A 72,089-nucleotide genomic window follows, 5' to 3' on the forward strand; every position below is an offset into this window, starting at 1 on the left:
ACACAATTATCTGTTTACACACATACATAGAAAGATATAAATCAAGTAGTCAATAACTTCTATAACTAAATAGATTTAATAATTAATAAGAAATTTTTAAAGAAATTAAACCAATCGCCCCGTGTGTCTCTATGTGTGTGTGTGTATATATATATATATATATATATATATATATATATATATATATATATATATATATATATATATATGTGTGTGTGTGTGTGCTAAAACGCACGTTCAGTCTTTATTTTCAAAAATCAACTTGAATCATCCTTTGTTTTGTTAAAAGTTGTACATATCATCCCTCTGGACATAAAAAGACTATTTGTCCTAAATAATTTCTTTTTTAATTTTCTTTTATTTGTTATAAACATTAGATTAAAAAAATCAACATATAAATAAATATTCACACCAAACCCACCCACCCTCTCCCCTTTCTTTTACCCAGCTTCGTCTTCTCCCTTTCTCATCATGTTCTCTCCCTTTCTATCGATATAAAAACCTATATCGCCCATATTTCCTCTTCATTGATCGTCTACGTGTGGTATTGAGAGAGTGTGTGCGAAGCTTCTGGGGCTACTATCACCCAATTCTTCCTCATTTGACATTGCCTAGGGTTTTCTCTGCAACTCGAAACCACCACCAACATACTTGCAACATCTGGTTCTGATTTTGCGTGTTTATCCCCCAAAGCAAGTATCTACACATACACTGTCTTCTTCTTCTCCCTCCAAACGATCACCAGATGCGTCTTCTTCTTCTTCCTGCTCTCGATTCAATCGACAATCAGCAACAAGAAAAATGAAAATCGTTGTCTTTCCTTCTTTTCTTTCCTTAATTGAGCAATCACCTAGGTTTCTCTCAATCGAACACACCCTTCACCTTCCTTTTTTATTTGCATGTTAACACGATTTACATAAAGGTGCTCGCTTGGTAGGGCTTTGATGGTTAAGTTTATTGTTGGCTGTGATTACAGAAGGATTGGTCGGTGAAGAAAAAAGAAGGGAATGAGATGGGTTTAGGTGAAGCTTTCTTTCTCATTGATTTTCTTGTTCTCACTGATTCTCCTATTCTACAGCAATTTTCTTTTAGATTAGAAAAGATAGAAAAGGGGGACGATAGATGGTGGTAGAGAGGAACAACAATGGTAGTTGATTCTTCATTCCTGATTTGCACTTATTATTCTTTTCTGATTTGTAGGTAGGTTTTCTGATGAAGGTTGGTGGTGGTTCGTGGTTATTTTCAGTGAGGGTGGAAGTGGTGCTCCATTCTCTGGTAAGGGGTGGTGGTGATGTTTCGATTTTAGGTGGTGGTGTAGACTATCAGTGGTGGTGGTGGTGGTCAGGTCTTATTCAACAAAATAGTAAAATAATTAAAATAAAATTTAATAATTAAAAATATCAAAAATGTTAAAAATAAATGAAAAATAAAAATAAAAATGGTATTATAGTCTATTTATGTGTCATAAGGGATGAAACGTGCAAATTTAAACTAACGAGGGATTAAGCATGCAACTTTTAATAACACGAGGGACGGTCCGAGTCATTTTTTGCAAATAGGAACTGAATGTGCATTTTGGTATATGCACGACAGACAATTGGTGTAATTTACTCAATTTTTACTATTCTAATAAATCTCGTTCTCGCTTTCCCTCCCTCCACTACAAGAATAATGCCCTTTTCGGATGACTTTTTTTGCACCTATGTCAACGACATGTCGTCAGGATAGCCTATACCGACGACATGTTGTATGGATCGAAAATCTTCTCTCTCCCACCCTCAACCCCCCCCCCCCCCCCCCGATAATCTTTTTTTTTTTCAAAAAGATACTTTAATGCATCAAGCACCACATATATAAAAGCAAGATCATAAAATAAATTACCAAAAAAATTATGACTTACATACATATATATATTGTTGTGTACAAATGCATACCAAAAATGTACATACTTTAAATGAGGTTTTTTTATCTAATTTTTCAAGTTCAGAAAAAACATAAATTAAGCAATCAACTACTATTACTTCAAACTAAAGCAAACAACTAGAAAACGAGATTTAATCAAGAATAAAAAGATACTTCTATTTAGATTCAAATCCCCCATTTTCCTATGATTGATTTCAATATAAAGGATTAATTATGTTGGTTGCCAAATTAAAGATTACTAGTTATCTTGATCTGATTACCTAGCATATATCAATTTATGAACTTTAATTTGAGTGGTCAAGCAAATTAATAACACCAAATTGATTTTAAGGATTATTTGGACTATGAATGATAAGATCTAAAAATTACCTATCTATGATATAGACCAATAAACCAAGCATATATTATAAATCACTAATGCTCTCTAGCACAATTATAGAAACTAAATTTTACCACCTAATTCTATGATATGTTATATCACTAGATCTAGCAATTTAATGATCTTAAACAACTAGATAACAAGCTCATGCAACAATAATGATCATCCAATTACACAAAACTTGAAGGAAAAGTGATAAAGGCTAGAATTTTAACATACTAGGATGATGAACTATCAAACACAAGTTAGAACCAACTTCATTAATCCACAAAATAAGAAATCAACACATAATATTAGGTTTCATGTAATCAAAATGAAAGTAAAGGGGTATTAGCTCATGATTGTAGCAGAAACACACATAATCAAAGACTAATCTAAGTTAAACATTGTAGAATCTAAGCAAACTGAATGATTAATGTTGATCTTCACTTTAATCTCTCTATTCCTTGTTCTCCAATTGAAATTAGTCCTTGTAAAGGTTTCTTAGAGGTTTTTGGTTGCTTTTAGTCAAAGAAATCAACAGCTCTTCATCATATTTGACCTGATGATCGATATTTATACTTGCCAAAAATTTGGTTCCACGTCGTGGAAGACATCTTAAACGTGTATGCCTCAAGTCTTCATGCAAACACCGAGGAAGGTTATGGGTAGATGGACATGACGTGACATAAAAATTATGCATGTCTTCTATTCTTCTTTACCTCTTGATGCATGCTCCAACCTCCAAGTTTCCAGCTTCATCCAGTTTTGGTCCGTTTCCTTAAGAATGTCCTTTTTGGCTACAATATAGAATTTATACTTTATAAGCACCAAATATCTTTGTAATTAACCAAAATGTATGTAAATAATGCATAAATATATGTATAAATATAACAATACCAATGTCCCCGCCTTTTATAAATATATGTATAAATATAGCAATATCAATGCCCCCGCCTTTTCAAAGAACCCATGTGTTTTTGTTTTTCTTAACATATATGATGATGATAACCACATAACTATTCCATCTCTATCAATACATAAAACTCCCTCGATAAATAGGTCATGTTTATCGGGGACCATTTGAGGACTTTGTCTATCTACCAATGAATCAGACCCTTCACATGTTTCTATGGCTAAATTCTAACATCACACATACATAATAGATTTCCATATCAATAGTCATAAAGTCTATCCCTAGTTAGACATCATATGAATACACGGTCTCAAAATAGCATCTCCAAGACCATGTCCTTTTCAAATTCCACACCTACTAGTATGTTGACAACTTTACTAGCACAATTTGAGCCTAAGGACTTTATATTAACTATTAAGCATCATGGATGGGTTGTAGCTATGGATGATAAACTTAAAGCTCTTCGTCAAAATCATATGTTGGATCTTATACCCCTTCCCTTAGGTGTGAATATAGTTGACTCTAAGTCGACTTACCAGACTAAGTATCTCTTAGATGGCTCCATAAATGTTTGTTTCGAACAAGCGATCTATATGGAACAACCACATGCTAATGTTGATCCATAATTTCCATTCCATGTTTTTCATCTTTGTAAGGCTTTATATGACCTTAAATACGCACCACGTGCTTGGTTCACCCATTTTAGTGCCTTTCGCGTTCAACTCGAATTTGTTTGTGTTCAGGTTGGTACTTCTTTATTTGTTTTGGCATGTGGTGCCACTCTTATGTATGTGCTTATGTGTTGACGATATTATTTTCACAAGCAATAATCCTATCTCACTTCAGGATTTTGTTCAACACAAAAACAAAGATCTTTTTATTGAAGATCTTGGTTGTATTAACTATTTGTTAGGATTGGAAGTTACTCACATGATAGATGGTTAGTTTATAAGTCGAGAGAAATATGCACATGATATTATTAATTAGGCTTAAATGTTGGAAGCCAAACTTGTTTCCATACCTTAGAATGTGGGTATAACATTATAGTACTAATGGTTTACCATTTTGATATCCCATACTCTTTAGATCTCTTGTTGGTTCCTTATAATACTTAACTATCATTTCCTTTGTGGTGAACTATGTAAGCCGATATCTTCATGCTCCATTAACTTGTATTTCAAGTAGTTAAGTGTATTCTTTGTTATGTTAGGGGCATAGTCTAGTTTGGCCTATGTTTCACACGCTCTGCTACACCTTCTACTATTCAAGATATTCTGATTAGGCTTGTTATCTAAGGACTAGATGCTTCACTTATGGTTTTGTTATTTTTCTTGGAGGGAATTGTCTCTTGAAGTGCTAAGATGCATCAATGGTTTCTCACTTCAGTTCTACATCTGAATGTTATGCATTGGCAAATAATACTTCTAACCTTCTCTAGCTTACTCATTTATTTTGTGACTTGTGGTTCTCTTCTTATGCATCTCCAGTACTTTTTTGTGACAACAAAGTGCAAATTTTTTTGGCACGAAACCTTTTCACCCACAAATGTGCAAAGCATATTGACATTGATTACCACTTCGTACACATTATTGTTTCTTCTTACAATGTCAAGGTTAATTTGTCCCTTCGCGTTTGTATTGCTAACACATTTACGAAGGGATTTCCATGACCTTTTTTTAGTTTCTTTCAATCCAACCTATGTGTTCATTCAAATCCCACGTTTATCTTGTAGTGGATGTTAGACTATAACTCCAATTGTATGTTAGTTTTTTATTAGTTGTCTTTAGTTGTACATCCGATGTTGAAATGTCCCAAAATTTAAAACCATTTTTTTCATATTAATTTAAAGCATTAACCAAACGTGTTCATCAAAACAAAAGGAAAATCATAGTGTATTCATAATTATCCAAAACACATCAGAGTCAAATAAACGGAAAATCATGGTGTGTGCGATGCGATCATCCCGAGCTCTTCCTTTTCGATTCGAAAGTACGTGAAACATAAATTGAAATTCGTAAGCATGAAGCTTAGTGGGTTCCACAAAATACCGCATACCATTCACATACGCCAGTTCAAGGCTATGTCGAGTCTATTTCACCCCCGATTCTATTTCACCCCCAAGTATATTTCAACTCATATGCCAGCTCAAGGTTGTGTCGGTCTATTTCACCCTCGAGTCTATTTCAACTCATATGTCTGCACAAAGCACTCCCGAGTCTATTTCACCCCCCGTTCTATTTCACCCCACATACATATAGCAAATAGGCATACATTCATACAACACATACATCAAGAGTCACAAAGACAACAAGCACATAACATATTCTAGTGTCCTACAGTATAGTGAGTAAACTCACCTCAGTCTGCTGTCAGTCAATAGATGCTCGGGCTGCTAAACCGGAGAATCCCCTCACTAACCAACCAAACAAAACCCCAATTAATAATTAGTTCATAATTAATAAACGGGAATCTAGTTCATTGGTCCAACATCTAGGATAAAAGACTATTTTACCCTTTCCTCACTTGGCCTAATATCCGAGGCCTAAACTTAATGGCACTAAAAGCCTAATAGTGGCCCAATTTCCTAAAGGTTACCCAAATCCCAAAATTGTCCCAAATCCAAAAAGTCCCAAAGCCTAAAATTGGCCTAAAGTTAAAAAGGCCAATGGCCCGAAAATACCCAAAACCCTAATAGTCCAAATATGTTCCAAAACCGCAAAGCCAAGACCAGGTCTGGTACGTTGTGCGTACCAAACATACACCCGACTTACTAAGTCGCAATCCTGATTGGGACTAGAACGTATACGCTTGTGTATGCTTGTGTATGTTCCTGTTAAGCACTTTTTCCTTTAAGCAATTAATGCTTGCAACCAGACGTCCAATCTTCAGATCTAAGCCTTGTGGAACGTATTTATTCATAAACTCGTCACTTAGAGCCTTTGGATGGCTCAAATGAACTCAAACCCTAGATTTAGAATTCTACTTCCCAAATAGATGTAAACACATGCATGGTTGATCCACAACCATCAAGATGTTAACTTTATGGGCTAAGGGCCTTAGAAACATCAAGAGAAGCAACTCCTAACTTCTGTAGTGGAAGAACTCCCACTAGATCTCATTCATGGGACCAAAAATGACCAAAACTCCATAAAGAGTAGATCTAAGCATACAATTAGCAAGTTCCAAGATTTATACCTCAATGAAGCTGGAAATGATGAGTGGAATCTAGATCTACAAGCTCTTTATTGATCAAATCTCCTTCTTCAAAGCTCTTCTTCCTCAAAGCTCACCAACACACACTAAAACACAAACAAAGAGGGTCAAATCTTCTCTAGAGGGGCTACGGTTTCAAATGAGGCTAAAAGGGTAACGGAGGTTGAGAAATGAGGGGATAATGGGTCATAATGTTTCTTAAATAGGTTCCAAACCCTAAAAAATAGGGCTTGTCCCCTGGTTGTATACACCTTTATAGAGTGACACATTTAGGAGTACCATATCTCTAACCTGAAACTCCAAATCTGACCAGCATCTGTCTGCGAACCTCTTTTGTCGACTCTGTGTTGTCTGAAGTCTGTCGCGGACCTTTTAAATCAATTATGTCATCTTGAGTACCACCTCGGTACTCCCCATGACCCGTTGACCGACCTCCCCCCAATATATTGGGGTCCTACACTTCCTCCCGTAGAGCATCTCAAAAGGAGGCTGATCAATGTTGGCGTGATAACTATTGTTATACAAAAATTTCACCATTGGAAGATACGTATCCCAACTACCGCCAAATTCCAATACACATGCCTGCAGCATGTCCTCTAATCTCTAGATAGTCTACTCACCCTGACCATCAGTCTGTCGGTGGAAAGTCGTGTTGAAGTGCAAATGGGTGCCTAACTCCTCGTGGAATCTCTTCCAGAACCTAGAAGTAAACCAAACATCCCTATTAGAGACCACAGAAACTAGCACTCCATGTCGTGCCACTACCTCCCAAATATAGATATCAGTTAGCCTCTCCGCCGAAATACTCTCCTGAATCGGAATGATATATTTGAACATCTTGGATTTAAGGCTTTCTATATGGCACCATTCCTTCAAAAGAATCACAAAAATTCAAGCAATCATCAGTTTGAACTCCAATTGAACAAAAAACTTTCACATATTCATGAAAATCACATTGAATTCCCTTGTCTTGAACATGAAGATCATCATGAACATGATGAACTTCTTCAAGAACATCTTCAACAAACTCAAGAGCATGAAGATCATTTGGATCTTCAATAAGAATAGCATATTCCTTTTTTGAATAGTTCTCTTTCTTTTCCTTCCTTTTTGTTACCATGTCAACATAAACTATTCATGGAAATTTGAACCAAACTTTCAATCTTACAAAGAGGTGGAAATATCAATTTTCCATGATCATCTTTCATGTATCCATAAGAAATCAAATTTCCCAAGTAATAAACCCGCCTTTCAGCAATAATCCATAAAATTGTTTCTCATGGACTTTGTATTTGACATCTTTAATCAACATGATCCAAAAATCATAATGCAAACGCATCATCTTTGATCAATTAACAACAAAGATCACAAGAACTTTGTAACGCCCCGTTCCTAAGAGTACCTAATTGTGAGTTCCCGGGATTTAAGAGAAATGGTATTTTGGTCATCTTGTGGGAAAAGTGGAAAATGAGGGCCAAATACGAAATTTGGGGACTCGCCGTGTACGCCCAGCGTAATGGCGTAAGTGGACGCGGGTGCAAGGTTGAGTACGCCCAGCGTACTCTCAGAGTTATAAAACCCTAAAATTAGGTTCATCCACTATATAAGGAACATGTTGGTTCATACCCTAGCCTCCATAAGCTCTCCCTTAACCTCAGAAACCCAAGATAGTCGTTCCATCTCCATTGTTGGGTGTGTTTGGCCTTGAAAGCTTATTTTGGCAAAGGAGAGGCTAGAAGAAAAAAGAGGAAGTTGTTAAGGAAGGAGTTGAGTGGCTGGAGCTTGTAGATCTGGAGAGATATCATCCTTTGGAGCTTATTTGAGGTATAAAGCTTCTTGCTTGTCATTTATTTTGCATAGATCTAAGTGTTGTTAAGTTTTGGCATCATTCTTGTCCCAAAAGTCCTCATCTTGATACATGCTTTGAGTTGGACGAGATTATCTGTCCTTTCAGACCTTTGAAGAGGTCTTGAGTGAGAAAAATGAGGTCCCAAGGGCTGTGGTTATTCCATGTGTGAGATATGTAGGTCTTATTCGATTAAGACCTTGGATTAAGAGCTTTATGAACATCCCAAGTGATAAAGTTTGAGACTTTATAAATCTTAGGCATATTTGGCCTAGGGATCTGAAGTTTGGGCTTAAGGGCTTAAGCCATTAAGGTGTTATGAGGACTTAATGAGTGGTGAAGTTACGCCCCGCATAACATAGTAGTACGCCCCGCGTAACGGGTCAGCGCCCCGATCCTCAATCGCGATTCAGCGTGTACGCCCAGCGTACCAGGGAGGGTACGCCCATCGTACTCCCTCTGTTAGGTTGTCATTTTGGGCCTTAGGGATTGGGCTATTATTTGGGCTGCTGGATTTTGGGCCGTGACTGGACTTTTTGGTTAGAGTGTTGTGGGCCCATTGGTTGTTATGGATCATGAGTTTAGGCCTATTTGTTGAGGTGGGCCCAATTTAGTAAATTGGGCCAATAGTGGGCTTTGCTTTGGACTTTTGTACTTTGGGCCATTGGTGGGCTTAGGAGCTTACCTAGTGTTGGGCCGGATTGAGTTAAGGATAAAATGGTCAATTTACCCTTGGAGGAGTATTGTGCTTGGCCTAATGTTTATTTGTGCTATGTTGGCTAGTTCGGGATTTCCGGTGAGTCGGTGATTCGAGAGTCTGCTTCTTCAGTTCAGAGTTTCGGCAGTGTGAGGTGAGTTATCCTCACTATATCAACAAGGTCTAAGGCACCAAGGCCAGTGTTGGATTAGTGACTAAGTTCACAACTATTTCGGTATGTACTTGACCCGATGGTGCATGGTCATTTTGGGTTGCCTTCACCAAAGCAACTTGATAGGATGAATTATGGAGAGAAAGGATTAAATATGATTTATTAATATATTATGGGAATAATATATTAAAGGAGAAATCATATTTTTTAATTAATATTAGTCAAGAGTTAACTAGTAATTAGTTTTGTGACTAAAAGAGATTAATTAAATTTAAGGGACTGGAATTGTAATTATAAGATAATTGCAATTTGGGCCATGGATTGCCTTGTATTAAGGGGTGGCCGAATTCTATGGGGAAGCCCATAAGGAAATCGTCCAAGGCCTTAATTAAAGGAGTCTATGGGTTGCTTAGGGCTTAAGCATCCAAATTAAGGTTTCCTTGTTAGATAACCCTAATAGCATCCTATATATATATATATATATATATATATATATATATATATATATATATATATATATAACCCTTATGACCCAAAAACGTGGCTAAGACTTCTCTAGGGTTTGTAGACGTTTTTGGGAAGCCTCCATCCTCTTGCTTATGGTGTTTGTGAACCATTAGAGGAGTGACAATTGTGACTCTAAGCTTTCTAAAGTCAATACAAGGAGATTTGGGATTGTTATTGCTACATAACAATCAAGGTAACATCTTAAACCTATTCTCATGTTTATATGATTACTTGAATGCTAGAATTAGGGTTTATAGTCTTGGATAACTTGCATGTACAATAGAGAAACCTAGATCCAAGCATTAGGGTTTGTATGAACACATAGGATGTCTTATGACCAAAAACCCATCAGTGGTATCAGAGCCTAGACTGGTTTCTATTGTATTGATGCATTGCATGATTAAAAAATTCGTTTTTTGTGATTTTGGAGGCTGGACTCGCCGAGTCCATAGATGAACTCGCCGAGTCCATGCCTGACTCGGCGAGTCGGCTGGTCAGATGGAGGGAAAACCAGGATTTCTTGCTGTTTTTGCTTAAGGATAGTTGTCTTATCATATTAGATCAATATTAATCCGATTTTATGATATATTTGACTATATTATTGATCTAATTTAAGATATTTATCAATTAATAAGATAATTGTTTTCTTATGTGATAATTGATTAATTATTTTGATTAAATTGGTAAATTGTTTTGCAAGAAATCATTAAATAAATCAAATATGGATAATTATGTGATTAAATGTTAATTTAGATTATTTTTTATTTGATACTTGTACTTTGAAAAGTTTCATATTTTCCCCTTTAGGTTTTATAGTTTAAATTTGAACCCAAAAAGTTTTGTTGTTTTGAAATTTAAATAGTTGAAACCCTAATGTTTTGACAAAGGTTTCAAAACTTGCCCTCAAGTTTTGGAATTTAAATTTTGATTAATAGTTTACTTTTGATGTATATTTAAATTCTAAACCCTAATGTTTTGAAATGTTTCGAAACTTGCCCTCAAGTTTTGGAATTTAAAAGTTGATTAAAAGTTTAATTAGGAATGTTAAATTCTAAAACCCTAGTAATGTTTTGAAAAGTTCAAATCACTCCCTTATGGTTTTATTAATTAATTAAGGTGTATAGTTAAAAGAGGTTTAATAAATCCATAAAAGTTTAGGTTAACAATTTAATTGAATTAAAAGTATAATTGTTAAATTAAACCACCTAGTATTTTAAAAGTGTAAAATACACCCTATACTATATATATAACATTAAAAGTCTAACATTATATATATGTATGAGTAAAAGTCAGTCTTACCGTTAGTAGGCCTCATTCACGAAGCTGGTCTATAAGGGGTGTTTAAGGAAATTGCCTATAAAATGGCGATTGAATGGGTATCCACTCTTACCCACCGCACTCTTGACTAGTGAAGGGTCGTTAGCCGAACAGGTAGGATAGGACGAAACCTTCCATTATAAGTATAATGAAATACTAAAGTAACTAAATGTTTTCAAATTCCCAATCTTAGTTACTTAGGCAAAAGTGAATTGATGCAATTTCATGAAATTACACTTTGTACCCTTGCGAAGACGTTAGTGGAGCGTGTGTGGTTTACCGGCACACTAAATGGTTCTAAGCAAAGGTAGCAAAGGGTGACTCAATGTTTGTCATAGTTCGGTGGAGCGTGTGTGGTTTACCGGCACATCGAATAGGTGACTGTAACATGTGAAAGCACCATGTAAGTTTGCATGGTTATTCACACCCGCTTTGTGATCCTTGGAATCCCAGTCACAAACAAGAGGGGCATATTGAGATTTAAACATGCCATTGAAATGTTCAATGAATCTCATAGGATCTAGGAGTTTTCATAGATTTAAAACTTAAATTTCTTTTTTGTTTTTCATGGTGGAAATTAGTGAATCGTCATTCACTTACCTTCAAATGTTCTACAATTTGGGTTACGGCATCCCTCTCCCGAGTTGTAGAATATTGTGTTGGGTCCTAGCCTTAGTATCTCATTTGGGTGATTTACTAAGGACTCAATCAATCAACTAACTTGAATTCGTTTTTCTCCCGTTTTCTAGATGTCAAAGTTCGACAACTATGGTCTTACCAAATCCCGTGGAACAAGCTTTCCACATGAAGATGATATTCCACGATTCGATCGAGGAACAAGAAATCATGCTTCACTTACTCCACCTCCTCCAATTATTCTCCCTAACCCACAAGTTCAAAGGCTTGAAAAGTTCAAGATCACTCATGCCCTTTTGGCAAGTAAACATAAAGAAGGAAAGTCGGTGTGTGCACACGTCCTAGGGATGAAGTCACATAATGATAGGTTAAGAATATTGGGATCCGTTGTCTGTGAGGAAATGGCAGTTGATTGGGTTCTTCAGTCACTTCCTAACTCATATAGTGAGTTCGTAAGAGAGTACTATATGATGAACCGCGACGTGACCCTTATAGATCTCACCTATATGCTTATTGCTGTTGAATCAGCAATGGTTTGGCGCAATAGAAAAGCAAAGTTGATTGGTGAATCTGCCTTCAAGACCTCTATGGATATAGACAATGGCAACGAAATACATGCTATGATCGAAAAATTTGATCATAAGAAAAAGGCAATGTCTGAAGTAGTTCCATGTCATGTTCCAAAAGAGTCAATTTGCTTTTATTGCCAAGAGAAAGGGCATTGGAGACGAAGTTGCCCCATTTACCTAAGAGATCTAAGAGATGGGAGAGTCGAAACGTATGGCTCTAATATAAGTAAAATCCATTAACTAACTCTTTTAAGCTTCTATTCTAGATTCTTAATACATAATGTGATAAGATTGCAGTTGATTTTTTGTAGGATCGAAGAAAAGAAAGGAAGCTTAAGGGAAGAAGTGAGCAGAATCTAACCGTGAAGGAATGGATTTCGATCGCATTTCTCAAAGATTAGATTCTTGAGCTACTACTTAGAGTTAGAATTAGATTGCTAAGAAAGATGTATTAGCATAGTTTTTCAAAGAATTGCATTGTAAGGACAAATTTTTTCCGCAATAAAATAAATTTTGATTTTATATTATTTATTTATTGTTGCAATGGCGTATATGAAAAATTGATGTTTGAATGTTTCTATTATTAGCAATAATGGATTTGGTTCTTATTATGTTAATTATGGAAAGTCGAGAGTTTACCAAATAGGAAGAGTTTCTCATCGCCCAAGTTTCAATTAGACAGAAACTTGGAATCATGCAACTTGGTTGCATGATGAATGAGAAATTTCATATTTGGAAATTAGACGAATTCATTGACAAAGTTTCAAGTGAAGGACTAGGAGATCGAGCACACAAAGTTGCGTGTTAGTCAAGTCCACCATAAGAGTAACAATGATATTCGTCATGATTTACTAAAGGTTTAGTAAATATGATTATACTTACAAGATTAAGTGTAATTATGAATTGATTGAAAAAGTTTAAATCAATAGCAGAACGAATAAGAAGAATCAAGTAGGCAAAAAGATAAAAGTTTCTCCATTCTAAGAAGAAGGGAGAGTAGCTTTTATGCTTTATGATGGGTCTTAATGATTAAGAACCATATCTCAATTGATCCTCTAAGTGAGTCTTAGTACAATTGTATGTTTAAGAAGAGGAATCAAGAATTGAAGAAATGGTTAAATCAAGAAGTCAATCGTACATCGTTCCAATAACAAGTCTTAAAGTTAAGATTGTGATAATGAGTGACAAGAATTAGAAAGGTTTATAACATTCATCAAATGTGGAAAGCTGTGATGTCTTAGATAAGACAAAGACCAACTAGGACCCATTTATGAAGTGTTTTGATAAAAGCTACACTAACTCTTGAATATTTGTTTGTCAAGAAATGGTTGTTGACAAGAGATTCTTATATGTCAAGGAGTCAGTGGGAGTCTTATTGGTCTTGAAAGTTTTCAAGAACAAATCAAATAGACCTTATCGATCATCACTAGCACACGAGTTGAGGTTTACAACATATCGTGTTGACATTATTTTGTTTCTGTGCCGTTCCAATTGAGTTAATTCTGCATGTGAGTCCTATAAGTTCTCATTTGAATGCATAAAAGGCAAGGACCTTGATCAATGGAAAGTACATTGATAAGAAAAGGTGAGCTGCTTAACTACTTGGAAGACATGGTGGCAGCTGTGCTACCATAAAGGCAAGAACTCGAGATCAAGAAAGTTCGATCCATATGAGTTTGAATTTGTAGTAAACTTTGGTTTTGACAAATTCACATGGATAGGAACAAATACACCGTTTAAATCTAAGTGTCATAAGATTTCCTCCTTCATGAAAATGATTGTGAGGAAATGCTTTCACTAAGAAAGATTTTAAGATGATAGTGATTGTAAAATTGCATTCTCAAATTCGATTATGGTTACGGTATCCCTTTCCATAATTTGAATTGTGAGGTTTGGCAATTTTTTAGACACTCATATGAACTATCTAAGGCAAAGGTGTATAAATTCAAGAAGCCTTGATAAAAGATTATCAAAGCACTAAGTATTAGAAACATGAACTTAAGAAATTCAATAAGCATTGTTTTTCTGAAAGTTAAGCTGTTTCTGAATACATGTGGAAGCTAGTGGGAGCATAAGTGTTATGTTTATAATAATCATCATGATAGTGGGAGCATAAATGTTATGATTGAATGATTATTAAGGAAAGTAATGCAAGGTTAGCAATATTAATTATAGAAAACAAGAGTCATACTTTGCAAAGTTGTAAGGGTTGTAAAGTTGTTTTGCTATAATTAAGGGAGAGAATATTATGCTTAATTTCAAATCTAAAGGCTTAGGTTGAGAAATGTTAATAAATTTAGTCAAAGATACATAGTGTGTTCTTAAAATTTCGATTATGATTACGGCATTCCTCTTCACAATTTGAATTTTGAGAACATAGCAAATAAAACATTATGCGTCGTGTCCCATACGCTTCGGGTATAGGATCGATTTCAAATGCTTTAATATTTGACCATTCTAAAATTTTCCAAATGTCTAGCGCATTTAGAGGGAAAAGGGACTAGAATCGGTTTTGACTAAAAGAATTAAACAACTATCAAAGAACAATCCAAAGTTCGACGAGGATTGGTAACTTGTGAGTAGTTGGAAGCATGGTATTGAATGGACCATATCGACTTATTATGAATAGAAAAGATTCTATTAAGATTGAGTTGTCATATGGAAAATATGGAAATATTTCCATATTGGATGGACCATATCGACATTATTCTATTAAGAATGAGTTGTCATATGGAAAATATGGAAATGTGTCCATATTGGGAATTGAATATTAAAAAATCTATGTCTAGATTAGAAACTTTTATGCAAAAGGATGTTCAAAGGAATGTACTTTGAATGAGAGACATCATATCTATGGGATTGTCTTGTAACAATCTCCGATAGAGGACTTTGTAATATCAATGGCAATAGTCTTTGTGACTTTGGTGCAGTGACATTACGAAAGGATCATTGCATAAAATGTTAGAATCTAGAATGTTCTATAAGTAGCAAGAATTTGATATTCTTTCACTTATGAAAAAGGATTAGGAGTTGTGAAATGAGAATGATTGGAAATGTGTTCGATTTGATCTATTTCACAAGGTAAGAACCATAGGTAAACATTGTGTGCATGCTAGGAGCATGGGACAAGTATAATAATTCAAGTAAGAAGTTGATTACCCGAAACGACAAATAATGAGTAATCGGTATGGTGATAAATAAAAGGTGTTTTATTTATACTCAAAGGTTTGAGGCCATATGGGATTAGTATTATTCTTGTGTTTCACATTTGCATGTTTTGACTTCCAGAATAATTGAATTTGTTAAGAATAATCGAATTATTCGAACGGGCCACAGTCGTTCATATGTTGGAAGTAGATATGAATGAAGATTGTCGTGAATTGGTGTGTGGATTGTCTGAAAGAGTATTAGACATAAGCAAATGTTTGCTGCAACGTTCATGAGTGCTTATGAATATGATTTGATCATTGGATTAAACCCACGCTCACTTGGATCACTCCATGGATTTTGTCACGAGTGATTGGTGAGACGATAACATCTTATATTCTTGAAACTGAGATGTGTGAGTTGTATCTTGTGAATCGGTTGCACATTAATAATATGTAAACGCACTAGTAACTTGGTGTTATAAAACATATTGTTGTGTGTGATTCGGTGAGTAAGTGCAAGAGAGCATTGAATCAAAGTTTATCCATTCCTTTTATCCAAGGTAGGATAAAAGCGATATCTTTGGGCCCCTCGATGGTTTAGTGATGACAAACGTAAATGCTCGGCCGGGCTAGGGCTGATTTGATTTGTTCAATTAGTCAGTCGTCATAAATCGGGAATCGAGATATAGTACAAAGAGAATGATTTTAAATCATGTCTCATACGATATCTAGAATGGAGGAATATATGATCCCTTATCTAAGGACACGCGTATCTAATAAGATCAGAGTTGACAACGGCTTTGGAAAGCTACGATTGCAGATCAGGATCTGAAGTCATACGCATAATAGTTATTAGACTTATCCAAGTGGGAGACTGTTGGATTAGTGTCTAAGTTCACAACTATTTTGGTATGTACTTGACCCGATGGTGCATGGTCCTTTTGGGTTGCCTTCACCAAAGCAACTTGATAGGATGAATTATGGAGAGAAATGATTAAATATGATTTATTAATATATTATGGGAATAATATATTAAAGGAGAAATCATATTGTTTAATTAATATTAGTCAAGAATTAATTAGTAATTAGTTTTGTGACTAAAAGAGATTAATTAAACTTAAGGGACTGGAATTGTAATTATAAGATAATTGCAATTTGGGCCATGGATTGCCTTGTATTAAGGGGTGGCTGAATTCTATGGGGAAGCCCATAAGGAAATCGTCCAAGGCCTTAATTAAAGGAGTCTATGGGTTGCTTAGGGCTTAAGCATCCAAATTAGGGTTTCCTTGTTAGATAACCCTAATAGCCTCCTATATATAACCCTTATGACCCAAAAACGTGGCTAAGACTTCTCTAGGGTTTGTAGTCGTTTTTGGGCAGCCTCCATCCTCTCTCCTCTTCATCCTCTTGCTTATGGCGTTTGTGAACCATTAGAGGAGTGACAATTGTGACTCTAAGCTTTCTAAAGTCAATACAAGGAGATTTGGGGTTGTTATTGCTACATAACAATCAAGGTAACATCTTAAACCTATTCTCATGTTAATATGATTACTTGAATGCTAGAATTAGGGTTTATAGTCTTGGATAACTTGCATGTACAATAGAGAAACCTAGATCCAAGCATTAGGGTTTGTATGAGTACATAGGATGTCTTATGACCAAAAACCCATCAGCTGGCCCTTTATCGGATTGAGATCCGTGTATTTGCTGTTACGTTACTGCTTTGATATGTTTGCATCCTGGTAGCTAGGATGGTATATGTTAGAGACCGGGTTAAGGTCGGTATCCTGATACGTAGGGTGATGTTATGCTAGTGACCGGCTAGGTCGGTATCCTGGTTTGGATGATGATATGCTATGTGATCTGTTTGATCGGCTTGTTGACTGTGAATTGTTATATGATTGTATGTTTATGTGCACATGGTTGTATGGACTGGAGATGGGTTGAGGCGGGTCCTGCTTTGTGCTGTAGGCCAAGATACCCAGGGGGACCGGGTGTCCCGAAGGCCCAACGAGCGGTCCGGATAGGCTGTAGGCCCCAAGAGGGTGGACCAGACGTGCCAAGGCTCGGAGAGTGGACCAGACCGACTGAATGCCCGGTGCGGGCGGACCAGTCATACTGTAGACTCAGAGAGTGGACCAGGTGGATTGAAGGCCCGGTGCGGCCGTACCAATCACACTGTAGACTCGATGTATATGGCTAGACTCGGAGGGTGGACCAGGTGGACTGTTGGCCGGTACGGCGGACCAGTCTCACAGTAGACCCGAAGTGCATGGCTGTTCTGTGATCGGATATGTTATGGCATGTTATGCGCGTATGGTATATGTGGTTGGTATTTTGGGGATATCTCACTAAGCTTTCGGGCTTACAGTTGTGGTTTAATGTTTTTCAGGTTCTTCAGGAGACCGTGGCAAGGCAAAGGCGTGATCGTACCGCTCTTCATGTTTATGTTGTGATGTGATTCTGGGAATATTCTAAATAAGTTGTATTGGAAACCTTTTTGTAATAAATTAATGAAATCGGGTTGTTTTTGAAAAATTTAAATTGGTTGAAATTTTCGGTTGTTACAAACTTGGATTTTTCTATAGAGTGAAAGTGATTATGAATGAAATTCTAGAGAGAGAAAGTGATTTCATTATGAATTCTAGAGAGAGAAATTGAAAATCACATGAATTCTAGAAAGGGAAAATCGAATTTGAATGAAGATCAAAGAATAGTTCAATTTCTAGAATAAAAAACACTCTCAAAGATGAACAACTTACAACAATTTGAGATTCACCAAATCATGTTGTCACCATAGATCAATTTCTTGAAAAATTCAAGTACACTTCAAGAACACCCGCTCAGCTACCAATTATAGTGTGCATTATGAGCTCTGATAACAACTGTCGTGACCAAAATATGATGACATGTGCGGAATAGTAAAGATCAAAGTGAATCAATCAATCATGAAGAACACAAAGAGTAAATAAAATCGTTTAAGCTCCATAAGAATAGAAAGAGTTTACAAAGTGGATCTTGTAATAGTTTCTCTTTCTAAACTAAATCTTACATCAAATGGGTTCCATAATGGTTCTTACAATAATGGGAGTCATTTACTGTAACGCCCGTAGATCAGGGCTAGTCAATTTAGAGACGATAAGCGTCAAAAATGACTTTTTGATAGAAGATTATTTAGAATTAATAATCTTAACTAAGTTTTAGTATATGTTACAAGGATTTCGTACATATAAAGAACGCCGAAATCCGAGTTATAACGAACAAGTTATGACCTGTCGAAGTTTCGCGACAGAACCGGCACGACACAGCGCGACGTAAAAAGTGAATTTACGTTAGAGCGATATTTAGCCTTAGCAACCTAAATGAAAGTCGTAGAATACGTTAAACCGTGAGCGTGCATAAAAAGAACGTCCAAATCTGACTTCGTATGAGGAAGTTATGATTTTTCTAATTTTCGACTTAGCAGTATGCAGCCCGAATACTCGATTTGATACCGAGCGGTTTTTAGCCGAAACAATCTAAACGAGAATCGAAGAACTCGTTAATTGTAGTGAAACGATAAAAATATAGGCGAAAACGGACGTCGGAAGAAGAAGTTATGAATTTATAACGGAGTTTTCCTGTCCCGGCCTATTAAAAATAAATAATAAAAATAAATTCAAAATTAGCCGACGGATTCTAAACGAAAGTTGTAGAGCGTAGTCTCACCTACGCGGGGATATAAAAAACGTCGAAAACGGAGTTCGTGTGAGGAAGATATGAATTTTTGAAGTTTATTAAATATTTTCGATATTAAATTGAAATATAAAATTTCGATATTATCCAAGTGGGAAGTCACCGGGCTTATCCAGGTTACGCCCAGCGTAACTTAAGATTACGCCCAACGTAAATCGTGAATCCAGACCCTATAAAAGGGAGTCGAGTGCAGCCGATTCATTTGCTCATTTCTCTTCTTTCTCTCGCGTTTTTGCATCGTTTTTCGTGCAAAAAATATCCCGAAGCCCCGGTATCATTCCCGAGCCCCGAAGCAAGTCCCGAGGCCCCGAAGATCCCGAGAAGTGAAATTCCCGAGCCAAAGCTCTGCCCGTGAGGAGCCCGGTTTTTGTGAAGATCTTCCAGATCTACCGAAGAATACTACTTTTACAAGCCGTAGTGCTGTCCGATCATTTTCTGATCAAGTGAGTGTATAGTTACTTTCCTCTAACACATAAATATAAAGTATTAGCTATGAAATACGTGCTATGTGTTATATATTATTTTTTTATTTGATATGGGCTTGGAATTGATGTTTTTATACGGGTGTTAAATGATTTAAATTGTGCTTGTATTTATATCTACAAAAATGTTGGGTAGAACATGGGTAGATGGAATAGTTGGTGACGATGTGACTTCGTGCCTATTAAGTAAAGCCTTGGCGATGATGCGACTTCGTGCCTATTGAGTAAGCTTTGGTGACGATGCGACTTCGTGCCTATTTGATAAACCTTGGTGACGATATGACTTCGTGCCTGTTGTGTAAACCTTGGTGACTATGAGACGCAGTGCCTATTGTATGAACCATGGTGACTATGTGACGTAGTGCCTGTTGTATAAACCGTGGTAGCAAATGGACTTTGTGCCAATTCCTTAGGTAAATCCTTAGGAATGAATGAATGTAGGATAGTGGATTCTTAGGTTAAACCCTTGAGAAAATAAAGGAGATATGGGGATGGGTATTTGGGTTGATTGTTTGATAATTGAATATAATAAATGTATTATTGTGGGTTGAAAACCTTATATGCTCACTAGGCTTCCAAGCCTGACCCACTCAGTTTTCTTTGCATTACAGGTAATGGCACAAGGGTATAAGTTGGTAGACTTGACGAGAGATTTTGGATTATAGATCAGTAGTTATAAATAACTGTTGTAAGGTTTATTTTATATTGTTTATACTTTTGGTCTGTATCGAACATGACATCCCGAGGTTTTATTATTTAATGAAAATACATTCTCTTTGCGAAATGTTTTGATAAATGGTTATCATATTTTTGTTTTTGGGAACAAATTCCGCAACAGTTTTCTTTAAACGATTACTCTGATTTTAAAAATAAAGCATAAACAAATCGGTCTTTTCTGGCCGTGAAATTTGGGGATGTCACAGTTGGTATCAGAGCATTAGTTTAAGCAAACTAGGAATTTGTAGGATTTCTAGACTTAAACTTAGAATGCTAAGCGATGATTATGAGATAAGTGTCTACCATATTTTAGACACGAGCACTAGTATATTTTAGGAAAAATTGCCTAAAATGCTTTTATGTGCTAAATGTTATATGTTTGTCATGTATGATATTATTTGTTCGGATCTATGGTCTGTTGCCGACCGGATCTGGAAACCTTATGTGTTTAGGATTCGAAGCGTGCGTCTACGATATTAGAACTAGCATGTAAACGTTTCGGAGTGATAAGGATGATTTGAATATCTACCGTGAATAAGGATCTGATTTCACCTTATTCGGTGTATAGATCAAAAATGGTGAGAACGAGGAGTGGAGTTGGAAATGCTGATGAAAACAGAAATCAAATACCAGTGATTGAACAAATACATGTTGTAGCAGCAGCGCCTGAACCAATGACAATGGCCGGAGTTCAAGTGATGATCCAAGCAATATTGGATCATCAGATGGAAGAAACCAGACGTCTGATTAGGCAGAATCGCGAAGAATTGTCAATTCAAGTTGAAGAGCCCGAAGTAAATGGAGGGCAGTCTGAAGGAGGAAACTAAAGTGGGACCGTTGGTCAAGCCAACCCACCAATAGTTCGCCAAAACAAACAGGATGGAGGAAATGACGGACGTGGATGCAAGTACAAGGATTTCATGGCATCCAAACCACTGTGTCTTTCTGGGAGCCCGACACCGATGCAAGTCATGGACTGGATCTCCGAGATGGAGACAATGTTCGAAAGTTGCGAGTGTAGCAATAGACAGAAGACCGCTCTTCCAATTCCTCTATTAAAATCTAGAGTACTGAGCTGGTGGAAGTTACTGGCTGGTTCGATGCCCAAGAGGGAAGGTAGCAAGATGTCTTGGGAAGAGTTCGTGGTGCAAATGAAAATGCAATACTGCTCTGAGCAGGATCTTCTGAAAATCAACAATGAATTCCAGAATTTGAAAAAGGGAAAATTGAGCGTCACTGAGTACGCTACAAGCTTTATGGAGAAGATGAAGCTTATTCCATACCTAATTCCAACGGAACTTTCCAAGGTCAACAAGTTTGCCAATGGATTACCAGCGGACTTTGGTCCGATAGTCAAACAAGCAACCACTCTGAAAGCCGCCATCTGGGCAGCCAAAAATGTTGAGACCCAAATAAAAGAAAAGGATATGGAGAGAGCTAAAGTTGGAGAGAAAAGGAAACATGAAGGATCTTCAATGATCAACAAAGAAACAAAATTCTCGAAATCTGGAGGAAGAGATGAAGCTAAGTGGTGTGAGAAATGTAAAAAGAAACACTTCGGGAAGTGTAACGAGGAGACGACCTGCTACAAATGTGGGAAGACAGGGCATTTCGCCAACAAATGCGCAGCTAACAAAAAGGTGTGCTATGGATGTAACGAAGAAGGGCATGTTTCTAGAGACTGCCCAAAGAAAAATGCACCGCCACAGCCAAGGGCATTCCACATGTTCCTCGACGAAGCAAAAAACAATGGGGGGATTAAAAGATGAAGACTTCATATTAATATATAAAGTCCATATCAGGAAGCATAGCCTGCTAGAGGCATAGTATAGGGTGAACTTGAACTTTTGTGTAATAGTTTCAAGAATTAATATAAACCTTGGTTTTGTTATCTGATGTGTTGAATGATTATATGATTTATGTATGGTGACTTGGTTAACTGCGAGACAATACTTGGGACGAGTATGAGTAGGTGTGAATGGTAGTAGAGATCTATACTACCGGAAGCATAGGACTCACGCTTGGATCATGGGAAGTCGCAAGGTTACCAAGAAGCTAGTAATTGATTCTGTTTTATTCAAGTATGTCATTACCATTGTTTCGGTAATGACTAGTAAGATGGTTGTTATTCCGACCCTAGTGGTCATATCAATTGAGTCCGACTATGATGAGAGGTCATTGGGACACGACCCATCGGTTAGTTACAATAGATAAATGAATGTATTTATCCTAAGAAGAAGAAGGAGTCCACAATAAGGATTTATTTTGTAACTTGAAGGTTACGATTGAAAGTCCAACATAGTATGAAAAGCAGATGAAAGATTGAGCATCACGGTTATTAATAAGGATGGAAATTTAACGTAAGGACAGTTTCGTTGATGATTCCGGGACGTAATCATCCTAAGTGGGAGATAATTGTAACGCCCGTAGATTAGGGCTAGTCAATTTAGAGACGATAAGCATCAAAAATGACTTTTTGATAGAAGATTATTTAGAATGAATAATCTTAACTAAGTTGTAGTATATATTACAAGGATTCCGTACATATAAAGAACGCCGAAATCCGAGTTATAACGAACAAGTTATGACCTGTCGAAGTTTCGCGACAGAACCGGCACGACACAACGCGACGTAAAAAGTGAATTTACGTTAGAGCGATATTTAGCCTTAGCAATCTAAATGAAAGTCGTAGAATACGTTAAACCGTGAGCGTGCATAAAAAGAACGTCCAAATCTGACTTCGTATGAGGAAGTTATGATTTTTCTAATTTTCGACTTAGCAGTATGCAGCCCGAATACTCGATTTGATACCGAGCGGTTTTTAGCCAAAACAATCTAAACGAGAATCAAAGATCTCGTTAATTGTAGTGAAACGATAAAAAAATAGGGGAAAACGGACGTCGGATGAAGAAGTTATGAATTTATAACGGAGTTTTCCTATCCCGGACTATTAAAAATAAATAATAAAAATAAAGTCAAAATTAGCCGACGGATTCTAAACGAAAGTTGTAGAGCATAGTCTCACCTACGCAGGGATATAAAGAACGTCGAAAACGGAGTTCGTGTGAGAAAGATATGAATTTTTGAATTTTATTAAATATTTTCAATATTAAATTTAAATATAAAATTTCGATATTATCCAAGGGGGGAGTCACCGGGCTTATCCAGGTTACGCCCAACGTAAATCGTGAATCCAGACCCTATAAAGGGAGTTGAGTGCAGCCAATTCATTTGCTCATTTCTCTTCTTTCTCTCGTGTTTTTGCATCGTTTTTCGTGCAAGAAATATCCTGAAGCCCCGGTGTCATTCCCGAGCCCCGAAGCAAGTCTCGAGGCCCCGAAGATCCCGAGAAGTGAAATTCTCAAGCCGAAGCTCTGCCCGCGAGGAGCCTTTTTTTGTGAAGATCTTCCAGATCTACCGAAGAATACTACTTTTACAAGCCGTAGTGCTGTCCGATCATCTTCTGATCAAGTGAGTGTATAGTTACTTTCCTCTAACACATAAATATAAAGTATTAGCTATGAAATACGTGCTATGTGTTATATATTATTTGTTTATTTGATATGGTCTTGGAATTGATGTTTTTATACGGGTGTTAAATGATTTAAATTGTGCTTGTATTTATATCTACAAAAATGTTGGGTAGAACATGGGTAGATGGAATAGTTGGTGACGATGTGACTTCGTGCCTATTAAGTAAAGCCTTGGCGACGATGCGACTTCGTGCCTATTGAGTAAGCTTTGGTGACGATGCGACTTCGTGCCTATTTGATAAACCTTGGTGACGATATGACTTCGTGTCTGTTGTGTAAACCTTGGTGACTATGAGACGCAGTGCCTATTGTATGAACCATGGTGACTATGTGACGTAGTGCCTGTTGTATAAACCATGGTAGCAAATGGACTTTGTGCCAATTCCTTAGGTAAATCCTTAGGAATGAATGAATGTAGGATAGTGGATTCTTAGGTTAAACCCTTGAGAAAATAAAGGAGATATGGGGATGGGTATTTGGGTTGATTGTTTGATAATTGAATATAATAAATGTATTATTGTGGGTTGAAAACCTTATATGCTCACTAGGCTTCCAAGCCTGACCCACTCAATTTTCTTTGCATTACAGGTAATGGCACAAGGGTATAAGTTGGTAGACTTGACGAGAGATTTTGGATTATAGATCAGTAGTTATAAATAACTGTTGTAAGGTTTATTTTATATTGTTTATACTTTTGGTCTGTATCGAACATGCATCCCGAGGTTTTATTATTTAATGAAAATACATTCTCTTTGCGAAATGTTTTGATAAATGGTTATCATATTTTTGTTTTTGGGAACAAATTCCGCAACAGTTTTCTTTAAACGATTACTCTGATTTTAAAAATAAAGCATAAACAAATCGGTCTTTTCTGGCCGTGAAATTTGGGGATGTCACATTTACTTCCTATTTATAGGAAAGACTCAACCCATTACACATCACAAGTGGGTAAGCCACATCCAATGAGAACTTTACAACAAGCTCATACAGTAGGCATATAAAGGCATCTCTCCTAGCAATCTATCATGCAAATCCTGAGTAGATCCTTAGCCCTAATCTACATGCGATTCACAGATTCTCAATTCAAAGCATAACACAAAACATGTATGGGTATTTTGGGAAAAATTACTTGAGCTCGGTCGATTACATGCACCGCATCCCTTTCTTTTATTAGAAAACTCCTTTTTATAAAGCATTTATTTTTATGAATATCCGCCAAACCCCCAGTCTCAGTTCAGATATACCCGAGAGTATGTCCGAATCCTTCAAACCAAGGCTCTGATACCAACTTGTAATGTCCCAAAATTTAAAACCTGAACTTTTTGTTTTCATATTAATTTAAAGCATCAACCAAATGTGTTCATCAAAACAAAAGGAAAATCATAGTGTACTCATAATCATCCAAGACATATCAGAGTCAAATAAGTGAAAAATCATGGTGTGTACGATGTGATCATCCCGAGCTCTTCCCATTCGATCCGGAAGTACCTGAAACACAAACTGAAAACCGTAAGCACGAAGCTTAGTAAGTTCCCTAAAATACTGCATCCCATACATATATGCCAACTAAAGGAGGTGCAGGTTCTATTTCACCCCAAGTCTATTTCAACTCATATGCCAGCTCAAGGCTGTGTCGGGTCTATTTCACCCCTGGGTGTATTTCATCCCCGAGTCTATTTCAACTCATATATCAACACAAGGCTATACTGGATTTATTTCACCCCACATACATATAGAAAATAGGCACACATGCATACAACACATACAGTAGGACTCATAAAGACTACATGCACATCACATATCCTAGTGTCCTACAATATAATGAGCAAACTCACCTCAGTATGCTGTCAGTCAATAGATGAACGAGCTGTTGAACCAGAGAATCCCCACACTAACCATCCAAACACAACGCCAATTGATAATTGGGTCATAATCCATAACCGGGAATCTAATTCATTGGTGCAACACTAAGGGTAAAAGACCATTTTACCCTTTCCTCACTTGGCCCAATATACGAGGCCCAAACTCAATGGCACTAGTAGCTTAATAGTGGCCTAATTTCCTAAGGGTTACTTAAAGCCTAAAATGGGCCCAAATCCAAAATGCCCAAAGCTTCACAATGGGCCAAAGTCAGAAAGGGCAGTGGCCCAACAATGCCTAAAACCCTAATAGTCCAAATATGGCCCAAAACCACAAAGTCCAAGACCAGGCCTGGTATGTCGCACGTACCAGACGTACGCCCGACGTACTAGATCGCATGCCTGATCAGGAACTCGAACGCATACGTGCAGCGTACGCTTGAGTACGCGCAGACTCTATTAAGCACTTTTTCCTATAAGTACTTAATGCTTGCAACCAGACAACCAAACTTCATATCTAAGCCTTGTGGAACGTCTTAATTTATAAAGCTATCAACTTGGAGCCTTTACATGGCTTAAATGAACTCAAACCCTAGATTTAGCATTCTACTTCCCAAATGGACATAAACACATGCATGGTTGATCCACAACCATCAAGATGCTAACTTTATGGGCTAGGGACCTCAAAAACATCAAGATAAGCAAGTCCTAACTTCTAGAGTGGAAGAATTCCCACTAGATCCCATTCATAGGACCAAAATGACCAAAACTCCATAAAGACTAGATCTAAGCATACAATGACCAAGTTTCAAGCTTTATTGTCAATGAAGCTGGAAATGATGAGTGAAATCTGGATCTACAAGCTCTCCCTTTGATCAAAGCTCCTTCTTCAAAGCTCTTCTTCCTCAAAGCTCACCAACACACACTAAAACACACACAAAGAGGGTTAAATATTCTCTACAGGGGCTAGGGTTTCGAAATGAGGCTCAAAGGGTAATGGAGGCTGAGAAATGAGGGGATCATGTGTCATAATGTTGTTTAAATAGGGTCCAAACCCTAAAAACTAGGGTTTGTCCCTTGGGTGCGTACGCCAGTGTACGAGGAGTATGTCCAGCGTACTTACATTTCCGAAAATGGCAACAATGCCCCCTAGTTACCAAATTTGCAAACTATTTACACACCAAGGGTCAAAAATGAAAAGTAGCTTAAATCGAGTGTTACAAATGCATATCTTTGGTATCTTCAATTTATCTAAGATAATTGAATCACCCATACCATTGGGGTTTATCATTAGCACCAAGGTCGTATCAATGGGTGGGTTAGCATGGGCGATGGTCTACGGCCTCCAATTTCTATGACCCATATTTTTATGTATCTACTTATATTATTATAAAAAAAAGTGTTTGATATTAAGTCGGGCAACAACAAAAAAGGAAAAACGGGATTGGAGACAAGTTGTAGAAGACGAAGAATTCTAACCGATTCTTCAGGAATCTAAACAGTTAATCATTTTTTTTACTTTAAAAAGTTACTGTTAAGGGTCTCATTTTTTTTATTTTTCCTAGGGCCTCAAATAAGCTTGCATCGGCATCAAGTAACACACAAACTTTGTTAGATTTTAGGAAGTCTTTTTAGAAATTTCCTATATATTCGGGCTGCTTATTCCGATATATCAATCAAATTTCATTGTTATTAGACCATTGCAATTGATTTAGAGTATTCTTAAATCTTAACAACTATCTTTTCGATTTGGGTATTGCAGGATCGTGTAGACTTTAATTAGGAGTTTGGTTTAGAGGATTATGAGGCGTTTTGGAGACCCACTAGGAGTGATTCATAATATTCTTTCACCTTAGCAATTTTATTCAGTTTGGGTGTTTCGGAAAGCAGAAGGTTTAATAATTCGTTGTGTGTTCTTGTTAGGAATTAGTTTTAGGGGATTATGTGGAGTTTTTAAAAGCCATTAAGAGTAATTTGTTGATGATATTAAACCGTATTATTGATGCTTTAGATTTAATGCTTGTAATTGCTCATTTCGTTTCTCATATGGAATGAAAACTTCATCGTATCGATGGATCAAACGCCTTCTTCAAATATTGAATACAAATGGTTTGTTTTGATTTCATTTTATGTAAACCATGGATGCAAATGTCTTTGTACCAAAACACAATTTAACCAGACTTGCATACACAAATCATCTAACAAAACTAATTAATTTACATTCGGTTTGGCTTAATTTACATGATTTATAGAAAAGAAAAAGTTATTTAATATAAAAAAGAATACATATTGTTTTTCCCAACAAGACAAACTCATTATAACCCCAACAAGACAAACTTATTATACTCTATGTAACCTAAATAATATAAAAAGCTACATGAATATTGTTTGCTTTGATTGGATTCAATATTAGAACACCAAATTGAACCACATAATTTGGAATTTATAAAACTCAAAGGCGAAAGAAAGAGATGTGAATAAGAAGGTGAACAATCATTGCACGAATTCTCAAAAGTAGTTATACAAATCAACATACACATTGCATATTTTTTTGTTAGAATTTGTATAATGATTGCTTATATCATCTCTCACAATATAACAAGAAACATCAAATAACGGTATAACAAGGATCAAAAAGGGAAATATTATAGCTCGATTATTATATGCGCTACTTTCTGGTGTCGTAATTTTCTGCTAAGAAACTTTTAACCGCTTCATTAGCCTTTTGAGGTTCCGCTCTTTCTGCTTGCTTCTTCTTCTCCCTAAAAAAAATACAATAAAATGTCACAACATACAAAAAATACACATGAAACGAACAATTAAATTGTTTCAAAAAGTAAATTAATTAATTACCTCGCAACATATTCTTTTAGAAGCTCTTTCGCTTGAACAAGCTTTGAGAGGAGATTACGGTATACATCAAGATCCCTATCAACACTTCTTTTGTTGATATTAAGTGCTGCACAAAGCTGGTACCCAAACAGACATAAAATTAGTTTTTAACAGAATGACTTAATGAACAACATGGCTTAATGTATTAAGACACCAACCCTTTACCTATTACCTCGTTGTTTACTATCAAATTTTTATTATTACCTTTTCTAAAACAGTGGGGTCTGTTGCATTTGCTAATTCAAGAAGGCGAAATAAACCAACAGCAAAGAATCGACTGTAGCTGAAACTTCCATTACCCCCTGCTCTTTCTGCAATATCCTTCAACAAGTCCTCAATTTCTCCTGATTTTGATGAAAAATCAACCAATGAACTGGAGTTTTGGGCACGGGCCCACGTTTCCAATCTCTCTGCATCAGCCCTAATGGTAGAGAAAGAATTGTTCATATGAATGTTACGCTTTTATGTCAGATGAACATTGAATCAACACAAGAGAAAAAAGAAATAAAAGCTCGGTGGGAATTCAGTGACAAGCCTGTATTGTTGTGGGTCTTCGTTTAGGGCATTGATGTAGGATTGGAAGATGGCCTCCCGATCTTCGTCACTTGGGTATCCTTCCATGAGTTGATCGTAAACAGTAACAAAGCCTAAAGCGAATACTGGATCATATCTATAGGTCTTTTTGTATCGCATTAGATGTTGTTGTACAATTAGTTCTTGTAGCACACTGTTGTAGATGCTTGGAATTGGGCGTTTGTAAGCTTTGAGGAATTTTAATTTTGTCTCGGAAACTGGTGGTGCTTCTGAAGGGAAAACGAAAACCTATTGTCAGATTAATAGAGCTTATTTGTCAATCTTTTCTACAAATTGAAGGAAGTTTGTATCAATTTTCAGGTGAAATGTTACTCCATTATTAGAATATCAATGCATCAGTAACTCATCGACCAAACAACTAATTGCTAATATGTTAAATCAGATTATCTTCAATTTAAATATCCTACATTGCTAAGGCATAGAAAATTTGATAAATCATAAGCATTAGAACTTGCCTGATCCTGTAGACATGCAGTGAACTGCAAAGCGAGAACTCGATTTCGAAGGACGAACGCTTATGGAACGAAATGAGAAGGTTGTACGAACCCTAATCGAATCGAAATTTGAAAGAGAGGAGCGAGATGGAGATGGAGATGGGAGACAGATTTTTCTTTCGGATGATGATTGAGTGACTCCGTGGAAAGAAATTGAAGCAATAGCCGCCATTATTAAGAAAAATGCAGGATGGGATTACGAAATTTGAATGATGCCCAGATGAAATTAGGTCATAAATTGAAAAGGGAATCCATTCAAAACTAGAATTAGCAGAGAGAGAGTGGAGAGAAGTTGAAATTGGGGGAAATTGGAAAGGGCAAAGGGCTCAAGTGAGGTCGAAAATGTAAGGCTTATCTGTTATCTTCAGCAGGATGAGTTGTGAGTAATCTGACTTGTAGCCAGTAGCGATTAAACACGTTAGATTGGTTTGATGGTGACGTCACCTGTTTCTTGTTCTCACAAAAAGTCAAATTATTGACGAATCGACATACATTGGTACAATAGCGCCAATGACTCTCTTTTTACCGTGTACTCTATGCTTACTTCTTGGGTCAAGCAACACAACAAAATGCAAGTTTGTTTTCACTCCAAAGAATGGATAAACCAAACATCAAACTTAGATTTTATTTTTTTTCTTAACAAAACACAAAAATAAATATATCGTCGTAATTCCAATATTATAAAGCTAGAGAGAGTGGTAGCAGGTGCTAAAGTATTGTTACATTATATTTTTTATGGACACGTAAGTATAGTTTGATGATATGGAATATTGATGTGTTTAAAAAGTAAACATTTTTTTTAAATCAAATAAATGTTTATTTAAATATTTAATTAACATAAACTTTAGTAAGATACAAGTTTTAAGCTGAAGTTACAGCTATTTAAAGCTGAAACAATGAAATAGTCAAGTGGAGACCACCTGTGTTTCTTTCCATCTTCTCTTTTATCTCGTCAAGCATATGGTAAGGCAATCTTGATGACAAGCTTAGAGATTCATGGGGGACGATGTAGCAATTGCTTAGCGGGGGTGGTGGCTAGGCCTGGTGCCTCCCACTCCCTCAAGTCTAAAAGACCTAAATAATAATTAATAAAATTAAATAACCATTATCTTCACAACGACCTCTACAAAAATACGAAACAACATTGCTTTTGGCTATTTTTGTAGGGTTTTTAGTATTTTCCAGTGTTTTCTCGTGTCTTCTTGAGAAAACATCATCGTTTTTTATGAAAATATGGTGTTTTCTAAGCCTTTCTAAATAACATCATATTTTCCTACGAAAACATGATATTTTCTCTTTTCGTTTAACAACGGCTCTATCTATTTTTCTCGTATCCTAAGTAATCCAGTAAAAATGTCTATTCTTATAGAGCATGAGAGGCATATATAATTTGAGTCATATGTTATGATACGTCATGACTGTGTCCAATGAGATTCCCTTTAATACCAATCTACAGTCATTAGTTAATGCTTAAAAATACATCCAAAAACCACCACAATATTCTAGTTATGTGATTACCCATTAACTTCATAGAAATCGATCTACAAGTTCATGTTGGGTCATATTGGATCACTCGCTTACTCCATTAGCTTATTTTCTTTAACAATTGGATGATGTCATTTTTGGAAAGAAAAAAAAATGAAAGTTGGTTGCACATGAGAGACGATTCGTTCACCATATGACCGGTTGTTAAATAAACATGTTTGCATGATCATTTGTCATGTATCTAACTTCCTCAATGGAGGTTGTCGAGGGCAACAAAAAATAACTCAGATAATCTAACACATAAACTGTGTATAGTACTAATAACACATCAAATCCAAAGTGAATGAATCAATTTTTATCTATGCAATCCATTCATAAAAATTGACTTTAAAAAAAGAAAATGGTTTATTTGGTTAAGTTCTAAACTATTCATAAAAAGTAATTTGTAAAATAAGTAAAATTCAACATGAAATAAATCAATAATGGAGATATAATCAATATTGGAATACTATCACGAGACCAACTAGTTAACTTATCATCATGGTTTATGGTTCAATATTTATAATTCATTCCAACATAGTTATATTAATTGAATTCAAAATCTTAAATCGCGTAGATCCTCCATAAATAGAAGGAAAGTTAGAGAAGTTGTTAACAATCTTTAATCAAATTCATAAATCAAATAAGTATTTCTTTTCATGTAAATTAACTATAATTATGGTTTGAGAATCACCAATTAAATAAAAAATGCACTTATACTTTGGAGAATACAATCCTTTGATTTAAAATGAGATTATAAGCATCTACCTAAATCATTTGTTACTAGTTTGTTTTGATAATCCATCATGTTATTTAGAAAACAAATAACCATAAACATTCAAGTATTTAAACTCATTATTAAAAACACAAAGAACAATTAAGAAATTTAAACAAATATTTCATTCATAGATGTGAAATAAAAACTCAGAATCCATTGAAAATATAGCTTGTTGTGCATGGGCATTTTACCCGGTGTTGATAAAGGAGAAGTTAGTCACAATATGATCATAAAATAAAAAAAAATAAAAAAAAAAAAAAAAAAAAAAATTTACCAAGCATTAAATCCACACGTTCATAAGTTTTCAATCCTTCAATAGTTCTTCAAAAACCCTTCAAAACTCTAAAGAATATGCTCCAAAACCCTATTCTACGATTTGGGAAAAGTCCACCTATCATACCACAAAAAACAGCCAAAACTTGAAATGAAAAAATCACCCCTTAAGTCCCGATTTGGACACAGTAGTCTTGACACATTTTTCTATTAAGACAGTATGACAACCATCAAAATTCAAGATATTTCTAGACGTGAATATATTAAAGTTGCACATGTAGACACTGACATATTCTAGACTTATGAGTCAGAAGCTAAGTCATGATCTTAGAAGAACCTATGAACTTTTATAAACAAGGTCAAATGTAATTAGTATTCGCATCGACATGTGAATTATCCAACTATTTTATAAAATGCCAAAATTATAATCATACAACTCGTTACTAATTTCATACATTCAGTACCTAAAATTTATGAGAAACTATAACATTTTCAACGTTTAACTAAATTAACTAGGAAACCTAACAATTTTATTAAGTTACACAATTCAATATAATTTAAATCCAACATAATTAAATTATAAGTTAAGAGTTATAAAAATATAATTAATAGAATCCCCTTTTTATTTTTATTAAGTAATCCAATTTTAATAAAATTTTCCCCTACCAAGGGAATCTCTCTTAAATATGCAGTCAATCACCTTCAATTACCTATTGTCCTTCGCTAACTTAAAGTCAACAACAACCTCATTTTTTTCTCCCTTGTAAATTCCCGATAACAGTTTTTGCATACAAAAAAGAGGGAGTCAAAGTGAACTTAGAGCTACGGTATTCGGGAGAGATTTATCCATTTCATTTTCATAAGTATACCTACATTTTTAGAGTTTTGTGGCTCGTTTTGGTGAGGTAAAACCCCATATAAACAACGAGAGAGATAGGACATCCAGAGAGACAAAATTTCACTTTCTCTATTCCTTTTCTCTAGAAACAACACTTATTCTCTCTACAAATCCTTTCAAACTCTAGCCAATAATATTCCATAAACCATGAAATTTATAAAGTTATTGGGTGTTTTTGAAGCATCATAACAAAACCAAGGTAAAAAAACTTACACCTCTTGATGATCCTTAGTAATCTTTGTAACTTTAAGTCAATTTCTTCTTCCATTTTCGGCTTCTAGAGTTTGTTCTTGTTAGAAAGACTCTTTGATCTTAATGTTTGTAGAACACTACCAAAAACATGTTGCATGTTCTGGAAATGTTGGTGATCCATGATCAAACCAAAGCCAAGAACAAATGTGAGCACATGCGATCCTTATTAAGCACCAAAATCGATTTTTCAAAAGATTGAATAACTTTAACTTTGTTTCAAGCAAGTTCTAATGGTTAGAAACAAGTTTTTCAATAGATTATATCTAGTATAAGGTTGTTTTATCTAGAGGTGGCAATCGTGTCGTGTCGTGTCGGGTTCGTGTCGTGTCGTGTCGAAACACTAAATGGGTTGAAAGTGCTTGACCCTAACCCGACCCATTTAATTAACGTGTCGTGTCGTGTCAACCTGTTTATTTTCGTGTCGAGTTCGTGTCGGGTTTCGGGTTAGGGCTATAGCTCGAAATATGTCGTGTCATGTGAGGTTAAAAGATTGAACATGTTGAAAGAGTAGGAGTTAGGTAGGCAGAAAAGAAAAGCTAATACTTTGGAGGCAGAATAGTTGAAGTCATAGCAAGTTCAGATGACAAAATTAAAAGAGTGGGAGTTGGGGAGGCGGATGACAAATGTCATGAGAATGCGGGAGTGGTGAAAGAGACTGGGTAGTTTGTGAGAGAATGAAAAATTGAAATGAAGTCTTCATCTAGATGACTAAGTCATTTCAATATTACAAAACAATTTAATTTGAAGGCTTTCTTTTACTTATGATTTTGATTTTGTATCTCTCTATTTTATTTAAATAATTCAAAATACTTGCATATAAATAAACGGGTCATTTTCGAGTCATATCGAATTGAAATTCTCAACCCTAACCTTACCCATTTAATTTTCGTGTCGTGTCGTGTCAACCCGTTTATTTAAACGGGTTGAAATATCTTACCCAAACCCGTTTATTTCGTGTCGGATTTCGTGTCGTGTCAATTTTTGCCACCTCTAGTTTTATCTCAACTTAAGCAAAAGAAAATGAAGTCATTGGATAAAATGGGAGTTTGAATCATATTTCCATGATTTCTATTTTTCAGTTAATTGTCAACCAAATTTTTTATCTTTCTTTATTGAGTTAGCTTTCAAACCCAAGTGGCTTCACTATCATCCATTAAGTTTTTGGCCTCCAAACAGTTCTCAAAAAATTGTTGCGTCAACAACTTTATTTTCTACAGTGAATGTTTTGTGGTGCATGTTTAAAAGAATTTCTCCACTTTAGAAATATGGGGAAATTATTACCACTTCCTAATATGATAAACTCAATGGAGTAAGAATATTGTTATTTAAAGGTCTATGGAAGTATTTATAAAAATTGCCAAATTATCAACCACATTTTTCCAAGAAGAAACAAATAAGCAAGGTTTTGCCATAACCTATGTAGCTTAAATTCTTCCGTCAAACACCAAAAAAATGGAATCTGGTTTTTTTCAGTGAATATATGGTATGAAGAAATAATCTTGAAAATTTCAGCTACAAATGCATTTTCTTTATATTTGTATAAAATAGTTAGAAATAGAGTTATATTTTCCAGACAAATACTTCCAAAAGGAAATAAATTCTGAAAGTTTATAGGAATTTTGTATATTATAAATAAGGCCCCAATTAATTTTTCATCTAATTTGGACAATTTTTTATATATATTTTGATTTTTGCCTTATATATAGTGAGGAATTTAGAAAATAAAGTTCTGTTGTTCCAAATAATTTACAAATTTTAATCTGGCCTTCAATATAATATACATAACAGTGGTAAAAGTTCCATAGTTTTTCATGACTATTTCCTATTTATTTTTAATTTCTTGATTCTTTCAAGCATAAAATTGAAATAAATAATATACAAACCTATAAATTCCCAAAAATTCACCAAAACCTTACATCACCTGTTAAGTGATGCAAATATGGTTTGGTGATTTTTGGAATTGATATTCATGTGATTTTGGAATTATGTTTATAAAGCTTTCCATAATTCCATCTAAAAGTAAAAATCAAACAATCTAAAGACACTTTATAAATCAAGTAGTTGACTAAGTATTACTAGACCATTGAAAGCTAGACAAAATCTCATTAGAACCTTTATGTTTCATAGGACATGAGTAGGAGTCATTATTTCTAACCATAGATGACCGACACATTAGGAATCACTCAATTTCCTCGCTATTATTCATAAACCTTTTTACTGTTCTAATATTTTGGGTGAAAAGCATGACTGCCATATTACAAATTATTTATACTTTTGTATGAATTCTTGGAAAATTTGTTGATGTACATGTATGTATTCGCCTATTTGTAATTGTTGTATGATTGAGATATTATTGTATGCTTAGTCCCCGAGAACACTATACAACCTATAAACTCACTTTTAAGCTGATGTTTTTTTTATGGATATCCCTATTTGGGATTGACATTCCTCACTCACTTATTACGAATATGTAAACATATTAACAATAAAACATGACACATTAGGGGAATTCAGGTCAATAGCTTTGGTTGTAAACTCAAGGCATAAACAATTAGGCATATATCTAAATCATATGTTTGAAAACAACTATTTATTTACACCACTTATTATTGAATTGACTTCTTTCAATTCTATAATAATGTATACTTGAATACTTATGAACTCGCCAACTATTTACATAGTTGACACTCTCCTTTCGTCTTGGTTTGTAGGTTCTAGTTAGTAGTTGGCACATAGGATCACACTCTTGGGGGAGAGTTCGGTTTATCTTTTTGAAAGACAAAATTTTGTTTTGGAAAAGTTACAAAAAGCCAGGTTTTCCTAACTTTTCCAAAAATTCAGTTTTCCTTCTATCTAAAATCCAAAGTAGCTTTTAAAATGTTTCTACCAAACATCTTTTACCTTTTATCTTTTCCAAAAAAGACTTTTGCCTCTAAAAAAGACAAACCAAACACCCCTTGTTAGTTTCTACATGAGTGTTTGTTTCAGATAATTTATGTAGCTTTTGAACAATGTTTTTGGGAACGATGTAATTGACAATAATGTAATCTTTTATGATAATAACTATGGTTATTGTTTTTATACCTTGTGTTATGAAACGGTGGGATGTCATATATTGTGTTTCTGCTTTAGCAGGGTGTAACAGACAGAGTTACCATGTTAAGATTGAATTTTGCATTTTCTTGTCATTTTCAATAATTGTATGCCCGATTTCTTGTTCTCTCTTCTTAACTCCTTACACGAACCATTGGATCATATTTTGACTAACTTTAGCCCAATATTACATTCTCCTTAGCCTAAGTGACAGTAGCCCATTTGCAAGCCCAAGTTTCTTCTCTTCCAATTCCTCCTATTAGCCCAACTACCACAAGCTCACCCTCATTCTAAAAATCTAAAATTAAACACAGAAACTATAAACCATCTGAAATAGTAGTAAAATAACTAAAATGAAAATACTCATTGATTATTTAAGAACAACTAAAAAAATATGCAAAAATAAAGTATAAAATTGAATGAAAGTATCACTCAAATATAACAAGAAATCAATCAATATTATAAGATGTTATTGATTAAGAAAAAATAATGTTAATATTAATTTACTTAATTTGTTAAGTAAAAAACAAAACTAGTTTCAAGACTTGCCATGTTATCCAACCAGGCAGATGAGGTCTATAAGAGGATCCACTGTGTCATAGATAAAACCATCAACATCATCCGTAAACACATTTGGACTAATTATGTTAGCTATAACTTATAGGTTTTGGGAGTGTAGAAGCTAGGAATGTAGGTTTCAGGAGTGTCGGTGCTAGGTCTTGTACTTTATGATTTATCAACCTATAGTGTGTATATAGAATGGGGGCAGGTTGAACATTTCACTAATGGGGCAAGTGTTATGTCACGTAGGAAAGTCACGTGTGGGTATAGCCTAATCTTCTTCACCTACATGTGTAATTAGTCAATAAATTAGTATCTATTTAAGTAAATGAGTCATGTAAAAGTCCAAGAACATTTACTCAAACACCCCGTATGGGTTTGTTTGAAATAGTGATTTTAAATAATATTTCTAAAGGTTATAAAACCATTTTCAATATATGATTAAGTCCTAAGACATCAAAAACTTTTAATATGGAAAAATATATTTTTTTAAAATGAACCTTCAACCTTCAATATGAATAAAAATAAGTAGTTCCAAAAGTCACTAAGGACTTGAACTTAAACATCAACCAAACTTAGTTATGGCTCATATTTGGTCGTTGGAACCAACTTTGTCATCATGTCGACCATGGGAGCATTGAGAGGGGCAAAGTGGACAACTGTACATGGCCCAATTTTCTTTTATTACATGTTATTATTTAAAAATAACAACTTATAATAACGATAATGACCCTTTTTTTGTTCGTCCTAGGCCTTTAAGGATATTTAATTTCTCAGGACCGGCCGTGATATCAACGAGGTTTTCATTGGTGTCGACCTTACTCACTTTGTTATTTCCTTGCGCATTGACAACTCTGATATAATATTGCCGAATGTCAATATGCTTTACTCCTTCATGAAACATATAAAAAAAATTCGAGGTATATATCAGTTTGACTATCACAATAAATTATAAGTGCAAGATAAATCACCACACCCTTCGTTGTACAACCCTTAAAGCCAAGTATCATCTTTACAAGTAATAGAATAGCCATGTTTTCAGCTTCCATGGTAGACAAAAGCAAAAGTAGAAGTATTGTAGCCTTCCAACTCACAACAATCAAAAATATACATAACCCATGAGTGATCATCTTCTTTTGCCAAGATTGCCTACATAATCAAAACGAACATATGTAAATAACTCATATGTTGATTTTGCAAACTCGAAACAGGCCTTAAAAGTATATTTAAAGCATTAGAATATAATATCCATTATGCCAATTTTTAATGTTTATTTCCAAGGTTATCCTTACAACACTCAATGCATGTGATAAGTTGGGTCATGAACTAATGGTTGTATACCTTGATGATCTAAATGCATTTGAATAAGAAACTTTAGAGGGCAGATCAATTTCGTCATTTGATTGACGATAAAGTTGGGAAGATAGCAAAAAATGACGAACATGTGTTGTACTTGTTGGTTTTGCACTTTGCATCTTAAAGTCGTGTATGACTTGTAGATGCTTTTACTTAAATATAACATGCATATGTATTGATTTCTTGTAATATCCATACCAAAATTAAATATCTTTGCATCACCTAAATCTTTCGTCTCGAACTCCTGGTTTAGTTAACCTTTTGGTGTAGTAATGAGTCTTGTATCCTGCAGCATCGAGCATGTCATCAATATACACACAATCATAAGTAATTAAGACAAAAACAATGGTTTTTTTTTAAATAGACAAATATTCAATATACTTTAAAAAAATAATTAAATTTTGTGTGAAGGCAAATTTAAAAAATAAAAATTATATAAAGATGAAACACTTATAAAAGTGAAGTGTTGCTCCCTTGTGTATGATATGCAATACTTTAAAATAAATCTAGATCTTATGCTAAAAACTAAATAATATGTCAAGTTAACATTAGAGTTTTAAATAATAAATACTTATTTTCGAAAGGAGAAAGACTAAAATATCGTTGAGCATGGCCACTTTCCAACCTTGACTTGTGGCTGCTGGATAGAGTCAACATTCTTATAGGTATATTATGCTTTAAAACTCGTATATTGTTTTTGATTGAACCATTATCCCATTTTTTTTTCTTATAATTAGACTCTATTATATATACCAGAGACAACATTTTATTTTGAGAATCATTAGGAGGGTGAGATTAGAGATGAAAGACCAAATCCCACTTCTAACCCCTTACAAAATGGGTAATTTCCAACTTGCGCACAGGTATATATGATATATTGATATATATACATATATGAAGTTCCGTGATAAGGATTTAAACTATTACAAGTTGACTTCAAGTGGTTTGATGTTTTGCAGGATTGTGTTAGCTCCACTGACAAGGTTTAGATCTTACAACAGCATTCCTCAATCACATGCTATCTTATATTACTCTCAAAGAACAACCGAAGGAGGATTTTTGATCACTGAAGGCACTCTCATATCACTCGCAGCCCAAGGGTCATTTTCATAATTAAAACATATATATTTCTTTTAGTTTATACATCTCATTTAAAGTAGTAAAAATACTACCGAATATATGTTTGTTTTGTTTGGTTTTAAGGTATAAGAATGCACCTGGAATATGGTCGAAGGAACACATCGATGCATGGAAACCCATTGTGGATGCTGTTCATGCAAAAGGCGGCGTCTTCTTTTGTCAACTCTGGCACCTTGGGAGAGTTTCCGATCAAAGTATGCTTCATTTTTTTATCATCTTTTATTACGAATAAATTACAAAATTAAATCTAGAAAATCATCTTAATTAAGTGTAGAGTAAATTACTGAAATCGTCCCTATGGTTTAGTCAAAATTGCACGTTTGGTCCTTAACTTTTCTTTTGCACTCGGATCATCCCTATGGTTTGATTTTGTTGCATTTTTCGTCCCTTACATACATAAAGTTAGGGACCAAACATGCAATTTTGACCAAAGCACAGGGACGAAAAACGCAACAAAATCAAACCATAGGGACGATCCGAGTGCAGAAGAAAAGTTAGGGACCAAACGTGTAATTTTAACCAAACCATAGGGACGATTTCAGTAATTTACTCTTAAGTGTAGGTTATGAGCCAAATGCTGGAGTACCACCGGTTTCTTCCACAGACAAACAATGTAATCCTGTAGTTGACAGCAACGGCCAAGTTTTGTTTGAATTTCCACCTCCTCGAAGACTAAAAACCAAGGAAATTAGTGGAATTGTTAATGATTACAGAGTTGCAGCAAGAAATGTTATGGAAGCTGGTAAGTGTTCATGGAGTTGGACCAGTTTTCTGATGTTTAATTCCTTTTATATAATGAATTGAAGTCCAATACATGTTATATAGGATTTGATGGCGTTGAGATTCATGGGGCTCATGGGTATCTAATCGACCAGTTCTTGAAAGATGAAATCAATGATCGGACTGACGCATATGGAGGTTCAATAGAGAATCGATGTAGATTTGCCATGGAAGTAGTGGAAGCTGTGATAAATGAGATCGGAGCCAATAGAGTTGGCATCAGGCTTTCACCATTTGCAGATTACATGGGTTCGGGAGATTCAAACCCAGAAGCTTTAGGTCTTTACATGGTGAAATCACTAAACAAATACGGGATTCTCTATTGCCACATGGTGGAACCAAGGATGAAACTTCTGGAAGAACGAAGGGAATGCACAGTCAGTTTGGGAGCAATGAGAGAGGCGTTTAATGCTACTTTCATTGTTGCTGGTGGATACGGGAGAGAAGATGGTGATGATGCTATAACTCAGAAGCATGCAGATCTTGTAGGATATGGTCGATTGTTCTTGGCTAACCCTGATTTACCCAAAAGATTTGAGCTTGATGCTCCACTTAACAAACATAATAGAGAGACATTTTACACAGAAGATCCGGTTGTTGGCTACACCGATTATCCATTTCTTAAAACCACAGTTTGAGTTTGGAGATGATAAATAATTACGAAAGCATTGTTGTAAACTGATAATCTGTATTTCATACATTGTATCCAAATTTAGTCCATGGTTTTTATAATATTTGTTGTCTATGGATGTTTTTTTTAGTTGTGCTATGGACTTTTACTATACTATTTTAATATATGAGTTATTAGTTATATAAACTCTTTTAATATATGATTACAAATTATAATGTAGATTACAAATATAAATAAAAAAATGCAAATATGATATATTCATTACTAAAATTTTGAAACAATGGATATGGTTGATGGATCATAATTGTAGCGAATATATTGGTAATTATGCTAGAGAGTAGCTACTCGCCTACACCATTGCTAAGTATAATTTCATCGATCTTTTTAGTTACCAACACTACCCTCGATTCCTCAAAATAAATGTTACTAATTATCAGAGCTGGTCCTGAAAAATGACATATTTTTAAAGGCTTAGGATGAACAAAAAAAAAATCCTTATCTTTATTATAATTTTGTATTTTTTAAACAAAAATATAGAATAAAAAAAATTGAGGCCTGTGCAACTATCCACTTTACCCCCTCTAAACCCCATGCTAATTATGTGACTAAAATCAGCCACGGGGTTGTCTCCAAAGTTCCATTGTTAAGGTTGGCTAATAATGATCTCAAACTAAAACATACAACGTTATTGAGTTTCATTTACCCTAATCTTAAAATTGTTACAATTTTAGCACTTCAACAAAGGATACGATTTCACACATAAAGAGTAATAAGGCAAAAGAAATCAAATAACACAATATTCAAAATGTCATAATAAACCCTACAAATAACAGATGTTGTAAATGCTCACTTGTACTGTTGTACAAAAATAGGTTCACCCCTAGTCACAACTTGGTTAAGCACATGGTGACATTTCCAATACAATATAATGGTTGTCTTCTAACCCTAAAAAAGATAGTGGCGTGGCTCGGTCCACATATATAGGTCGTGTTCAGCACGCAGCTTTTAAGAGTTTGTACCGTTTAGTTTTTAGAAAAACACTAAAAAAAAAAAAAAAAAAAAAAAACTTCGTTTGGCAACATTGGGCAATACGAGCGGATAGCTTTTACTCAAAATCAAACGCTCCAAAAACAAAACGTTACTTCGAGAAGGGTTCATCTAAAAGCTCCAACCTAATATCAAAAAATTACTAAATTGCCCATAAGAATCACGTATCTGTCGTGATAGTAAAAAAAAATGGGGGATAATTTCAAAATACCGGTAATAGTAAAAAAAAAAATGGGAGAAAATTTCAAAATTTAGACATAAAAATGGATATTTCCGGGTATAGACATACATTCCGCGGAGGTACCTCTGTGGAATCTACTGTAGCTCCGCGGAATGACAAAATCGTAAATAAATTAGTGTATTTAAAAAATAAAAAAATAAAAAAATAAAAAAAACACTCAATATTCATTCCGCGAAGCTACAGTGGATCCTGCGGAGGTAGCTCCGAATAATGGATCTTCAGTTTTAGTTTTTTTTTTTTCAAATCAATTAAAAAAATCACCCCCAATGATTCTTTTATGTAATGATCTCTAATTATAAGACAAAATTTTTTCCATCTCATATTTTACGAAACATTGTCAAAAGAATTCATACTATCATAATCTTTTCTTGAAAATAATTAGTTGGGAATTGAATATAAACCCCGAAAAATCGATTTGAAAAAAAAAAAAAAAAAAAAAAAAAAAAAACTGAAAATCCATTCCTCGGAGCTACCTCCGCGGAATGGATCTTGAGTTTTTTTTAATACACTAATTTATTTACGATTTTGTCTTTCCGCGAAGCTACCTCCGCGGAATGCATGTCTGTACCCAGAAATGTTCATTTTCATGTCTAAATTTTAAAATTATCACCCATTTTTTATTATTACTAGTATTTTCGCTTTTATTTCACCCTAAACCCTTAATACAATTGCATCTCGATCGCCTCTCTCAAGAAGAACGTCACAACTGATGTACCTGTCCACGCAATCAAGAATCTTAATCCAACAGGTAAATTTTCAATCCATGTGAATGTTTTGTCACAGAATTCAGAATTTTTCTTGTATGAATACATGCATACGATCATAAGGCTTTAATAAAAATAGTTAAATTCTTTTGTTTGTAACCAGCTTTCTTTGTTTGCTTTTGAATATGATACACGAAATAAGGAAAAAAGCCTGTCATGCTTGTTCTTTTTTGTTTGACTTGATTTATGATTTAATATTTTATTAAGAACAAATGAAAGAACTTACCCACGTGAACTTGTTTTCAAAAGATGCATGATGTGTCCTTTTCATTCCAATAAACATGTACCTTATATCCTTTAAATAATCTTTATGTTGTCTTCTTGCTATAATATTAAATGGTGGATTGTGGTTTGGAAAATACTTGCAGCAAACAGAGAAATTAAAAATTTTAAATATACTAATATGACTTCATGATAAAGCATGATGTAACTCTTAATTACTTTCATTGCATGTTCCACTTTATCCCTGTAAGATCATCAGTTTTTGCTCCTGCATCTTGTGCATGCTTCCCGCTAGATGCGTTTCTAAGTTCAATCTCAAAATGAATTCCAACTAACACACTAGTCTTACGGTTTACATCTTAACTCTATTTTGTTAATATCTTAACAAATTTATGGTTAAAGAAGTTAAGTCTAAATCATGCCTAAATTCCCATAATTAGCTAACATTCTAATTTTGACTTAATTCCAAGATTGAAATCTAGTTAACATTCCTAGTATCATATATTTTAATTCAATCCTACATATTAATGTTTTTTTTTAAATTAAGTCCATATTCTAGTTAAATGAAATCAATCAAGTGTCATTCTTTAACTCTAAATTAATCTGAAAGCATTTTACTTCAAATATCATCTAATAATAGTCAAAGTTTTACTTTAATTAATTTAAATCAATTAAAATTAAAATCTTAAATGTATAGGTTTATTCTATATTTCTATATATACCCTTAATTGTTTGGTGTATCCTCCTTTTGTGAGTGGGTTGAGTGTGTGTATTTGATTTTTTATGTGAACAAGGGATACATATAATAACAACACCCAATATATATTTCTAATGTACCTATACGTGTTATGTTCAGATTTCGTGTGTATATATATATATATATATATATATATATATATATATATATATATATATATATATATATATATATATATAATTTTATTTTCTAAATAATTTTAGTAAGGTGTTAAAACTTCTAGCTTCAGATTGCAGATGACATGTATGGTTGGTGTCGCTCATAAACTTATGTATATCACTGAGGATATATTGTAATACTGCAACATGTATTTTGAAAATGCTTTTCTGAAGTTGTATTGGATTGTGTGTGAATTGATTTATCATTATTAATCTATGTATACCGTTTGATCACAAACTTCTCCTAGTCAACTTGTGAGAGTTTTTCACTTTTTTATGGAGCATACACTATATGGTACTCAAGGTTGCAAGTTTGTTTTCATAGAAGAAGTTCTTTATATTTATTGTTTGATGTACTCTACTTAGTGATGTTCGGTCGGGTTTTTGCTTCGAATGGGTTGTGGATTTCACTTGAGAGGTGAAATTCATCTGTTTCGTGTTTGTAAATTAGCTTGAGAATGATAATATGTCTACATCTTGTAAATCTCTTTTGGTTTCTATGTAGTTGAAACTTTTCCTTATCACTGGATGTTTCTATATAGTACTTAAAGATTTTCTAGTTTTGTTTAAGCATTTGGTCCCAAAAAGTATTGAGGTCAAATGATTTTAGACCAGAAGGCATTCAATGAAGAGATGCTCACTATGCATTTTTGGCTTGGTTCGGTATTGATTAATAAGTTATTTCATTTATTTGGCTTTGACCATTTTGTGACATAGTGAAAGCGTTATCTAACTTATGGCCATGTCAAAACTTGGGGTCACATTGTGTTATTTGAGTTTGGACATCTGCTTCTTCCACTTGGGAATCACTTTTGCTACATTTTAGGTTGTAGGTATGTTGATATCAAGGTGGGTGTTGTAATTGATGATATTTAGTATAGTTACAATGAAATGAACATCGTTGGAAGAAAGATGACCATTAGATGATCTCATCTCAAGGTAGCGGTGACTGTAGCGTTTGTTTTTCATCCCATCAGTGCAACATGGTTGCACGACTTTATATCACAACCATTTTTTTGGCCATTTTATGGGATTTTAGGTCACTTATGACTTAGTTCTTTCCCATTTTCTCTAGAGTGATTGTTGATGATCCAAGTTGTCTTTTTTTCGATTGTTTACTTGTAAGTCATTTTGTTATGTCATTTGCTTTGATTTGTTGCTCATTTAAATATGTCGTGTCTTAGTACGTTTCTTTTTCGTTGTTAGACATGATATCATGTTTTTGTTTCTTAGTTTGTTATTTGCTTTTGGGAACGGCCTATATTACACTTTTTGTTACTATCCATCTTCATATTAATATAAAATAATCACCTGTGAAATCTATTAATTTTTTTTAATCTCAATTCATATTTTAATATTTGTCTTATCTAATAATTAGAAAATTTTATAGAAACAAAAGATATGTTAGTACTTTTTTTTTAATCTCGATGGTTTATATTTTATTGTTAAAATTATATATTTGTCGTTATCAATACCATCATATACTAAGCTTATTGTCGTTAACTCAAGAGGTGCTCTCATTTCTCTTTTATCAATTGAAGACATTAACATAAATATTCATCACCTACACCTTGATGTCATCCCTAACGTTTTGCTAGACAAATTTATGTTTATTTTAAATTTTATCGAAAAAGGACATCCCCATATAATCAAACCATTGACTAGTAGATCAAATACAAGTAAATCCAGATGATCAATTTAGAACAAAGCTTTTGTAATTTCTTTTCACACCTCCAAACTCAAACAATCGTTTCAAGAAACGGATAATCCGTATACCCAAGGATCGGATCCTCTGTGTAAAATGTATCTCTATTATGCTTGTTAAGTGGAGCATCAAGCTCAAATCTTTTAGGTAAATCAGGGTTTGCCAAGAACAATCGACCATAAGCAACAAGATCTGCACGATTCTGAGCTATAGCATCATTTCCATCTTCCTTCTCGTATCCACCAGCAGCAATGAAAACACCATTAAATGCATCTCTCATGGGTTCCAAACTTACTGTGCACTCGCTTCGTTCTTCCATAGCTTCCATTCTTGGTTCCACCATGTGGCAATAGAGAATCCCGTATTTGTTTAGCGATTTAGCCATGTAAAGACCTAGAGCTTCTGGGTTTGAATCTCCTGAGTCCATGTAATTCGAGAATGGTGAAAGCCTGATTCCGACTCTATTTGCCCCAATTTCGTTTACGATGTTTTCCACTACTTCTAACGCAAATCTGCAACGATTCTCTATTGAACCACCATACTCGTCACTCCGATCATTGATTTCATCTTTCAAGAACTGATCGATTAGATAACCATGAGCTCCATGGATTTCAACACCATCAAATCCTGCAAATCATTTTTCGAACTTCATTTACAAAAACAAAACAAAGAAAACCGGTCAAAATCCTTGAAGACTTACCCGCTTCCATAGCATTTCTTGCTGCAATTCTGAAATCATTAGCAATTATACTAATTTCGCTGGTGTTTAATCTTCGAGGAGGTAGAAATTCAGCCAAAACTTGGCCATTGCTTTCGATTAAAGGACTACATTTTTTGTCTGTAGAAGAAACGGGTGATAATCCAGCATTTGGCTCAAAACCTGCATTCAGAATCAAGAAGTTAGCTTTTTAGATTGTGTTGAATAATCCATAATCAAAGACGATAAAGAAAAGAATCATCAATCATATGTATATATATACTTTGATCGGAAACCCTTCCAGGGTGCCAAAGTTGACAAAAGAAGATGCCGCCTTTAGCATGAACAGCATCTACGATGGGTTTCCAGGCATCGATGTGTTCTTTTGACCATATACCAGGTACATTCTTGAACCTTAAACAAAACAAAACATCTTTTAATCCTTCAAATGATGTGTTAATGAAACTAATATTATGTAATATAACAATTTTAATCACCCTTGAGCAGCAGATGAAATAATGGTGGCTTCTGCAATCAGAAACCCCCCTTTCGTGGTTCTTTGGGAGTAATATAAGATAGCATGCGATTGAGGAATGCTATTGTAAGATCTAAACCTTGTTAATGGTGCTAATACGATCCTGCAAATTAATCATCAAATTAGTGAATTACCACTGGAAGTCAACTTGTAAATCAATCATGCATATTGTGTAAAGTTTGAATCTTTATGAGTATGAATTAGACGAAAGATGTATGAACAAATATGGATTAGTAAACAAAAGAGAATCAATTTACCTGTGAGCAAGTTGGAAATTGGCCATTTTGTATGGGGTTAGAAGTGGGATTTGGCCTTCCATCTTTTCCTTCGGATGATACTAGGTCTATGGTTTATAATATGCGAAATTAGATATCCTCTTACAATTTTTTTTTTTTTTTTTTTTTTTTTTTTTTTTTGCCTTGTGATCATATTGTGATAAGATTAATTATATTTTAGTATATTTGTCTTCATTTTAAATTGGTAGGAAGATATATAGAAACAAAAGTAGAATGATATTTAATTTCTCTTATCTTATAGTAATAGGTGTGTGACCCGTGTAATACACGGATTGATTTAAAAAAAAAAAGATTAAACATTAAATTAAAATTATAAAATGTAAACAGAAAATATTTTTTAATGTACAACATTGAAATAAGAAATACTTTAAAATAAGAAAGAAAGAAACGTATTTATTGCAATTTAATATCATATATATGATATTTAATATTTTACATATATAAGTATATATGATTTTAATTTTAAAAATTGAAACAAATCAAAAATTGAAAAGTGGATAATATTTATTTCGAAAATACCATAAAATAACAAGTGTCAAAATTCATGAGTGATTGACATGACAAAAAAAAAACAACTTTCATTTAGTAAGAAGGATTAGTGACACGACAAAGTCTCTAATCCAAATCAATTTACGACTTTTAATGCATAAGATACGACTAATATAGCACCACTTTTAATACATAAATAATCATTCTAATTTGGCAAAATTATTCGTACTGATTATGAGATACAATTGTAAATATTTATTTGCTAAATTAGTGTATTTTCTAGATGAAACTATAACATCTTATTTTGCGTATGTTCTAATAAAAACTTTAAGTAATTTTATAATCTGGTTTTGTTGTTCATAAAGAAAAACACTTGTAAATTGTTCAATGTTTTAAAATCGTTGACGATTGATTGTTGATTAAGTTGCCTGATTTTTTACCAACAAAAAACTTGTGGTTGAAAACAAAAATGAAAAGCATGCTAGCATTCTTTAGTGGTTAATTCTTTTTATTTGTTAACAATATATGTTGACTTTTATAACTTTTCTATGATCCATATGTAGTTTATTATTAAAATACATCTTAGAAATTTAATCCAAAAAATTAACAAAAAAAAAAATTAAATGCAAACAAAAATGTGTGTTTTATACGTTTGTTGGTTACAATGTTAAGATATAACACCAACTACAACAATATTACACACATGAATTATAAAATCGTTGGGGTTGAATACGATTTAATAACTAGATTTATTTATTAAATCTTATATAGTTAAAAATGACAAATGAATATATTAAGACATTTAAGTTATAGGTTATTTCATTCTTATAATTTCAAAAGTTCGGGCTTCATACGAAACATTTATAAGTGGTTTTCAAAATTCTGCCTTCAACAATAAATGTGCTCCCTTGATGACGAGACACAAAAAAATAAATTAGGGAAACTGTATACAAATATTGGGACTCCGGACTCGTCATGTTGCGATTAGGTGAGAGCAATTCTGGAGTGATCAAGTGGTAACCACTTCTGATAGCCCAATATGATTAAGCATCTAAGAGTAGCTAGAAACTATAAACGGGAAAAACAAAACCCTACTGTCCTAGGGATCTTTAGTGTACAATATCAATAGTGTAAGGGTAAAGAAGTATAGAGTTTAATTAAAAATTAATAGACTAAATTACATATATATTCATATGGTTAGTAAAAATTTGGTCTCTAATATTGCATTTTGTTTTTGATGACATAAATATTCACCGTGATTTTCAACCATCTAAAACCATTACAAATATTAATCACCGTTACCATCATCCACCACTTAATGAAATTCCTAACAATGATTCATTCCCCTTGAGTAACCTTTGCTATTGAATAAACCAATCCCCAACAATTGGTTCACTTATGTGCGTCATGGTTGTTGGAAAATTCAGGTATTAGAATGATTTAGGGCTGACAATTCTTAACACGACACGCGACACGACCCGCGACACGATACGAAATAAACATGTTTGAGTTGAGTTTTTCAACCCACCAACCCGTTTATTAAACGGGTCATATATGGGTTTCTCAAAAAATAAACGGGTTGACCCGACAACTCGTTTATATTGTTAATAAAAAATTATTTTATTTTTAAATGTATTTATGTATCAAGTATTAATATTTAATAAGTATTACATAATATATACCATTTATTCATAGACCATTTGAATGTTTCGACATTATGACTCGTGGTGGATGGTCTAATGTCATAAGTCGTAACCTATAAGGCTAAATTTGTAACATGTTTCTATGAATGTTTTTAGTTTTCATTTGGATGTTTAAGAATTAAATATCTAAAATTCGGACCCTTGAACCCAAATCTGACCCACAAACCCGCCAACTTGTGAACTCATATAAATAAATGGGTTGGTGGGTCATATATGAGTTTATGTTCCAAACCCGCCAACCTGTGACCCGCCAACACGTGACCTGTATATTTAAATGGGTCGTGTTTGGGTTGGCATATTTTGACCCGCCAACACGCAACACGCCAACCCGAACACGACATGATTGTCAAGCCTAGAATGCTTTGATCAATGAGAGTTGTAAAAAACACTTTCAGATTAAAGCATTTTAAGGGTATTCTCGAAAATCTTTAATTAGATAAAACTCAAAGTTCAAGAACAAAGAATGAAGAAAAACTGACAAGAAAAACTATCATAAAACAGTTTCACAACCATCATAACCTGTCATAAAACTGTCACTAAAAACGGGTTCAAATATAGGATCACTAAATTGAGTTTAAAACAAAAATTCAGATTTCAAATACAACCCGACTCTAGCCAGGCGATTTGCCCCTTGGACCCCGCCAAGGGTTGCCACCGCTTGGACCCCGCTCCTAGGGCCGCTGCCCCGGACCCTTATCGGTTGGTTCAAGGCTTCACCCCTAAATAACAGTGTACTTTCAACCATGATAAACTTGAACAAATATGCATCCCGCACCATCCTAACTTATTCAATATTTATCAAGGCAACACCGATCAACAAATTAATTTCATTACACTAAATAATATCAGTTATACAAATCACCAACAATCATTTACTCTCAACATGACTTATACTAGGCTTTAGGCTTTAAGTGTCATTAGTCAATATATGTCGAGCACAAGTAAAGATTGTTGAAGCAATTTAATGGATTTTTATATCTTCGTGGTACATTTCATGCTTGTTTGGAATTTCGAAAATTTGGAGAATGGCTATCTAGTATTGTCGATTCAAACTACATAGTGTATTTGTCTATGGTCTCTCACTAATTATGTATTCACCATTAGTGTTTGTTCCTGCAATCTGATGTAGCTTTGTCAACTACTAAAGCACAATATATGGCGAATTTGGAAGCATGTACAAAATATTTGGTTAAAAAAGGTTTATATGAGGTTGTATAACTAAGTTTACATGTGGAACCATCAAAACGACACTAGTTGTGCTTAAATATTATAAAAGTCTTATCATATTCAATATATTATATATATATAATATCATTCTTTTTCATTATTGACATTGATATAGCCATAATCCTAGTACTTACAAATCACAGATGACTGACTATAGTGTCACTAGACCCATCATGTACTTAACTTACTAACTCACCTTTCTAACACCCTCCACTATCCGGTTCAATTGAACTCAAAAGCCCATTCCCTCTGAGCTGTGTGCAATGCTCTTCTGCATCTGGCTGCCCACACACAATCACCACAGACAACCCATTGATGTGTGCCTCTTGCATGATATTAACTGCATTGTCAACTGTCATTCCAGGTATAACCTTCATCAACACTTGCACAACATATTCCCTCTTGTTGTAGTTGTCATTGTGTAGCATCACTCGATATGGTGGTGCCATTTTCCTTGATTTCCTACAAATTAAAATAAAAAGGTAAATCCCCCTAATATATGAATATATATGAAAGTGATACAATACCTCAAGTCAAACTCAGACTCTCTTCCAGGAGTTGTTTTCTCTATTACTGGCTTATCTAACACCCCAGCACCCTTTTCCAGCCTTGGAGGCGCCATTGTCATAACTGTGATCCATTTTGTGCTTTGTTTATGAAGCAGGTATTTGTCACCTGTATGTGGTAGAGTAAAGAATGATTCTTGGTTAAGATTCAGCATGTGTTTAAGCGATACAGACAGACCCACGAGATACTGATACTCGGTTTTCTTTCAAAATGCATGCAACTTCAACCAAATACATTGTAAATCATGTAGCAATCACACGATTTTGTTAGGTGTTTGTTCTGATCTGGATTGGTGCATCATATGTAATTAAATCGATAGCTTCGTATGGTTATTTTTGAATAATTAGGATCGTTTAAAAGCCAAAGGAAGTGCGCTGAAAACCCTAGGAAGTCGATTATGTCGAAGATTAATATCATCAACGATAGAAATAGAATCATGTTGACTCCGTTTACCTAAATCATAACCGAAAACCTAAAAGACATCATTATTGGTAAACGAAACAGCTAGTTCCAGCCACTTCGTGGATCAATTAAGCGTTAATATGCATCAATTGAAAACACAAACAAACCTATCTCAGTAATCGACGAATCAACTTACAGATACGCACAGAGAGATATATGTTCGTACCTGGTTTGGATTGAAGAAGGCCATGGTTAGGGGAAGGAGCGAGTCGACGGCTAATGGCAGTCTCCATTGCCAAATCCCTCAATCTCTGTGTCTTCTCACCACACACACACACACTGTTTTCCCAAAAACCAAATCCTTTTTAATGACATATAAACTTTGCCTGTCTGTGGCCTTTAACTCTTTGATTTTTTTTCTTTTCCGATTTTTTTAATATTAAATATTTCAATAAAAATATTTTTATGGTTCAGTAATGAAATTGGAAAATGAAGGGAGAAAAACTAGTGGTTGGTGAGTGGTTGTTTGAGAATGTTGTGGTGTTACCAAGTACACTTGATTAGGGTGAGGTTCAAAATGGTTGATGAATTTGAGCCCTTGATTATAATAATAAGCTTTGCCCAAACAACAATCCACGGTTACGATTGGTGAAAAATTATATTATTCAACTCGGTGTAAATTACGGTTATGGTCCATTATTGTTGGTCTTTATTTTAAAATTTTAACAACATTGATCCTTATTGTTGGTAATATTAGTTTTGGTCTATATCTCAGTTACCATTAATGTCTTTCGTTAAATAGACGAATGATAAAATGCCCTTTGGTCATTTTCTAATTTTATGTTATCTTGTTTTTTGTCCCATTCTCATTTGTAATAATGGGTAGATTACAATGTTGAGTGGAGTTGCACAGTCGATTTGATGCCAACAGCTCGAAAGTTATCTTTGGAGATGGAGGTAACGAAAAAAGATATTGGCATTCAGGTGTAGTTGAACGTTGGTGATAGAGGCCAAAGGGGTCAGAGGACTGAAGTTACCAGAGAGTCGACGAGGGGATGGGAAAGAGGGTGGTGGAGGGTAGAGCGGTGATAGACGTGACATCCCAAAATTTATGTTTAAAACTGTAAACAATCAATTCATCGTGAGTTTCTTTGTAACTTAACCTAGTGAGATTTAATGTACATTTTGGAAAATAAATAGTGACATAACAATTAAAATAAGATATCAAATAATATCTTACTTTCAGTTGTGGAAAATCTCAAACGAATCACAAAACACAAATTATAACCCTAGTTAATACGTCTAAAAAACTAAAATTTCGTATTAAGCGTTTGTGAGCGAATCAAACACTCTACATGTTCACCTATTTCCGAAAATATAACGAACATCCAAAACGAAGTCTGTATGCAAAAGATATGACCGTTATAAAAAAATTTAAAAAAAAATAAAAAAAAAATAAATAAATAAAAAAAAACGGTATAATACTAATTTTCTTAAAACTGCATAAACGGATTTGATCCGTTAAGACATTTGCACACCTAAGATGGTGATTCCGATAACATTTTTAGACTCAGGTTATGATCTATTATTTAATTTCGTACTTGAAATATTTTTAGCAAAAATATTTGCAAAAGTCGAAAAATCAAACATTTCGGGTCAATTAAACGTGATCTTTGAATGCGATTTCCCGGAGTTCTACAACTCGAAAAATTAATCCGATCGGGTTTTTGAAATCCTTGAACTCGGCTCTATCATTCACCACTTTTGAAAAAAAAATTAGGTGTATGGATTTTCGTACACAAATCTAGAAGTATTTTAAGGCCTTTTTGAGGATAGTGACATCACCATGGCCCACCATCCTTGCATTGCAATATCAAAATCAGCCAAATTTGGCCTCTTTTCCTTCCTCCACACGTCTAAACATCTTCCCCCTTACTTAGATTAAGTGTACACAAGATCAAAGATTACAAGGCATGGGTGTGTTGGATATTTTACTTTCCAAGAGGGTATGGATATTTTGGAAAATAAATAGTGTCATTACAATTAAAATAGAATATCAGATGGTATCTTACTTTCAGTTGTGGAAAATGAAACACCCCAAAAATATAGTCCAAAAATTTTGTTTTAAATCATTATAAAATCATAGTAATCTAATCATCACATAAAAACATAAGTGGTAATATCTCAAAACATCATGTCAAAACATTATATCCAAGTCATATATCAAAATATCAGAGTAAATCCTCTCAGGCTAAAACGATGTGGTGTGTGTCATGCAGTCATCCCGAGCTCTTTCCCTTACTAGCGGAAGTACCTGAAACCAAAACTGAAAACTGTAAGAACGAAGCTTAGTGAGTCTCCCCAAACTACCACATACCATACACATATTATATAACATACAACTAGGAGATACGTGCCTCACCCACACTCAAGGAGATACGAGACCCCGCCCACACTCGGCTAACTATGAGATACGGGCCTCTCCCACACACAATTATCTCAGAGATATGGGCCTCGCCCACACTCTGCTAACTAGGAGATACAGGCCTCACCCACACTCTGCTATCCGGAGGATACGGGCCCCCGCCCTCACCCCGCTGCCTAAACATACATACAATTATCATGCATACAGCAAGTATACCATAATCTACCAATTCATAAACATACTCTGATAATACTAAGATACGGCCCTGCTCACACTTAGCTACTAATCATAAACAATTCTAAGATACGGGCCCAACGCACACTTAGCTACTAATCATAAGCAATTCTAATATACGAGCCCAACCCACACTTACACTTAGCTACTCTGCATGGGCCGGCATTGGTGCCTTCGACCTGTTCCTACTGAAGGAAACTCACCTCGCAAAGCTGACTGTGAAATATCACGGTGAGGAATATTTGACGGCTGCACCAACAACTCCCCGACTATCATTATCACAATAACCCTTAGTCAAAACTTGATAATCCTGCTTAGGGTAAAATGACCATTTTACCCCTAGTCAAAGTCAACATTCTAGTCAAAGTCCACGTCCTGGATTGACTTAACTCGCCGAGTTCTGTAACTCAAAAACCCTGAAATCGCGATCCAAATCGTCGAGTCATCCCTCTGACTCGTCGAGTTCCCTGGCTAATCATAGTCACGATTTGGCGAATCAATTCGTCGAGTCCCTTCACCGACTCATCGAGTTCTACCTAAAACTGAATCGAGAGAAAACGAATCAACTCGTCGAATCCCTCTCTGAACTTGCCGAGTTCCCCAGTCTCATTGAGCCATCTTACATACAGGAAATAGGGTAAAGTTTCCAACTTTACCCGTTATTAGTCTTTCTTAATGGGTTTAGCTAAAACCCTAGTTCTCTAGGACATAAATCTTGGTCCAAAAGCCATAATATTTCAAACTAAAGCATACTAACAGAGATCTAGGCCTTAGACATCATTTGAACACGTAAAGATCCTAGCTTTCCTTCCATGCACGACCTTTTGGGGCTTAAAAGGCCATAATAACACCTTAAAGCTTGCATGGGGCTTCCATGGTCATAAAGTTTGCACCTTTATGCCATGAAACCCCTTCTAGACCCCAGATCTGAAAGGTAGATCACTCGGGACGTCCATATCCCAAGGACTAAGCTTCTTGGACCAAAACCCCCCATGAAATGATAAGATGGAGATCTAACAAGCTACTAAGCAAGGTTAAGTCTTGCTTACCAGAAAATGAAGAGGATGAAATTTTGCTTCCGGATCTACAATCTTCTCTTGGAATCTCTAGCTCCTTCTTCTTCTACAAGCTTCAAATCACACAAAGTTCCCTCAAAAATGGCTCAAAAGCTCACACAAAGCTCTAGGGTTTCGTGGATTAGGGTTTGGGACTTGGAGGCTGGAAATGATGCCATAAAGTGGGGATTAAGATGCTTAAATAGGGTGCAAAACCCCAAAATTAGGGTTTAATCCTGACAGCCCTAGTCGTCAATTTGAGGCTTCTCAACTCATCGAGTAGGCGACTTAAATCCCGCATCCAATATCGTTTCTACTCGACGAGTCTGGGGCTCCCAACTCATCGAGTAGCTCTTTAAAAATGTATAAATTATAATAAAATGCGTACCAAGAATCAGGTGTTACAGAAAATCTCAAACAAATCACAAAGCACAAACTATAACCGTAGTTAATACGTCTAAAAAACTAAAGCATCGTATTAAGCGTTAGTGAGCAAAGAAAATACTCTAGTCTTGTAGTACATGTTCACCTGTTTTTGAAAATATAAAAAAAACGTCCAAAACGGAGTCTGTATGCAAAAGATACGACCATTATAAGAACCCAAACCAATATAATAGTGATTTTCTTAAAACTGCATAAACCGATTTAATCTGTTAAGGTACTTGCACACCTCAGATGGAAATTTTGAGAACGTTTTTTACTCGGGTTACGATCTAGTATTTAATTTCATACTCGAAATACTTTTAGCAAAAATATTTGTAAAAGTCGAAAAATCGAACGTTTCGGGTCAGTTAGACGCGAATCTTTAAACGTGATTTCCTGGAGTTCTACAACTCGAAAAATTAATCCGTTCGGGTTTTTGAAATATTTGAACTCAGCTCTATCATTCGCCACTTTCGAAAAAATATTATGTGTCGGGATTTTGGCCTACAAATCTAGAAGCATTTTAAGGACTTTTTAAGGATAATGCCATCACCATGGCCTACCATCCTTGCATTTCATAATCAAAATCAATCAAATTTGGCCTCTTTTACTTCCTCCCCATGTCCAAACATCTTCCCCTTACTTAGATTGAGTGTACACAAGAACAAAGTTTACAAGGCAAGTGTGTTTTGGATCTTTGACTTTCCAAGAGGGTATCGACTTGCATGGCCTTGTGAGATACCCTTAGGGTTATAAAAAGGAAGCTTAGGCTCTTGTTTTCATCACCAATTCATATCCCTAACATCTCCCTCATTCTTCCCTCTTCATTCTCTCTTTTCTTGGTTTGGAACCACCACCGAGGACTACCATTCCACCGCCAGAAACCACCACCCCAACCACCTTTTTTGATCTTTTTTTGTCGAGAAAACACCATCCAAAATCCTATGCCACATCTCTTCCCCTTCCCCTCCTCCCACCCTCTCGTTCTCCACCGACAAAAGAGAAAAATAGAGGCAACAAAGCTGCCGGAGCAACTCCACCACCCCACTGCCACCTGTTGCCACCACCTTGTGCCACTTCATGCTTGGTATTTGTTGTGGTATTTCCCAAGTCCTAGTCTTGATTTTTTTTATGTTGTGTGAAGTATTTCAAGTCCAAACTCAAGTCGAAAGATTGTTGTTATTTCGTGCCATCTCACGGTGCTTCCCGAAAATCACAATCACATTCTCAAATCAAAACCGAATTCAAGTAACTAAGGTGAGTGTTACGGCCCTTTTTATAGTTTTTTATATATTTCAGGAGGAAGAGGGGCGAGGGGAACTCATGTGCTCACATACTTGGTTTATGCAAAACATACAACAAAATGTTATCATTTTATGTGAAAATCGCATCTTGGTTACAAACTTAACTAGTTTAAACATTATTATATTGTTTACAAATAAACTAGTCATAAACATTATTTTCATACATATGTTATAGTTGTTTCATATTTTACAACTACCAAAAATAATATATGCCATTTACTACAAAACACTATGCTTTTTTCTGATAATTGCATGTCATATATCCTATATCATAAAAGTTTATCACCTTATATATATCTTATAATTATTATAACATAGAGTATACATGTACTTATGATCACCTTTGTGAAATGTACCTCTTTATAACATCAAGTCCGTTACACTTTTACGTCTATACCGAACATACTCGACTTTTATAAACTTTATGCAAATCATTATGCCAAGTGACTTATCCACATATAAGGCAGGGCTAAGAGTTATTCAAATACCTTATATAAGGGTTTTATAGTGAGACACTATTCATTAACTAAGTTTAAACACTTATCATGCCCACACCACTATAGTCGTTAATCCTCGAAGCGAGATGTGTATGTATAGATCTATACAAGGTTGACATCCCCACCTGAGGTTACTAGCTACAACCTCGACCAATCAATCTAAGCGAGTGATAAGTATCTACATCCGTTACTACGACGTACCATGAAGCGTTGTAAGGGGACAATTCAGTCACATAGCTCGGTTATAGGACTTACTATAAACATTAACTGAAATCTCTCTCTCTCTCTACAAACTAGGGTTTTGGTTCCTCTCTACAAAAAGTTTTAATTATGGTTTTACTTATGATTTCTCTCACTACAAAACATTTTTAGTATGGTTTTACTTACATGGAAAAATAATTTTTAAACATTTTAAAAAGTACCATTATTACACTAGCAGAAAACTTGTAACTCTCACCAACCTTGTGTTGATCCTCAAAACTACATCTATTCTTAGGGAATCAATAATCAAGCATTTTAGATGACATAATAGTCATGGATTACAGGAAACCTAGTTTACTAGTTTTTGTTACGTCTGTCTACTTGTTTAAGGCAATTCATGTACTATATTATCATCTGTAAAGACCTTATATTCAAGATTCAAGATGGAATATAACTACTATTTGTTTATTGTTGTACTTGTTCTATATATTCAATTTACATGTGATTCATAAACTAAGTCGCATATCCTGTCATGTTCTGCTGCCTCGTTCAGGGGTGTAGCAGTAGGAGAATAAGGTGAACAATGTTGATGCAAGATGAGGAGAAATAAAAAATCTATCGAAGTTACACTGAATAGATATACACACGGAGGGAAGAGTTGTAGGTCAAAAAGAGAGAGAGAGGGAGAGAGAGAGAGAGAGAGAGAGAGAGGTGAGAGTTTTAGGTGGCGATTTTAATGCAATTGGCAACGACAATTTTGGTGTAGGCAGCAATAGAGATCGGCGCCATATGACATAGTGGAGCTAATTCTTAGTATGGGGTTAGGTCAAAATGTTAGAGTTGCTCACTCACATTTCTTTTCGGGGAAAATGATTTATAAGGGTAACTATGTTTCAAAACCGTCCAAAAAACACCATCCAAGTGTGGTCTGTTTAAAAAACACCAACAAAGTTATATGTTTTGTTCAAATATTAGTCATTGGTAACCGACTTTTATAGGTTAAATGATGACTTTGCCTGATTATTATGAAATGTCATGATAATTAGTGACAAGACATTAATTGATAATATTCCTCATTTATAAATCGATTTAGCATTTCTTCAAGAACGATAGACTCCACCTCATTTGATTGCTCTTATTCTTTTAAATTAATGATCTGCAACTCAATCTCACACATTTAAACGACACATAAGATATTTGATGGTACAATACCTTGTGGCAGTGGGAATTTTTCTTGAATTTGGACATTAACCACGAAGACTAATCATGTCAAAAACTTTGGGGTTTGTCCCAATTGAATAGTAACGTTAACTAAAATCCTTATCATGTCTTTCTCCTATATACTTGCTTGGTCATGTGATTCATTTATATATATATATATATATATATATATATATATATATGTGTGTGTGTGTGTGTGTGTGTGTGTCTATGTAAGTTTTTGCTATGGGTAGTATAACAGTATAACAATCTTGAACAATAATTTTTTTGAATATATATATATATATATATATATATATATATATATATGTGTGTGTGTGTGTGTGTGTGTGTATGTTTTTGCTATGGATAGTATAACAATCTTGAACAATAATTTTTTTTGAATATCTATGCCAATTTGTAATGTGACTAAAATAGTGTCTTGATTAATATTTATGCCAATTTGTAGTGTGGTGAAATCTAATTGTTGTTTGCATCTTGCCCGCCTAGCTACAAATCATGAATAAACTAGAATGGATTGCAAACTATTATGCATCTTCCGATTTTCACAAATCTCATTCCTTGACCGACTTATGGACATTTATCCTCTTGTTTTCATAACTCCAGTTGGCCGTTCATGAAGAAGCCCAAAATCGATATTAAAAGGAGGAATGTATCAACTTATGACATGTCAATAATTAATTAATTAATTATTATGTCATGTCATCAATAATTAGCCCAAACCATCCTTTAACGTACAAGCGTTGAATACTAGTGGGTAACCTTAGAAAAAAATATATAGTTTGTTGGTGTTTTTTATACAAAGACCATACTTTGATTGTGTTTTTTTTAAGAAACAAACTCCGATGGTGTTTTTTTGAACGATTTTAAAACATAGTTACCCGCCTGAGTCATTTCCTCTTGTTTTTTCCTTTAATTATTTTTTATCGATAACTGCTCATTACCATAAAGTGAAATTTGAACTAAGTATGTAGTTCGTTGGTATTTTTTGTACAAAAACTTTGCTTTGATGATGTTTTTTGTAACTGTAACATCCCAAAATTCAAACCAAAAATTTTGATTTGAATTTAACAACTCGTAAAATAGATTACTAAAAACATCATCAATGTCATCTCATATCATACTAAAACCCATGTGTTAAATATCTCAAAAATGTCATAGAAAATAATGTCAAAGTACATCTCCCAAGATCTCATGTGCGGAAAATCATGTGTAATGCGCTGCTATCACGCCGACTCCTTTCCCTTCAAAGAAGAAGGAACTGAAACCAAAACTGAAAAATGTAAGCACAAAGCTTAGTGAGCTCCCCCATCATACCACATAAACACATACAGCTAGGCATATTTGGGTGCCTGGCCTACCTGTCAGGGATATCTGGGGTACCCTACCTATCCATGTCAAGCATATCTGGGTGCTTGACCTACCTTGTCAGACATATCTGGGGTGCCCAACCTAATCATAGTAAGCATATTTGGGTGCTCGACCTACCCTCCAGTTTATCTCAACCGGCTACGGGGACTATTTCACCCCTACCACTACCATATAATACATAGCATAACATATTGTCAGCATATCTGGGGTGCCCGACCTACCATCCAGTTTATCTCAACCGGTTACGGGGTTTAACCCACCTCTCCTACCATTATCACATAATATCATAGCATACTAGCACATAAAGCATAACAGATAGTGGCATACCAGAAAATTATCACAAAGACAATCATCTCCACTTTAATCAGCTACTAATGGGCCGACATTGGTGCCTTCGACCCACTTCTACTGGAAAGTATTTCACATCAAATGTCGTGGAGTAGCTAAACTGCCCTCGGCTCTGAAATCAACTCCACTCAGGGAGAGGGCTCTTCTTGTACCACAGTATGTCGCGGATGAGGAGATGAAGAAGGCCCGATACCATGAGATGTTGAGGGATGACATCAGAGAGTTCGTGAGCAGATCCAGCTGGAAGACGCTGGAAGATATGATCTCTCGGGCTAGAGAGAGGGAAATCGATTTGGAGCAGATCCGGAAGAGGAAGCCGGATGAGGTTCAGGTAGCTGCAGGTTCGGGCAAAAGGCCCAAGGGATCGGATTCGAGATCGAGGAATCATCAGGACCGCAGTCGGTGCGGGAAGTGTGGCAGGACGCACAGGGGCACGTGCAAGAGTGGTAGCGGTGGTGAGTCTGGCTGTTTCAAGTGCGGTCGGACTGGTCATTTCAGCAGGGATTGTACTGTTACCACCACGCAGGGATCAGACTTGTTATGTTTTCACTGTAATCAGCGGGGCCACAAGAAGGCCCAGTGCCCCAGTTTGTTTTCAGCAGGACGGGTGATGGCACATGCCCCTGCAACTTTAAGGATCACAGACGGCCGTCAGGGTCGTGCAGAGGCGTCTGCGGTAGGAGGCAGAGCTCTTCAGATGACTACCTTAGAGGCACGATCAGCACCGGACGTTGCAGGTATGCGATTTCTGTTTTCAGTTCTTTTATTTGTGCATGATTATACTGTTATGGTTCAGCATCATTATCAGTAAGAGTATTTTATTTTTGAGCGGTTGAATGTGATCGAGTTATATGCCATTTGCATACCTTGGATATTCGAATGGTAGTAAGGGGATGTACCCTATTGGAGAAGGCTACATAGGATGCAGTAACTGTAGCATGCTTGGGAGGGACTTGGTATGTCTCGCTAGATCGGGGTTGTATAGTGTTAGAAATGGGTTGGTTGTATCCCTAGCTATGGTAAGCATGGGTCCCTCAGCAGATTGATTATGGAATAGTAGCAAGGAATTCTTTTGAGTATTGAGCAACAAGGGGTAAGCAGGATCGAAGTGGGGGAGAATCCTCCGTGTGTGCAAAGGTAGGAGCACGCAGATCCAGAGTGAGTGTCCGATCTCCGAGAAGGAAAAGAAATGGTTCAGCGTTTGATGGATCGAGGATTTCAGGGTTGGGAGTTTGAGAAACTCCCCATCAGCTAGTGCGTGTGATGGTATTGGTTAGTACGTGGTTGGGAATACAGGTTGTGGATCGCCGTAGGACTCGAGGGAGTCGGAATGAGGATCTTGAGAGCTTATGGCACATGGGTGCCCTCGTAGTAGCAGTCAGTGGTAGAAAGTGATGTAAGACTACGGGGCAGCCGTAGCATTCACTAGCAGTCAGCAATGGATGGTGATGTAAGACTACGAGTAAGCCGTAGCATTCCTTAGTAGCTTCGTTAGCGGAGTTGGGGCGAGGCCCTTATCTCCTAGTGATCAGATAAGGATCAGGAATGGGTAGTGGATGAGAATGATAGGGAGTTTGCCTGTATAGCCCTAGAAAGGTGAGACCTTGGGAGAGGCCGCTCCAGGATATAGTTGGGTGAGACTCGTGGGCGAGGCCCGTATGAGATTAGCAATGTAGATGAGACCTGAGAGCAGGGTTGCTCAGTAGTATGGTTGGGTGAGACCCGTAGGCGAGGCCCGAGCGAGAGTGATTAGACTAGTGGGACTAGAAGGGTAGAGGCGGGTGGGACCCGTGGGCGAGGCCCGTGAGTTTTAGCAGCGCAGGTGGGACCTGGTAGGGACCTTAGTGTCAAGTTAGGGGATCGGGGATCCCAGGATTGTAGTCCTGAGTGGAAGAATAGATTGAGCAGTTATAGGTGGTCGAAGTTTCTTCGGAAGTCGCTGGGAGTGACTAGTGGTGGTGTTGGGACTAGCTACCGGTGGGAGCCGGTAATCCAGACACTGATAGGTTGGTAGGGGCCAGGGTGGTCTCAGTTCATCCGGGAGGCAGACAAGGAATAGCAGAATTTTCAGTCAGTAGTATTGCGGGTAAGCAGTGTATGGTGGAATTCAGTTAGTTGAATTGAGGGGTGCTCGACACCAAGTTTTGGCAGAGAGGAGTGTCAGTGGTTATTGACGGTAATGACCCGTACTGGATTTAGTGGGTATAATGGATTGGTGAAGATAGGATCTTCACAGTGGCAGGGGAGATAGTTGTTTTGGGGCATCGCCTTGGGAAGGCAAGGGAATCGCGTGAGCAAAGAAGGGGTGAATCCCTATGGGTTCAGTTGCAGTACTCGGAGAGTACCAGAAGGTTGTCGGCTGAGTAAGTTGTGTTTCCAGAATGATCAGGGTCAGAGTTGACCCGAAATGATTATCCGCAAGGAGTGATGCTAGTCAGAATGACCGGGTGGAAGACCAACGAAGGTAGGCAGCTGGTGTTGAAATAATTGGTGGGGTATTGGAGGCAGATCGCAGGCGGTGGGCCATGGCAAACTTCGAGGATGAAGTTTAGTTTAAGTGGGGGAGAGTTGTAACTCCCAAAGTTTTGAAGACCAAGAAAGGAAAGAAAACCCTAAGTTTAGGGGTCGACTCGGCGAGTCCAAGGAGGGACTCGGCGAGTCCGAGCGGGATCCGGGTCGAGGTGTAAATGACCAACTCGGCGAGTCGGCCAAGTGGACTCGGCGAGTCTGGTCTGTGCAAGGAAAACCCTAAATTCGGGACTTGGAGCCTATTTAAGCGCCTCATTCTCTCCCCTAGGGTTCCTTTACTGCCTCTTTCACCCAGAACATTAAACCCTAGCTGCCATATCCTCTATTTGAGCCATTTGTTGCCTTGGAAGGTGCATTAAGCTTGGAGAAGGAAGAAGGAACTTGGAGGAGCAAGAAGGGACTATAGATCTGGGATTGTGAGTTCATTCTGAGCATTTGGAGGTAATAAACTAGTTCCTGGACCCTTTTTGCACCTAGATCTATGTGTGGTTGTTGGGGCTTTTTAGCCATAGTGTTATTATTTTGAGTTAGAAGCCAGATCTGAAGTTGTTACTTCAGATCTAAGCATATTATGGTCTTGAGAAGCATAAAGTAGCAGCCCTTGAGTTGATTATGGAGCCTCCTTGCCTTAAACCCTAGTTTGTGGTGTATTTTGCCTAGATCTCCTTCTCTACACGTAAAGTTTGCAACTTTACGTGAGGAATGGGTTTGGGAAGGGTAGATCTACAGTTTGGAGTCCATGCATGAATCAAAAGTCCTCTGCATGAATGGAGATCTAAATGGACTCGGCGAGTCCTTTGAGTGGACTCGGCGAGTAGCATGAAGATTTGGAGAAACTCGACGAGTGGGATGAACAGCTCGTCAAGTCAGATGAAGATGGCCAGGAACTCGGCGAGTTGGAAGAACAACTCGGCGAGTCTATTGAAGGTTGTCTTGAACTCGGCGAGTTTGTTCTTGGACTCGGCGAGTCAGGTCGCGAAACCCCAAACTCTTCGAGTTGTGACTCGAATCAGTGAGTCGAATGGAGACTCGGTGTGTTGGACAGGTCAGGACTCGGAAATCGGTAGACTCGGCGAGTCATGGACTGACTCGGCGAGTCGAGTCGCAAAGAGAAGGACTCTGAGCATATGAACTCGGCGAGTCAATAAGGTGACTCGGCGAGTAGGGTTGACCTGGAAGGTTGACTTTGACCAGGACTTTGACTTTGACCAGAGTTGACTTGGTTGTCTTTCGGGGGTCAGTTGGACTCAGTGTTGCTTTGACATTGGTAGCTCGGGGAGCGAGTGGAGCAGGAGTTCAGACAGTTGCCGGGCAGCAGCTAGTGGGTTCATCAGCCAGTTCAGCCAGTGCATGTTAGTTTCCCTTTGTATGAATGGGTCTACGGCCACAATGCCGGCCCATGTAGTTACGAGTAGAAGACCCGGGGGGTTAGCCCTAGGCACAGTATGCTAGTATGATATCTGAGACGAGGTCCAATGATAGAGGGCGAGTGCCCAAGGAATGGTTTAAGTGATAGTTTACACTTGTTGTCTGTGTGATACTTGTATGTGCCTCGTAGGGAGGTGAGTGTGGGCGAGGTCCCGTATCTCACCAATAGCAGAGTGTGGATGGTGTTCCATATCTCAGTAGCAGCAGATCAGGGGCGAGGCCCAAGTTAGGGAAGGAGTGAGGGTGGGTTGGGCCCGTACCTCACTATCAGCAGGAGTATGGACGGGGTTCCATGACTCATCAGTAGCAGGACAAGGGCGGGGCCCAGAGATAGGCGAGGCCTTAGGAGAAGATCCGTTAGTATGTGTTTAGATTATGTGATGTGATGTGATATGTTTACGTGCTATTATATGTTAGTGGGCGAGGCCCTGTGACAGGCGAGGCCTAAGTGAAACAGATCTGTATCTGAGCGGGGCTCGAAGCCAGGCGGGGCCGTTGTAGCGGACGAGGCCTGAGGTAGGGGCGAGGCCCAGGATAGCGGACGTGGCCCAGTATGTGCAGTATGTGGTTATGCATGGTATGTGGTAGGGTGGGGAACTCACTAAGCTTCGTGCTTACAGTTTTCAGTTTTGGTTTCAGGTACTTCCGGTAGCGGAGGGAAGAGCTCGGGGTGATCGCATGGCACACACCATAGTTTAAGACAGACTGGGAATGTTTACTCTGATAACGAACATGTATTTTGGAAACTAATACTCTGTTTATGTTTTAAAATGATGAATTTGCTTAAAGTAATGTTTTATTAAAAGAAATTTTTGGTCTTGAATTTTGGGACGTTACATCAAGGCTATTCCAAGAGTTGTGGTGTTGTGTGAGACATTTGAGGCATCACACTTGAGGTGCTAGGCTCACAAGGTTCTCAAGGAATCCAAGCAAAAAAAGGTATGTTCTTCTACTAGCTATTATGTTTCAAAGTTCCCCATTCCATGCTGGTTAGGTTAAGAACCTTGGAAAATCAAATTTACATGTATCTTAGTAAAGCATAGATCCAAGGTTTCTAGGCTTGCATATACACCTTAGGAGTGTTAGAATGTTCAAACCCATCAATGTAATCAGAGTCTAGGCTTGTTTTCTTGATACTTGATGCAACTTGTTGAAAAAACTCAAGATTTCTGCATTCTGCTGAGTGAACTCGCCGAGTCCATGGGGGGACTCGACAAGTCCATGTGTAAATTCATCATACGCGTCGAGTAGGTTCTTGAACTCGACGAGTAGGAGGCCCTGAATGTAGATTTTCGAGTTTTGCTGCTGGAAATGGACTAGAAACATTACCCTAAACTATTTTGGTCTTATAAAACTTTTTTAGATGGTGTAATGGTTATGCTAATCCATTTTCAATAGCTATTGTCAAAATTTCAAGTCTTATATGTGTTTTTTTATGATTCTTGAAATTGTTGATATGAACGTTCATGAACTTATGAGTATGGTAGATCATAGGAATTATTTTGTTAGTTTAATTCTTAATCTTGATGTGTTTTAATGGAATCCAAAATTTGTCCTCAAGTTATGGATTACCAAAAGTCTTTCTTTTAAAGTCCATTAATAAACACATAGGTTACATAAAATGAAAAGTCTCTGATTTTAATAAACCATTAACTTATAATTTATGAAAGATGAAAAGTTTTGAAAGTTACAAAACTTTCCTTCAAGTTTTGGAACATGTAAAGTCACTTTAAAAACTTTAGTTCCAACCCCTAGAATTTTAAAAGTTAAAATTCAACCCTTATACTTTATAATTATTATAAGTTAATAATATATATATATATATATATATATATATATATATATATATATATATATATATATGTATAAGAACAAGTCGTTTTACCGTTAGTAGGCCTCATTCATGAAGTCGGTCTATAAGGGGGTATAAGGTTGTTGCCTATAAAATGACAGCTTAATGGGTGTCCACCCTCACCCACCGCTTCCTTGACTGGTGGAGGGTCGTTAGCCGAATGGGTAGGACAACGACTTTAATCCTCATTAAAAGTACAATGGTTATAAAGTAACTAAATGTTTTATAAATTCCCAATCTTAGTTACTTTAGGAAAATGAGAATATGGTGATAACCCATGAAATTACACTTTGCACTTTGCTTAAGTTGTTAGTGGAGCGCGTATGGTTAACCGACACACTAACCTGGACTTATCAAGGTAGGCAAAGGGTGACTTAATGTTTATCATAGATCAGTGGAGCGTGTGTGGTTAACCGACACATCGGTTAGGTGATACACATTAAGAGTACCAAGTTCTTTGCATGGTTAATTCACACCTTGTTTTGTGATCCTTGGCATCCCAGTCAAAAAACCTGAATGTCACATTCGAGACTGAAACATGCCATTGAAAAGTTCAATGAATTTCAAAAGAATCTAGGTGTTTCAAATCCAATTAAAACCTAATAATTTATTTCGTTTGTCATGGTGGAAATTAGTGAATCGTCATTCACCTACCTTCAAATATTTTATAGCTTGGATTACGGCATCCCTCTTCTAAGTTATAAAATATTGTGTTGGTGTAACACCCTCGAACCAGACGGCGGAAACGTCTGGGGGCTTGTGCGTGACTTCATCTTGAAATATCATTACAGTGAATATAAATGAAACATAACATCATCGTCACCATGCATAATATAATACAACTTCCATTGTTTACATCAAGTACAATCTTTTAAATTACATGACCGAAACATTCAAGCTAAGATGTTTAACAGCACACAAAACAAAATCCCATATTCTTGTGATTCTTCTGCTTAACGAGTCTCTGAGAATACAAGTTATTTTGAAAACGTCAACATATATAATGTTGGTGAGTTCATAAACTTGTTTGATTGAAAAGTTTTTGTAGGGTTCGTAAACACCAGAAAATCCGATATTTTCTGTAAAGTGGTTTGAAAATAATGTGTCAAATCAAGTATTAATGCATGTGTGTTTGCTGCTTTTGGAATGTATAAATAAACAAAAATGTAATCCAGATAAAAGACCCCTGTATTTTTCCGTTGTAAGTAGAAGGTACTGTATAAATGTATTTATACCAGAAAATCCGATATTTTCTGCATATAAAGTATCGTAATCATAAAATCCCAAGACCGAGTATCGATGTATGTATGTTTTTAGTATCGTCTAGATTTGTATAAATATATCGAAATCTTTGATGAAGTTAGTCTCTAAGTGAGCCGTTACAACCATGCTTGATAATGACTAATTCGCCCGTCTAGGCGTTTTCAGGCGCCGATTTTGATGTAGGTAAGGTTTGTCGCCCTAGACTGGCCTAGTCTAGCTGTAGCGAATAGCTATGGCGTGAGGGGTCACCCCGTATTGATCTTTACACAAACTCCCATTCTCCTTCCAGGAAACTATGGTTATAACTAGAGGCTACGATTGTATACTCAAAGGTGCCAACCGACAAGTCTCACTAGATTCTCAACCTTTCATACTATGTTTAATGTTTACGTGTATGTTGTATGTTTTCATATCCAAAAGGTACATATATATATATATATATATATATATATATATATATATATATATATATATATATATATATATATATATATATATATATATATAAGTATATAAAGTTCAATAATTATGTAAAAGATAGAGTTACGATCTAATAAGCATGTGAATTTCAGTCCAAACCCAATTAGCATGTAATTGGACCACAAAGGCCCAATAACATGTAAGTGGGTAATTTGGGCCCAATAGGCATGTAAGTGGACCACAAAGGCCCAACAAACATGTGACCCATAGCTCAGGCTTAAATTCACATGAAAATGGGTCGCAAAGCCCAATAAACGTGTAATGGAAAAATATTAGGCTCAGTATATACTTGAATGGGTTCTTAAGGCCCATTGGTCACGTAATATGAATATTAGGCCCAATAAAATTTATTATTGATGTATTCTGTCCATTCGTATTGTTTCGTTGTTTATTTTAGCTCGTGGTTTACCAAACTTATTATAAAAAGTCTCCTTTTTCATAAAACATCATTTTTGGTCAAAAGCCTCAGATTTTCAATTAAGGCCCAAAGTTTTGTAAAAATGACACTTTAGTCCATAATTTGTAAAAATTTGTAATTTTGTCCCAAATGTCTAGAAATTCACGGTTTTAGTCCAAAAATACATATTTTGCCATTTAAGACCCAGTTTTACAAAAAAGTGCATTTTCAACCCCTTGTTTGTAAAAATTTACACTTTCAACCCGATTTTGATAAAAGTTACATTTTTGGTCCAATTTGGAAATAAATGTTATTTTTACCCCTAAATTTGGTTTATTTACATTTATGACTCAAATTTTGCTCAAATAACATTTTTAATACCAAAAACTTCATTTTTTCGCACATTTGGGCCCAAAACCGTGAGGCACAAATGTTTGGCCCATTAAGCTAAAATTTTACATTTTTACCCCTTTGGAAAGCATGTTTATCATAAAAACCCATTTTTATACAAATAGGACCTGTTTGGTCCCTATAAAAACATAAATGTTACTTTTTGCCCTTATCTTTTGTTTTCTTGACAATTTTGACCCTTAACAAGGTTTTTGTTTTAAACTTTTATATCTTAAACATATAATCACTTTTAACTTGATAATATGATGCATAAAGTGTCTTAGTTCATGGATCTTAACTCAATGTTACTTTAGATGTCGTGATTTGCTAAGATCTAACATATTTTTACAAAATAAACTAAGAGATCACACAAGACATGCATATAACACATAGATCTACACATTTTACTTGCATTCTCCCCCAAAAGTCATGTAAAAACCAAAAACAAGGGGGTATGAACTCACCTTTGCTTTGATGTTTCGGTTTTGAAGAAGAGATGAAGAGATTTTTGGTCCTAGCAAACTTTCTTGAGTGGATCTCAAACTTAAAAAGGTTTCTAGGAGTATGATCACCAAAAATTTGCTTAAAAGGAGTGATCTAACATGAGAATGAAGTTATATAACTTGGATGTGTAAAGACTTACCAAGAAATGATGATTTTCTTGTGAAAACCCTCTTGAAACACAAGCAAATTTCAAGATTCTTGATGGAAAGAAGAGAATGATTCTTGAGAGGGTTTGAGAGAGTTTGATGTTGTGTGTGTGTGGTTACCTTCGCCCGAGAGGAAGAAAAAAGAGAGAGTGTGCATGGAAACATGAGAAGACCTTGTTACATGTTGAACATTTTGCCTTGTCAACCTTTAAACAAAAATGATGTGTCATGGTTTGGATTAATTAGCCTTTTCTCTCTCTCTTTTTTTTTTACTCATGGGCCGAGAATTAACTTAAGAAGGAGGAGATGAATTATTTTGGCCCAATCTTGATCCTTACTTGAGATCATGAGGCCCATAGAGAAGTTTTTGGCCCATTGGGCTCATTAGATGGTTCATGGCCTATTTTGAAAGAAAAGGGAGTTTATGGCCCATTAGGGAAAATTAATTGATTAATGGCCCAATAAGGACCATTAAGGGTAAACTAATTTATTTTGGACCCAAAATGGCCCAAAATGCAAAGTTTTATAGAACTGGATCCAATTAGAACCCATTTAAGGGTCCTAAGCCCAAAATAGTTGAATTGGAAGCTTATTGGTCCATTAGGCCCAATAAGGAGATCCTAGTCCAATATAGACTTAAACCGGGATTCTTAGGGTCTTCAGCCCTTAGTTAAACACATGATATGTATTTGAATGAGCATAGAGTATGATATTCTCTTAGGGTACAAGTTATTACACTAGGTGAATGATTACATGAAAGTAGAATTTCCTAGCAAAAATGCTAGTTGTGACAGTTGGGTCCGAGCCATAATATTACATTTGGGTGTCTTATTAAGGACTATATTTATATCTAATCTAAACTTGTCCTTCATTCTTTTCAGATGTCTTCCAACAATGCTGCTTCTGGCTCAAACCCTACCGGCTCCTTCTCTTTCATGAACCTTTGTGTGAGAGTCATCTTCGATGGATCCAAATTTATGGATTGGATCAGGAACATCAGGATGGTCACTCAGTATGAGGACAAATAATATGTCCTTAACAAGGAGCTTAAGGATCTTGATGAGTCTACCACTACTCCCAAGGAGATCGCTGACTTTAGGGCACATGAGAGAGATGCCACCAAAGTGACATGTATCATGTTGGCCATGATGACAGCCGAGCTCCAAAAGTCCTCTGAGGACTATTACCCTTTTGAGATGCACAAGGACTTGATGGACCACTACCATCAAAGTGCTCGTCAAGAGAGGTATGAAATCATCTACTCCATGATAACAACCCGAATGAAGGATGGTGAACCCATCATGGGCCACATGAAGAAAATGCAAAGATTTGTGGACCGTTTGCTGAAATTGAATGTGAATTTCCCCGAGGAGTTGGCAATTGACATCATTTTTCACTCCTTACCTTCGTGTTATGATCAATTTCGGATGACATATCACATGAACAAAGAAGAAGTTACACTCAGCAAACTTCAAGGACTTTTGAAGACCGCGGAAAGTGGTCTTAAAGGTAAGTCGATTGTTACTACTCCTACTCCTACCGCCGCCCCTCTTATGGCTGTCGGGCAAGGTAAAAGGAAGAAGAAGAAGAGCCCTTCGAAGGGTGCCAAGGCAAAGTCTCTTGATGGATCCTCTTCAAATAGAACTAAAAGAGGTTCCGTAACTCCTTCTTCCAACCCTAAAGAGGCTAAATGCTTCTATTTCCATGAAAAGACGTACTAAAAGCAAAACTGCCCAAAGTACCTACAAGATGTTAAGGATGGGAAAGTAAAACCCAACCATGCAGGTATATACACTATATTGTCTAATAACTCGGCCCATTCTAATTCTTGGGTCCTTGATACTGGTTATGGTATTCACATATGTTCTGATTGTAGGGACTCAGAAGAAGTGAGAATGTGGAGCATGGGAAGATAAACTTAATCATGGGGAATAGGAACCAAGCGTTACAGTAACAACCCGATGTTCAAGTACTTTTAACTCTTTCATGTCATGATAATTGTTCTAGTGGTTGCAATTTTGGGGTTTAGACATGGTGTGTCTAGACAATATAAGACGCGTGTTTTGGCTGAGCAACACGGCATGTTTTCCCTCTAAACACGACATGTTGACCGTTGTGTGTGAAACCCTCATATTCTGGGGTTTATTCCCCTATTTAAGGAATACGGGGGCTAGGGTTTGTCCACCCTCACCCTCCATCTACCCTCTCAAGCTCAAGAAGAAACCCTAATCTTTTCATCTTCCATTTTTGAAGATAGTTGGTGTTTTGAAGGAAGAAGGTGAAAGAAGGAAACAAGGATTCAATTAGAAAGCATCA

At 35.9% G+C, this 72,089-nt stretch overlaps 4 protein-coding genes and 1 long non-coding RNA gene across 5 annotated transcripts; 2 read left to right on the forward strand and 3 right to left on the reverse strand.

Annotated features, from left to right (window-relative positions):
- Nucleotides 1-28,103: 28,103 nt before the first annotated feature.
- LOC111914477 (protein THYLAKOID FORMATION1, chloroplastic) lies at nucleotides 28,104-29,965 on the reverse strand. Its single transcript, XM_023910216.3, has 5 exons — nucleotides 29,571-29,965; nucleotides 29,057-29,324; nucleotides 28,726-28,942; nucleotides 28,483-28,598; nucleotides 28,104-28,391 (listed from the first exon to the last, which is right to left on the reverse strand). Exons 1-5 carry the CDS (start codon nucleotides 29,779-29,781, stop codon nucleotides 28,298-28,300), a joined length of 906 nt encoding a protein of 301 aa, XP_023765984.1. The 5' UTR covers nucleotides 29,782-29,965; the 3' UTR covers nucleotides 28,104-28,297.
- A 9,102-nt stretch (nucleotides 29,966-39,067) lies between these two features.
- On the forward strand, nucleotides 39,068-41,081 carry LOC111914442 (12-oxophytodienoate reductase 2). Its single transcript, XM_023910183.3, has 5 exons — nucleotides 39,068-39,207; nucleotides 39,304-39,444; nucleotides 39,548-39,678; nucleotides 40,047-40,226; nucleotides 40,310-41,081. The coding sequence occupies exons 1-5, from the start codon at nucleotides 39,146-39,148 to the stop codon at nucleotides 40,900-40,902; spliced, it is 1,107 nt and encodes a 368-aa protein (XP_023765951.2). The 5' UTR covers nucleotides 39,068-39,145; the 3' UTR covers nucleotides 40,903-41,081.
- Nucleotides 41,082-45,673: 4,592 nt separating this feature from the next.
- On the reverse strand, nucleotides 45,674-47,437 carry LOC111914479 (putative 12-oxophytodienoate reductase 11). The gene is made up of 5 exons (XM_023910217.3): nucleotides 47,279-47,437; nucleotides 46,984-47,124; nucleotides 46,770-46,900; nucleotides 46,490-46,669; nucleotides 45,674-46,416 (listed from the first exon to the last, which is right to left on the reverse strand). The coding sequence occupies exons 1-5, from the start codon at nucleotides 47,338-47,340 to the stop codon at nucleotides 45,824-45,826; spliced, it is 1,107 nt and encodes a 368-aa protein (XP_023765985.1). The 5' UTR covers nucleotides 47,341-47,437; the 3' UTR covers nucleotides 45,674-45,823.
- On the forward strand, nucleotides 46,667-47,288 carry LOC122196857 (uncharacterized). The gene is made up of 2 exons (XR_006189125.2): nucleotides 46,667-46,886; nucleotides 46,994-47,288. It is a non-coding gene; the product is annotated as an uncharacterized LOC122196857 (long non-coding RNA).
- A 3,339-nt stretch (nucleotides 47,438-50,776) lies between the features above and the next one.
- Nucleotides 50,777-52,091, reverse strand: LOC111914480 (ATP-dependent Clp protease adapter protein CLPS1, chloroplastic). Its single transcript, XM_023910218.3, has 3 exons — nucleotides 51,932-52,091; nucleotides 51,264-51,411; nucleotides 50,777-51,198 (listed from the first exon to the last, which is right to left on the reverse strand). Exons 1-3 carry the CDS (start codon nucleotides 51,996-51,998, stop codon nucleotides 50,937-50,939), a joined length of 477 nt encoding a protein of 158 aa, XP_023765986.1. The 5' UTR covers nucleotides 51,999-52,091; the 3' UTR covers nucleotides 50,777-50,936.
- Nucleotides 52,092-72,089: the final 19,998 nt, after the last annotated feature.

Source organism: Lactuca sativa, chromosome 3, assembly GCF_002870075.4.
Source record: "Lactuca sativa cultivar Salinas chromosome 3, Lsat_Salinas_v11, whole genome shotgun sequence".
Classification (NCBI taxonomy): Eukaryota; Viridiplantae; Streptophyta; class Magnoliopsida; order Asterales; family Asteraceae; genus Lactuca; species Lactuca sativa.

What these genes read in the sequence shown, in the direction of transcription:
- LOC111914479 (XM_023910217.3), bottom strand. Translation starts at nt 47,340, where the DNA reads ATGGAAGGCCAAATCCCACTTCTAACCCCATACAAAATGGCCAATTTC. An exon ending in TGGAAGGGTTTCCGATCAAA is followed by an intron (nt 46,670 to 46,769) that starts GTATATATATAC and finishes TTCTGAATGCAG; the next exon opens with GTTTTGAGCCAAATGCTGGA. An exon ending in AAGAAATGCTATGGAAGCGG is followed by an intron (nt 46,417 to 46,489) that starts GTAAGTCTTCAA and finishes AATGATTTGCAG; the next exon opens with GATTTGATGGTGTTGAAATC.
- LOC111914442 (XM_023910183.3), top strand. Translation starts at nt 39,146, where the DNA reads ATGAAAGACCAAATCCCACTTCTAACCCCTTACAAAATGGGTAATTTC. An exon ending in ATATCACTCGCAGCCCAAGG is followed by an intron (nt 39,445 to 39,547) that starts GTCATTTTCATA and finishes TTTGGTTTTAAG; the next exon opens with GTATAAGAATGCACCTGGAA. An exon ending in AAGAAATGTTATGGAAGCTG is followed by an intron (nt 40,227 to 40,309) that starts GTAAGTGTTCAT and finishes CATGTTATATAG; the next exon opens with GATTTGATGGCGTTGAGATT.
- LOC111914477 (XM_023910216.3), bottom strand. Translation starts at nt 29,781, where the DNA reads ATGGCGGCTATTGCTTCAATTTCTTTCCACGGAGTCACTCAATCATCA. An exon ending in GAAGACCCACAACAATACAG is followed by an intron (nt 28,943 to 29,056) that starts GCTTGTCACTGA and finishes CTCTACCATTAG; the next exon opens with GGCTGATGCAGAGAGATTGG. An exon ending in ACCCCACTGTTTTAGAAAAG is followed by an intron (nt 28,599 to 28,725) that starts GTAATAATAAAA and finishes TTTGGGTACCAG; the next exon opens with CTTTGTGCAGCACTTAATAT.
- LOC111914480 (XM_023910218.3), bottom strand. Translation starts at nt 51,998, where the DNA reads ATGGAGACTGCCATTAGCCGTCGACTCGCTCCTTCCCCTAACCATGGC. An exon ending in CCTTCTTCAATCCAAACCAG is followed by an intron (nt 51,412 to 51,931) that starts GTACGAACATAT and finishes TACCACATACAG; the next exon opens with GTGACAAATACCTGCTTCAT. An exon ending in GAGTCTGAGTTTGACTTGAG is followed by an intron (nt 51,199 to 51,263) that starts GTATTGTATCAC and finishes TTTAATTTGTAG; the next exon opens with GAAATCAAGGAAAATGGCAC.